Source organism: Cydia strobilella, chromosome 17 (genome assembly GCF_947568885.1).
Source record: "Cydia strobilella chromosome 17, ilCydStro3.1, whole genome shotgun sequence".
NCBI classification, from domain to species: Eukaryota; Metazoa; Arthropoda; class Insecta; order Lepidoptera; family Tortricidae; genus Cydia; species Cydia strobilella.
Window position 1 is genome coordinate 1,326,310 of NC_086057.1, and position 72,089 is coordinate 1,398,398.

Here is a 72,089-nt window from a genome sequence, read left to right on the forward strand (position 1 = left end):
GTAAACGGTTTTGAAGGACAACGGCCTGATAGCATTTCAAATTATACCTCTTGGGATACTTTAGGTACGATATTTGGGAAAACTTATAGCCAGCAAGATGACGTCGAAAAATATTTGAGCCAAAATCTGTGAACTCTTTTGTTAAAATCGCTAAACTCGAAACGGGACTGGGTATGCCGCATTCATCTGAAAAGATGGGTCAGTTTTCAAAAAGGTGATTTTTAAGGAATAGCGGTAAATGAGGTGTTTTTTTTATATACACCGACAAAAGAAACATAGGGAAATCTTTGCACAAATAACACTGCATGTTAGTTATTTAGACTAAACTCATAAAATTCTTTATTCATTACTATAGAGACGACATACCAAACAATGAAATTGTCGCAATCACAACCTGTACCACGCGACCAAAACGTCGTAAGCGCCGTAATTAATGGCGCTTACGCGTTTAGGTCGCGAGATTCACGCTCCGCTTCTATGGTTTAATGCCAAAACGGCAGCAACTCATGGCGCAAAATACTAGTTCTCTGTGCCGTTTCTATACGCTAGTAATAATAGTTCAACGTCTAATAGTGTATCCCTTAAACGTAAAAATACCGCAGGCGACAGTTCATTCCACAGTTTAGCTGTGCGAAGCAGGAAATTTCGTTTGAAACTGTCATCCAAATGCATTGTTATCTTTCGATAGGCGATCGACAAACGATTGTCAACCTGTACTACGTCCCCATTTTATCGTTCCACAATACGAGCGAGGATTGCTAATACGCGTATCAACGATGATTGCGGAATAACCGACAGTGTAAACCTCGCATTAATGCTTCCATTGTTTCCAGTGGTAATATTTGTTCTGTACCACTGAGTTACGAAATAGATGTGCGAAATCTTTGTCGAATCGAAATTATGGGTTCCATTTTTATCGCCTGTCACTATGCCCGTCACTTTGGCACTTACATACTTGTTAACGTGACAGGTATGGTGACAAGCGATAAAAATGCGACCGCGCTACCGTGCCGCTGCACGCTGGGCCAAAAATACGTTGATAAATTTTTTTATGGCGGCATATTGTTGATAATTTTAACAAACGTCTACTCTCTTCTTCTTTGTCGTAACCTCATGGCTGAGGGACGTGACGAGTGTGGACACTCTTCACCAGTGCTCTCCAGGCCGCTCTGTCTTGGGCCCAGTGCATGCTAGCCTGCAGTGTGGCGTTTGTCACTGATGTTAACAAACGTACACGTGTTTATGTAGCAGTTATAGGAGAATATTTTGAGGATAAGGGACATTTTCTATGAAAAGGGACCTTATTGTCGATGGCGCTTACGCCGCCCAGCGCCGCGCGGCATTGTATTTATATCGGAGCATCGTTAATAATGGCGTAAGCGCCATCGACAATAAGGTCCCTTTTTATAGAAAATACCACATATTATATTGTTTTATTTTAGTTAAATGATTACAATATTATTTTTTTATAAATTTGTAAAAAGAAGTGTAAGTAAGAAAAAAATGTAATAGGTACAAAAAAATTGTCAACGTTTTTACAACGTTTTATTATACTCTGCGAGTTGAATATGTAAATCATATTGAATAACTATTATAATAATTTCACCGTTTCGACACTTGTTTTTAGTCACTCTCTCGACAGGAGACCTAGGCTCTCCGAAACATGTCGCGAGAGTGACTAAAAACAAGTGAGTCTAAACCGTGAAATTATTTAATGTAATCATCAACTATTCTAATGGGACGAATCTCAATAAATGTTGGTTGTGAAGTTGTGATATAGTTTTCATATATACTAACTGTTTTAGTAATCTCAGTGGGGAGTAAAGTAAGCACATTTTACGGAATCACAAGCGCAAGTGTGTACTTACGCTTTATAAGGCAAGAGTAGGTAACTAGATGGTTAACATCAGTCGCCTCTATTTCGTGTTAATCTGTTAATTAGACTAATTACAAAACTGTATCGATGAAGCTCCCGAAGCTCAGTGAAGTGCGATTTTGTATTCAGCCAGACACGTTAATCAACCTCCGAATTAGTTTGCATATTACGAATGTTAAATTAAGTCCAATAGCTTCAATTAACGATAAATTTTCAATCTATGCGTACATTTATAAACGATTGTAAATTTCTTGCGAGCAAATATTAAAGCTAGATTTTTTGATTAAAACGTTAAATAACGGAGCGTTTAATTTTGGAATCAAACATCCAAATAGTAAGGTAATTTGACAAAATATACAACTAGCAGTCAGCGAAAAGAACGAAGTGCGTTGAGACTGAATTGATTTCTGTAATACGAATTAAATTTATTCAAACGTAGGTACTATAATAAAAAAAACCAGACAAGTGCGAGTCGGTCTCGCCCACCGAGGGATCCGTACTTTTTAGTATTTGCTGTTGTAGCGGCAACAGAAATACATCATCTGTGAAAATTTCAACTGTCTAGCTATCACGGTTCATGAGATACAGCCTGGTGACAGACAGACGGACAGACGGACGGCGGAGTCTTAGTAATAGGGTCTCGTTTTTACCCTTTGGGTACAGAACCCTAAAAAAGTTATTTACGCGTTTGTATAAACCTCTCTAATACCTCTCGCGCGCGTTACCTCTGTAACTCGACACCTCTTTAAGACTAACTATTTGGATACAATGTCACATGGACACGGACACGGACATGAACATGAACATAATTTCCTCATAATAATATGTAATGTGAAAAGCAGTATGTGAATAAAGTGTAAGAGTTTTCCGACTTTTCCGTCACGAGTTTCCGTCACAACCCTTTCTTAACTTTGTTCCAACCGAGTATTCCACGACACTCACGCATTTCTTTTTAATTTCATACTTGGCGGAACCATAAAATGACTGGTTTGGGTTATGCAGATGAGGTAATAATTAAAACAAAATCAGTCTACGTCAAAACAGTATTTTATAACATTAATAAATGTAAAAACGTGACAACATGAAAGCAGATGTTCATTTGACTAATGCATTGGATTAGGCGAAGCGTCGGGGTCCACGGATCCGTGAAAATTATATTAGTTAATTTATTCACAATGGCGAGCCTTTACGAAAGGCGGGACATGTTTAAATACTTATTTGTGAGAATACTCGTTATCCTATGTGGGTATAAAACAACGCCACGCAGTTATCGTAATTTTAATTTGATTTGCTATCAAGCGAACTATAAAGGGGCCCACTGACTATCAGTCCGCCGGACGATATCGGCCTGTCAGTTAGAACAACTACTGTGTCACTAGTTATTTATTAATAATTAATTAGGTAAGTACTAACTTTCGACTATTTCATTATTTTCCACTGTTTTTTGTTGACGTGATCAGGTCCTGGCAGAAAATCTGTGCTTTTCCTAATGGGTGAAGCGTAATACTGAGCCAGAACCTTTTTGTTTTGCTGCGACGCACACAGGATTTTTATTTGTATAAAACAGTATTTTTATGTATTTTTTCCTTTTTCTCTACATATTATGTAAAAATCGGTGTGACTTATTTGATGTTGTAATTTTTATTTATTTTCTGGATTGTTCTGTGTACCTATGTCATTTCTGTATTTGAATATTTTGTGTGTATTGTGGCAAACAAATAAACAGTTTATCTATATATCTATCTATCTAACAAAAATTTGACAGTTCCGAACAACTGACAGGCCGATATCGTCCGGCGGACTGATAGTCAGTGGGCCCCTTAAGAGAGGTTTATCACGATATCACGACGTTTTGAGTCTTCTTCTTTAACCAGATACGTCAGTTCTGACGCTAACAAAAGTAACAGAACCCCTAGAATATTATTCGATAGCGTGACGAGCGTTTGCGTTTGCGTTATGTCTATTTTCGTATGGGATTTTGAACAGCGCACCAAGCGGGACGTTTTGGAAACTCAAGATCCCATACAAAATGACACTTAACGTAAACGCGTACGTCACGTCACGCTATCGAATGAAAGGGTGTAGCAGGATAGCCTTTGAAAAATTTCCCCCAGATTTTTGTTAAAAACTATTACCAGATGAATGCTCCGTGAGAAAATATTTCATACAAATTACTGCCCAACTGGAACCTCAGGGCATCCATTTAACCCTAAAACGTTTTTATTTTTAAAAAGAAACTAAAATGCATTCCTTGAGGTTCCAGTGGGCAGTAGAGGTTTAAAAATTTGTATAAAAAAAATTTCTCCTAACGGGACATTATCTGGTAATAGTTTTGAACAAAAATATCTGGAGGCAATTTTTCAAAGGCTATCCTGCTACACCCTTTACACTAGAGATACAGGTCATATCCATAGCAAATTCATAACCTAGTTGTTTTTACAATCAGAATATGGTGTGGTGGTGCATCTTGCGCGCACTTATATATGTATTAATTACGAGCAAAATTCACTGCTGTAATGTCAAACCAAGTTTACTTTCAAACTTCGAATGCTTTTAGATTGAATTATTTCTCAACATCAAAGATGACTGAGAAATAGATACGCAATTTTAAATTTAATAAAGGACGATTACAAGAACCGTTACTTAGTTTATGTTCCGTCAATCTGTTTCCAGAGTTGGATAAAATTAAATTATTAATGAATTTTGAATCAACGTTTAAAATTTAGCAGGATAAGTCCCGGTTGAACCCGGGCCGTAGCCAATATGACAATAATTTAGGCTTTAATCGAATTTAAACTGTTGTGGTTTAGACTCACTTGTTTAGTCACTCGCGCGACATGTTTCGGAGAGCCTAGGTCTCCTTTCTCAAGCACTAATAGTGCGAGCAGCGTTCACGACGACCGTGTATTGCGTACCGTGCGTGCGTGTTTAATTTAGGCTTTCACGATTTTTACACATTATTACGACAATGGGACATAATCGCGTATAATTTCGCGTATAGCAATGCCACAACAATACGACAATATAATAGACAATAGTACTAATAATAACTAATAGTAATAGCACACACAGCAGGTTATGATAATAGTTTATTGACAAACTTGTATGTATACCTAGCCCCACAGGAAACTCAATAAGCCATGTATTGTGGGTACTACACGATGAAATATATACAGGGTGACCATAGCCATTGGACAAACCCTTAAATCCCACGTAGGGTTACTCAGGAATGCTCTAACGTTAATATTTTTTTAATAAGAACAATAGATATAAAAATATTTTTCAAACAAAAGTTATTTCCAATAATCGACAACAAAAAGAAACATACTGTTTTAATCACTGGCAGTGCTTTCCACAAGTTGTTCGAAAATATGCGGCAATGATGACATTTGTCAGAGTCAGAATCATGGAGACTATATAAAGGAGCCAGATCTCTATCTATGTATGAAAAGTGTCCATCAAAAAACAGTAATTAGGCGGCGCCACCATACACCGAAATACTACCAAAAACAACCTACGTAATTTGGTTGGGTTATTTGTTGCCTTATATGGTTCATATTATACACATGTCCCAGAGCCTAACTAGCGCCACCGGAGAGATTAGGAACTATTATTTAAAGCTGAAAGCGATCACTTTTGCAACAATTCTGCCATAAGAGATTGGCATCCTTTCTATACCATCCATAGTCAGAATCTTATTAATGTCATAAATAAAAAAGATAATCAATAAGGTCGAAGAAGGTTTCATACTATTTATCACCTCAGGAGCTATTAACACACAGGCTGCTACAAAGTAAAAAATCGTAATTTGTTAATTTCTTCGTAACCGCTACACCGGTTGTTATGATACTTGGTATACTAATTCTAAATACCCTAATGCATATGTACATTTCGGCTTTGTCCAATGGCTAACGACATCCTGTATAATAGATAGATATAGATACCTTAATACATAGAAAATATCTTTCTCAGGAATAAATAGCTGTAATGAACACACAAATTACCAGGATTTGAACCCCCTAGGGCCCCTGCTTTCTAGGTAGGGTTACTATTACCGACTAGTAGTGACCGTTATAATATATATAACTTAATCCAAGAATAAGTATAAGTATTCTAAACTCAACCAGTCCAGATATAGATTTGTTGATAGCCTAGACATGTTGTATCGATTGCCGGCACGGCATTTGATTTATTAATACCCCCGTCGCTACACAATTTCTGAATTTAAAATGTAAACCTAGCTTTCACAATCGTGATTCCGAAGTATCGGATACAATAATCAAACAAGTGCGAGTCGGACTCGCGCACCGAGGGTTCCGTACTTTTTAGTATTTGTTGTTATAGCGGCAACAGAAATACATTATGTGTGAAAATTTCATCTATCTATCACGGTTCATGAGATACAGCCTGGTGACAGACAGACAGACGGACAGACGGACAGCGGAGTCTTAGTAATAGGGTCCCGTTTTTACCCTTTGGGTACGGAACCCTAAAAATGGTCAATTAATTTGATTTCAGTTAAGGCCGTCTTGGTCCGCATCACAGTTCATTTTTTTATGGAGTAGCAGAGCTGTCACTTAAAATGTTGTAGAAGTTTAACACATTAATTCAATTACTTAATCCTAAGCAAAAGGGACTTGAAGGAACTGTTGTAGGGACCATCATCATTTAACGCGAGAAGAAAAAAAAACCGGTCAAGTGCGAGAAGGAGTCGCACACGAAGGGTTCCTTACCATTATCTATAAAAACGGTCACCCATCCAAGTACTGACCCCGCCCGACGTTGCTTAACTTCGTTCAAAAATCACGTTTGTTGTATGGGAGCCCCACTTAAATCTCTATTTTATTCTGTTTTTAGTATTTGTTGTTATAGCGGTAACCGAAATACATCATCTATGAAAATTTCAGCTGTCTGGCTATCACAGATCACGAGATACAGCCTGGTGACAGACGGACAGACGGACAGCGGAGTCTTAGTAATAGGGTCCCGTTTTTACCCTTTGGGTACGGAACCTTAAAAATAGGTAAAAAAAAACTATGAAAACGGATTATATCGCGTACTTATATTGAATTTATAATACATCCCGACGTTTCGAACCCTTTACTGCGTATGAAATAGTTGTTTGTATAACTAGCCTTAAACCAGCCTTAAAGTTTATAGTAAAAAAAAAGTTTTATTGCCACTATCATAAAAAAAAACCAACAAGAGAAAAAACAAAATACACAATACACTGTTTTAGTGGTTCATTATTTTTGTATGTGGGTATTTTTGCACATTGTAGCTTTTCCTCAGTCACCCGTTGACTACAAACGCTGTAAAGGGTTCGAAACATTGGGATGTATTATAAATTCAATATACGCGATATAATCCGTTTTCATAGTTTTATTTCATGAGTAACTATCGCGGTAGCGCGGTACCGCTCGCTCTGTCGCTATGCAACTAAACAGGCCCCGTAACCAACATGCCAATCGCCACGCTAATCTCTAACGCTCCGTAGCGATCGAAACGCAACTGTCACTGTCGCACTAATAGAGTGATAGAGAAACACAAAGCGTTTCGTTGTCGAAGCGATAGCGATTGTCACCTTGGCTCGGCCGCCTGTTATACCTGTCCTACCACATGAGTTACATTTCGTCTAAATACTGTTTCAAACCCTGATTTGATGTCTTCCGTACCCTTTCAATCTCCAAAAATAGTAATGACATTTGAACTTGATATCAAACTTTCAATATTTCAAACTTACAAAATGTAGAAAATCTGACTGAAGTAACAGATGGAAAAGGTCGAGCCATCGCGGAACATGAAAGTTTGTAGATTTTATTTAACTTGTAAGTTTGCTCGAATTTCCTTCCGAGGCTTCTGCTTTCGGGCCAGTGTCAGTTCTAACCTTATGAATTTTTAACATCACTTAGTTGTATTAGAAGTGAGATTATAGCTTAAAGTATTTGTAACGTAACAAAACTAAGAATTTTTCCCATTTAGTATTTTAAAAAGTATTAAGGTGTACTGGGGTAACTTAAAAATTATTTTGTAATGTTTTGTAATAAAACCTACATTATGTAAAATAGGGAAGAGCGGTGTTACCCAACACAGGCTTTTTTTTTACAGGGTAGCTCCATCCCCTGCATCATATTTTACGTGTATTTTTTGCAATGAAGAATTTTGTATTTGTATTTTGTAAAACATTTGTTTCGTTTGACGTTCACTGAGTTTGTTATAATATTTCTCTAAAATATCTTTTACATATGTGCTATCATACATCTTCAAGCCTCGAGTAAAATCTAATATGCCTAACCCTATAGTTACACAGTTCATTCTTATTCCACAGCGTCTGTACTTAACAAACGCCGCTCGCCACTGCCACTCCCATATTCATTGGGTCATTATATACAGTCTGTAGTTGCGTTCTGTTACAAGCATACATTATTACACTTCCAACTGTAGCAACAGTAAGCAGATGGCAAGTGTTGCGGTAGCGTAAGTGTTGCTAAAGTATGATGTGACTTATATTGACCGGGATATAGACCGTGATTACCTTTTGTATTATTTGTGAGCTCCCGATATTTCGACGCAGTTACATGCATCATGTTCACGGGTGACTGAAGACAGCGGGTGGGTGTCAAAGTTGTGTAGACAGCGCTCTGTCTACCCTCATTCTTGCGCGTCGGCTGCGTTCACTTTCAACGTTACCAACGGTTGCATTCACTAACCATTCATTGAAACTAACCGTGAATCATTCAAAACTCTAAAAGTATGATGTGCTTCTGGTATTATAGGTATTTTCCATTTTTAAAATTACCCCGCTTTCGAAGTTATCCGAAATAAAATGATTTCATGAATGAAATGCACATTCAACGTCGTGTGCACGATAAAATACTCTAGCCTCCTAAGGCCCAAGGTCCTAACCTATAGTACTTCTTCAGTTTGGTAAAATTTAAACCATATTCAATTGGAACAGAACAGACAGATGGACAGACGGATAGACGGACAGACGGACAGAGGAGTCTTAGTAATAGGGTCCCGTTTTTACCCTTGGGTACGGAACCCTAAAAAACACTGATTTTCCCAACCATTTTGATCCCATAGCCTTGACATTGACTGTAACTTTTAAGGTATCAAACCAAGCCTAGAGTTCGTTGCCCTTACGATCCCATTTTTCTAGATAGTGCCAGCAGACAGCCACTTAGCTACAAGAACATTGATGGCACTAGACGTAACGTTAAGCGGACAGGCTGATTTATAGGTAACGATTTCGAGCGAAACCAGCGTCCTCAGTTTTCGTGGCTGGAACTATAATCACCCGGGGCACGGCCTTTGGCTAGTTCGAATCCAACAATGAATCCTGTTCGGGGCCTAATGACAATCGCTCATCGACAAACGCCGAACGAAACAGTAGAAAATGAAAACTAGGTTCTTATAGTAAAACAATGTAATAGTAAAAATATGTACAATAAATTAAACTAATTTCTGTCAGTGCACGAGTCTAAACCAATAAAATATCGTCACTGGCCTTAACGTTCTCGAATTCTAATCTTCGTCGAGCCGAACGATGAATTCCGGCAGCGGGTGCTAGTGCGGGCTACGCGGGCTCAGGCGCAAGCAGACAAAAACTTCAGGAGCGAATATCCAGAAAATAAGGAGCTTCAATCATGCGTCTTGAGTTTTAAACCGAAAGAAAGGGCTGCATTAGACACAGCAACTTTTAACACAAATCATAAGCATTTAGTCACATTAAAAAAATTAAATCAGAGTTGTGCTATTTGCAACAAAATTCCAAGAGAAAATTGATGAGAAAAAATAAAAGACGGGCGAATGGCTTAGTTTTTTTTTTGCAACCGGCCAGTCCGCGCGGTGGCTGCACTATGCAGGTTTGCCATGTTACAACGCAAGCGGTGTGTGGCGCGGGGAGCGGCTAATCAAGGCCATTGATATGATACATTTGATCGAGCGCAATTATGACTGTATAAATGGCCTTGATTTGTCGCTCGCCGCGCCATGTGCAGCATTTGGTCCAGCGCAACGTATGAATGGCCTTGATTTGCCGCTCGCCGCGCCTTGCGTCGCTTGCGTCCATCCGCGGCACTATGCTTTTATCAGTTTGGAAAAAAATATTGAAAGATAGTTTCAAGTGTTTCAACCTTACACTCTTAAGGGCCTGTTTCACAATGTCCAAGTAAAGTCCTGAATAAGCTACTTGCTACTTATAACAAACTGACGGATAAAGTCATCGTTGGCGTTTCACAATCTCCAAATAAGCTTTATCTGCTGGATAAAGTGCTTTTTTTGTAGGAAATATTATCTGGCAGTTAATTTATTTGTTAATTAGCTATCCAATACTTTACTTGGACATTGTGAAACAGGCCCTAAGTCTACTTGTATGGTGTTAATGGTGTATGTCAATTATTGTTACTTCAATCAATTTTTAGAATAAACTAGCGTGACGTGCTTATAATAATTGCAGTGTCGTCGGATCTAAATGGTACCGTGTGTTAAAAATAGCTTTTCGTAAGCTAACAAGTATTTTATAGGGTATATAAGTAGGTTGGTTGCCATCAAACTAAACTGATAACCAACCAAAGCATGTTTGACATTAATCGTTACTAACATGTCAACGAAGTGATTTTAAGACATTCTGTCAAGAGCCTAACTCAGCGTTTGACATTAGTTATTAATGGGGTCCCTTTCTTTGATATAATTATAGAAAGTCATAATGTAATCATTGTCAGATTATGTCAGTGTCAGTTATAATTCTGAAACCCTTAACTTTCAGGATAGGTTAGGTTATGTTAGGTTTGTTATATGGCAATCCTGAAAAGTTACGCGTTTTTGAGAAAAGCCGAATTATGACTAACGAAAATGCGGACAAACAATACATTATGACTTAAAACTTTATGAAAACAATATTGACCCAGTATTAATAGCAGTTGATCATGTTTAGGTATACAGGGTGGAAAAAATTTATGGGCCCTCGAGGGAAAGTGCCTTTAAACCTTAAATTAGCTCATTTTACTTAAAGGAAACAATCTTATATTTAAAAAAAAAACTGCATTCAAAGATTTTATTTATTTTTCCTATTTCGCTTGTCTAAAAATATTCTTGTACTAAATATTCTATTTAATGAATATTTTTTACGACAGACGAGACCTAATGTTTCTTGGAGAAATGTTATCATTAACTTAACTACCTGTGAGTTCCTATAACAATTGGCTTCCTGTATCTACTATAATTTTTATGTTAATGTCACAGCTGTTGGATCTCCAAATAAAACCTCCTAGTAGAATAAAATAGCGAGTTTTTTTTGGAATTTTTAGTCGGTTCGATTCCCGGGCGAGACAAGTGAATTAAAAAAAATCTCAGGCAAACTATCCGTTTTCCTAGAAACGTTAACCTGTGAACCAACCACCAACACTAATACACCCTTTGCCTGATTACAGTCTGTAACGCAGCATACTATCGTTATAGCTTTTTTTTTTAATAACTCCCGCGGCAACAATATAGGCGGAGAATGATTGCCGAAAGGTGGGACTCGGATATCCTCCGCCGCTATACCGACCTTCATGTCGTACGACCTAGGAAATAAGTATTTATATGTTTTTATGTAATAGGTAGTTTACTAATGTAGTTTTATAAGTGTCTTGTAACTAACAATTTATGGATCTCAGCTATCTGAGATTTTTTTTTTTTTTTATAGGCCTTTGTCCTTCAGTACACATATATAGGAAATATTTAAGTTAATGTAATGTACTAATGTCATATACTATAATTTCATTTTATATACTTTACCTGTTAAATTAACATCTATTACTTATTATCATAAATAAATGGTTTGAGAATTTAATAAAAAATAAAAATAAAAAATTTCATATAGCCATAAGTTGTTTACTGCATGTTTACTTATATACCTAAGTTGTGGTTACCTATAATTAGATAAGCATCAGTAATGATTGTTATATAGATTTAAGAGCATGCAAGATGTATTATCTGTTGGTAATCCTAAATAAAGAAAATGAAATGAAATACACCTGCATGAAATAAGATCTGTTTCGAGCAAGTGTGATAAAAAATTATAAAAACTATCGACACAAGCCGTCTCTTTGCCGTGCGGAACGCAAAAGTAAACTTAAAATGTATTTCCTTATCAATGTCTTGCATGCAACACTGCAACCTTTCTTTTTGAAATGTAAGGCCGTATTTGACTTATTTTATTATCCTTATATTAATTTGGCGACTGCTTTATTATCACTGATTTAAACTTTCACGATTTTTACTCATTATTATAAAACGTACCATTGCGGAGCGAGTTAAGGAACATATCGCAGCTGTCAAGAACCGTCAGGTGAACAAGTCTGCCGTTGCTGAGCATTTACTAGAGTCAGGGCCAAACCACTGGATTGAGCTTCACAACCCTAGAATACTTTCTACAGATCGTGGGTTTTATAGTAGAAAAATCCGTGAAGCCATTGAAATCAAGAAACATAGAAATTTCAATCGAGACGAAGGTTTTAAGATCTCATCCACATGGAACCCAGTCATTAGTAAGTGTAAGCGAAACCAAATATCGAAAGTTGAAAAATCGAATATTGTGAGTGTTGTGTGTCGACCCGGTAGCATCCCTAGTGCGCAAAACGTTCAAGTTAATAAACAAGACCAAGTGCGGGTAGTTCGAAAAACTCGCGCGCCTAGATGTTGATGTCAACTTTAGCCAGTCTTCTCCGAGACCACGGGGACAACGCCGTCCTCGAAACGTCGGAGGTAAATTTAAAACTATTTTACGCGATTAAGTCCCGTCGTTGTAAATAATAATGCTTTATTATCTAGAGCACAAGGTTATTTTTATAAATGTAGATACAATTTTACATTGCCAGATTAACGTTTAGGTTTGAATAAAAACTTATGGTTATGTGAATATTACGGACCAACACATACTTTCTTACGGGAAGCAAAGGTAATGAATGCAGCCACTTACTGTGTATAAGGTTCATATTCCTTTGACTTTAGTAAGCCCCGTCATTAGGTTATCCTTGTTCAGCCTAAAGGCAGACATCGTTTTTCTTTAACTATAAACAATATACGGGCGGGGTATATTTATGGAGACGGGATTACTTTCAGTGGTAAGTGCCAGATAAATGTCAGTATGCTTGGAATGCAACTTATTATTGTATAAAATATTCCTTACGCAGCGTACTACGTAGGTGAAAAACACGCGAACGCGAAGCGAAGCGATGCGGCGCGGGTTGAATCAATCCTTTGATACATATCTTCTTCTTTTCGTGTCGTGGCTCCACTCCTACTTCTATACGATGGTTGCCCAGTAGGCAGCGGTGTTGACAGCCCTGGCTGTCGCGTCCCTCAGATCCAGTTACGAGCAGTGGTGTGGGCATGCGGGGCATACCAGTAGATGTGCCATTGTTTGCGTTGCTGTGTCGCAGGTACACTGAGTCGAGGGGCTACGGAGCAGTCCCCATCTGGCCATGTTTTGCTTACATCGACCAACTTGAGACCTGAGCCTGTTTAAGGACTTCCAAATTGGCCAAGGCTCTTTATGGCCAGGCGGTAGTTGCTCCAAAGCCTGCACGTACACGTCCGGTGGGGGGCACCGGGTCTGCCACAGCAAGCGGCGCACATCGGGCGGCTCACCCTGCAGGGGGCTGGTGCTCCGCATGAAACTCCTTTTAAGACGGGCCGGTGGCGGGATATGTCCATGCAAGGGGTGCCGCTGGTCATTCTCCTGTTTGTGCTTTTCGATAGCGCAGGCTACCTCCCGGCGGATGTCAGGGGGAGCCACTCCAGCTTAAGGGTAAAGCTTGTTGAGCGGGGTCGGCTTGAGGCAGATTTGATACCTATAGAAGTGTCCTACGTGGGCGATCTCGTTGCGAACGCGAACGCCGAGCGTGGGCCCGCCGCGCCGCGCTGCGCCGCTTCGCTTCGCTTCGCGTTCACGAGTTGTTCACTTACGTAAGAGGCAGCGTTATGCAGTAGCTAAACGCAGCCTTCGGGCTCGGCTAGTATTCGGAGGCTTTTCTAAAGCACCAATAGGAGCGCTCCACATATTTTTTATCGCGACCAATTAGAGGCACCAAAATTTAAACCACCTTTTGTACCGATAAAATATTCCAAATCACTTTCATCTGCCTCCATACAATCAACTATCACTTCTAATCTGCATTTAACCGTTTTGTCAAAGAACCCTTGTTATCTAAACCCTTGTTAAACCCGTCAATGACATTAATTATAACCCATGTAAAACCCGTACCTTTTGGAAGATTATAATAGTTTACTTCAAATCATCATCATCTTCCTCGCGTTATCCCGGCATTTTGCCACGGCTCATGGGAGCCTGGGGTCCGCTTGACAATTAATCCTAAGAATTGACGTTGTTGTTGTTGTATGTCCTAGGGCACCCCGGAGGTGCATAGGGCCTCCACAAGAACCCACCACGCCTTCCTGTTCTCTGTAACCTTTTTGGCCTCGCTCCAGCTCAGTCCCACGGCTCGCAGCTCGTTCTCTATACTCTGCCTCCAGGTGTGTACGGGGAGTTTGCGGGCCCGCCTTCCGCCCTGAGGCCGCCACTCAAACGTGATACTGGCGTTGTTCGCAGCTCCTCTTCGAAGTGTATGTCCGATCCATCTCCATTTCCGCAGCGCTACTTCTTTGGCGATCGGAGATTGTCTTCACATAAGAATTGACGATTTGAAGAATTGACGTAGGCACTAGTTTTTACGAAAGCGACTGCCATCTGACCTTCCAACCCACGATGTTTTCCTTCACCGAAAAGCGACTGGTAAATATCAAATGATATTTCGTACATAAGTTCCGAAAAACTCTCTGGTACGAGCCGGGATTTGAACCCGCGACCTCCGGATTGAAAGTCGCATGCTCTTACCGCTAGGCTACCAGCTCTTCTTATAATAGTTTACTTCAAATCGAAGCTTTTTATTTGAGTCATCGTCATCCTGTTTGTCTGACTGTTTTTCAAATTCAAAAATGCATTGAGTGTTCCGTCTCTAGGTATATGTTTGTATATTCCGTCGCTAATGCGAATAGGTTGGCGAATAACCGACATTTTACAATTTCCATTCGGATGAAAAAATCCCCAACACTCGCTACGAGAAAATACGTTAAGAGATAATTTTATCAGAGATTAGCCAACATTAATACCGCATAACACTGGATATAGGTGGAAATAAGAAAGGAAAACAAAGGTAACACGACACCCGTGATTTAGGGGTTCTCGCTCGGCAAACGTAATTTTAGACAAACAGATAAATGTTTTATGGAAATGCGTGAGAATCCGTTTAAGGTATAAATAAATACCTGTGCCTTAATAAATCAGAGCTCAAACGTTGGAAGAGAAGCGTCCATTTAAATTGTATGATTTTACTTTGTTGGCAAGTACCTATTCGGTACCTTAAAAATATGGCTTTCGAAACATAATAATATAGTATACTGACATTAAAACTAGTCGGAATATAGATGCCGTGAATGGTGGGCACTTTGCTTCTAAATTAGGATTTAATTAAAATTTAAAAATGTTGTAACCCGTCATGATATTGTGATATAAGTAGTTTTCATATAAAAACTGTTGGAGCACAATTACCCAGTAGGGAGCAAAGAAGGTACATTTTACAAACCTATTTTAATATGACTGGAGCAGCTACTTGAACTGACGCTTTTAACAGCAATTTTCGTTTTGTAGCAATTTTGTGGCTAATTCTTTGAGGTTTTAATCTTCTTTTGATGATCTCTCACGCTGTTTGGCTCATGCAATCAGTCATGTCATTAGGCACAAATAAGTGCGAGTGAGAAAATGAACTCATTGTTGACGCCGCTGTATCTGTCAATTTCCTTGCTATCATTATAGTCACTCATTAGTGACGTTCGCCTCCGCATTACTGTCGCGATTAATATTTTAATTCAGTCACTCATTTTATTCTATCGTCAGCTGCAGTTGACATCCGAACGTCACCTTTAGGTTGCGAGATTGTTAAACCAGAATTGACCTCATCGTATCAATTTGTCATTTGACATCCGTAACCCTCATCAACCGCAACCAAGGGCCTGACACTCTTTGATAGAGAAAGATAGTCTTATTGCGATTCCTATAAGAGGAAAGAGAAAATAGTGCCATGCTTTGTCCTTATCACCGACCGGGTGGCATCATAGGTAGGAGGCGATGGCGAAATACCGAAATTTATAAGAGAAAAAATCCTATGCTGCCCAAATGCTATATGAATATTCTGTCTCTTACCCCCGGTCGCTCTGTGGCGCGTCTTTAACTACCTGTATATACTATGTCTATGACCGCAACTTATAATTATTGAGCATTTGAAATCACTTTCCTCCACAGAACAAAGATCCTCATACGATACCTATCTCAAGTCTTCCGGCTCGTTACCTTTCCTGGGGACATTATTTTACAGTTAAAATTATTATAATTTTCCCCCGATTTTTCGCAGCGAGGTCATGGAAGCGGAATATTAAAAAGTAACGGCTCATTAGGCCTCGTAATTCAAGCGAAAATCTTTGTTGAAATCGTTACGCAAGTCTTTGCGGGCACGGATTTAGATTCGGGAAAAATCCGGACGTAAAAAGAACCAAAGTTTATGCAGCTAATGATGTGTTTGTCTGCTTCGTAAGCGGTGCTTGTAAGGAATTTGTATGCATATACCAGATGTATTATTATTATTGGGGCGTTGTGGACCTTTGAGTGTCACGTCGAGCAAATTAACAGTGATCTATTGTGACGGCCCTTTAAAGCTCATTACTAATGCCCGTTGAATCCAGAAAATTCCAGATTCTTTGGGCCGTAACGTTCTACTACCTCATAGGGTTGCAGTAGGTGCCGCCACTGCCGCCCTAAGTAAATACTTTTTTTGCATTAGTGGTTCACAGGAACAGAGAATGTGCATTGCAGTCTCCTCTGACTCCTGGCAGAACCTGCATGTCGGATCTTGTTTCTTTCCTATTTGAAACATGTGTTTGTTCATGTGTACCTGCTAACAGATGTACCTGCAGTCTACCGTGCTCATTCAGCGTTTATTTAAGTGGATCAGCAACATCGATTTCGACGTTTGCGGCAACAACGCAGTCAGCAGTACTGTCGCGATGCAATACTGCTGCAGCTGACCCCATTGCTGCAGGAAACATCAGAAAGATACGGTTTCAATCCGAACAGTACTTTTACACTCCTGCAGTCACCATCCAAAATGTAACATCTCAAACCTAAGAAAATAAGAAAAGTTTTATCTCAAGCTTAATAAAATCCTAGAACCCCTATTTCTGTACTTATGGAGATACGAGTATATCGTATGTACTACTATCTCGCAAGTCTAACTGTACCTATCATACGGTCTTGTGGATTCGGGTAGTTTATCTCTGTATTCAAGGATGTATGGATATTTTTCGTCCGCGTATTGTCGGGGTTGCTATTTCTTGGGAAAGACGGTCATATATGACCTAACTCCTAAGGCTATGTTTAATGTGGAGCGTTTGTATATTATATCAGTACTTACTCGTTTTGCAAAAGCTTGTACCTAATTTGTTAGACAAAATGGCAGCCTTTTTACATACTTTTATTCAGCTTCACTGCGTAGGTACATTTTGAAGTAGACATTTTGTAAAAAATTATATATATGCTTCAAATCTTGGAACTTAAATATGAACGAACCACTTCCTTGTATATGTTTTAGTTGAAATTTGGAGTACTTCCAGATTCAGATGACAATACAATAATATCCTTATCTTATATTATCTTATAGTTTCGGGGGCCCTTACGGATACACTTCGACCCATAGGGATCTTTTGTGCAGTTACCCCCTAGGAAAGATCCGTCCGCTACTCAAGAGCCTTCCCCACCATCTCCATATGCCGGATGATGGACCTTATGGGTAGCTTTTTGAATTCCTTTGGTACCAGGTAGCCTGTTTCAAAGTCCTTCATCCTTTGTCTGGCGAGGGCGTGACATTCACACATAAGGTGTTCTATTGTCTCTTCCTCTTCGCCACACATACGACAATCGGTGTTGTCAGCGTGCCCCATCTTGGCCAGGATTCCTTTGACCCCGTAATGGCCAGTAAACACCCCCGTTATTATTTGGAGTTGCCGTTTGCTAAGTTTCCAAACCTTTTTGCTCCAACCAGAGTCTACCCCTTGTATAAAGAGCTTTGAGTGCTTTAGACCCGTCAGACTGTCCCATTCATCCTGGTGTTTGGTCTTAGTAAGGTCTTTGATACAATAATATCCTAACTACTAGTCAGAGTAGTTAGCATGTAAGCAGCTGAAGAGATGCCGTTTGACGAAATAATATATTATCTGCATGAGACGATAACTAGACAGGACTTAGCACACGCGCTGATCCAGTTAAGATAATGCCTGTATCGCTATTGTTTAGGAGTGTAGTACTTATTGCGATATCACAACTGTATAAAAACACTAGTTAATATGGAATAAATTGATCTAAGTTTACCGACGAAAGGCGCCCCTAAACTTTCTCCAGGATTAAATAAATAGACTAAACAAATTACGGGAAAAATATATACACATCTAGATCTGTCAAGAAGCATCAATCCAGTGTGTCCTATACCCGTGGGCATTACTGTAATACAACAAAAGCGGTTTGGTCGCACAAAAGAATAAAATATGTGCATTTCACGGGTGATTCATCGACTTCACTTTGTAAGAGACGTCCCGCACAGTAGACTGATATGAACAGTACTAACAGTAGTTTTCCACTCATATCAGTCTACATACGGCATTTTGATATCCCGCCGTTGGTTGGGAAGTCTTGGAAGGACATATGAACTTTATATCGGTTAATAGTTAGTGATATTTTTACTGGCTGCGTAACTTGCTCTCATCGATATATAGAAAGAAGAAAAAAAAAGAAAATACATTTATTTAACACCACGTCATAGTACATAAAGAGAAAGAGTGGCGCTGATTTTCAGTAGGGACATGACTTAAAATTAAAACTAAAACTAAGAGTTAGTGGCGACACGTACGCCAACGACACACAACAGACATAAAAAAGTAAAAAAAAGTAAAAGTTTCAAATTAAGTTATCTGTCGACGTACGGTGTACACAGTAGTACACACTCCTCCAACGGTTTCCTCATATTCCAAAATGAATGCAAAACTTACGCCTCCATAACATAATAAATGCACTCTGTTCTGCTGGCCAGCGATCCATTGTCCCTAATCAGCGTCTGATTCGCACTTCGCGTTCGAAAATTATTTAAATTTGATACTTACATTTGAATGAACTTGATTGATTCATGAATATTTTTCCTGAAAATGCATCAACTAAAAGCAACACCTAGTTTTGTATATAATAATGCCATTGAGTTATTAATACTACAGAGAAGCCATACAAAACAATGAAATTGTCGCAATCACAATCTATACCACGCGACAAAAACGTCGTAAGTGCCGTAAAAATGCATGGCGCTCACGCGTTTAGGTGGTTTATGGCTTAATGACAAAACAACATCAACTCATGGCGCAAAATACTGTTCTCTGTGCCGGTTCTATACATAAACATAAACCTAAACCTAAACCTAAACCTAAACATAAACATAAGCATAAGCATAAGCATAAGCATAAGCATAAGCATAAGCATAAGCATAAGCATAAGCATAAGCATAAGCATAAGCATAAGCATAAGCATAAACATAAACATAAACATAAATATAAACATAAACATAAACAAACATAATCATAAACATAAACATAATCATAAACATAAACATTATCATTAACATAAACAAACATAAACAAACATAAACAAACATAAACATTATCATTAACATAATTTAAACATTAAAACGTAAACGTACGTGGGTACGTTAGTAAACAGTTCAAGTTATCTTACTGCTTGCGACATATGCCCTGTGTGCTTTGAATACAATGTGCGATCAATTCTATCTCACTCGTTTAATGTTTCACTGCTGGACACTATTCCCGAAGGATCAGTGTGGGTTAGGGATTTTCGTTTTCTTTAACATTTTTTCTTTCATGGCTTTAAAAGGTAGAGTTTTTTTGATAACATTACTTGAGTTTGATTTGGAGTAGTATAAGTAATTGCTTACATTTATGGAACTTATTTTTTTCATAAATGGCATCTAAAAAGTTGTCAGATAGATTGATATTCTCTTTATCGTGAAAAACTAGGTACAGTCAAAATCAATAGTACGTAGCGGATGAGAATAGGCGGCCAAATTATTTATTTTCATTTTTTTAATAGCTGGACAAAAATAAATATCTCTTTGTTAGTAAAACAATAAAGGTCAAATCACCGTAGTCTCAAAGTTAGACTCAGGCACACAATTTTTCAAGGGCGATCAATCAAGTTACGTTTTACGTAAACTTAGTGTTTAATTTAGGTCAGGTTACCTGCCCCTTGAAGGTTTTGAAGTTACAAATGGACGAACATTATTCATTTCGAACACTCGCATATACCTAAGACAAATGATTTCACTTAATTTTGCTCTTTACATTATTTTTTCGAACTTTGGTGGCTTTACTAGCATAATCACTTTACTACATAAAATGTTACAACTATTAATTGAACTATTATAGGCTTAAAGATTTTTTGGAAGATGAAATGTAATTCTTTTGTAGTTTAGTGTATTTATTGGACATGTCTCATTTTACAATTTTTAATTTAAGCTTGAAATTGACATTATATAGGTATCGATATTTTTGACATAAACTTACAATCGTTTTAAGCATGTATATTATTATTGTATATTTAATTTTAATTTTATAAATTTTGGTAAAATAAAATCAGTTATGGACTTTAGAAATAACTATATATTATATAATACAACTATGAAATTATTAAAAGATAAATAAGACACTGTCAAATATATTGTACATATATAAATTAATCTTTAGATTTAAGATAATTGCCTTACCCTACCAGGGCCCGTGTGAAACTATTATATATGTAACACCTGTGTACCATGGATGCAATAAATAAATATGAATATGAATATGAATATGAATATGAACACTTTGATGAACGTAGCAAAGAAAAGGGCGTGTGGTACAAGACGATGCAGTCGGAACCTCCTCATAAACCTTGGTTTACTAACGGTAGACAGTTAATTAAGATAGGCTTAAGATTGCGTTCCGGGCATATCCCGTCAAAAAAAATTGCTTACTTGATGAAAAAAGAACCATCACCAAATTGCCAAGTTTGCGGTTCTGTTGAAGATGTGCAACATATTTTGACGGAATGTGCACGGAATGAAAGTGATAGACAATTGTTACTAACTACCCTCAAGGTAAATCGATTAGATATAGGTGCTTTTCAGAGCATCTTAGCTGTACCGACCTCAGAAGAGGCTAAACATATATTTTTATATGTTATAGATTTTTTCAAACGGTACAATACTATCCCATAAGTAGACATTTAAGAATACTAGTATAAGGTACAATGGGGCTGGCATAATCATGTAACTGGTTTAAGTCCCTAAATAATAAATAGAAAAAAAAAACAACAACATCTTATCTTCTGATTTTTTTCTATTTAAATAAATATTATAATTACTTTTCTTTTTTAGTTAAAAGTGTGAGAATTTTGTTGGATTTGCGAAATAATTTATGAATTATTTAAAAGAAAAAGAAATACTGGTTTGGGCAAGATTCGAACTCGCGGCCTTTCGGAACATCGTGCATCGGTCCGATAATATACGTTAGAAAAAAAAATTATGACCTTTAGAAACAATTCATGTTTACATAAATAGTAACTACTTTTTAAATTGTTTTAGCTATAAAGCTCACAACTCTTCTATCAGTTTAAAATATATATTTCACCTCAGCAGCTCGAACAAGCCTACTTTCGTCACTCCCTGGAGTGAGGAAAGTGCGACTTTCCTCACTCCAGGGAGTGAAACAATGTAGCTTTTTAATTTAGTGAAGGCCATGAACTTCATACTTTTATTACTTTTTTTATGGTACGGTACGGTACGGTACGGTACGGTACGGTCCGGTCCGGTCCGGTCTGGTCCGGTCTCGTATCGTATCGTATCTTATCGTATCGTACATATTATAATACTTTTTTTTTTCTGTATTATTCTGTGTAATTCGAAATACATTTTAACCTTTAATATGTTCTCACTACTGAGGTGAAAAATTATGTGTGCAACACGAGAGCAAAGTTATTTCACATCTCGTGTTTTTGAGTCCCTCGCTACGCTCAAGATTCTACCTTAGAATCACTCGCTTCGCTCGTGATTCAATTATAGGATCTTTCGCTTTCTCAGGACCCAAAATAAACACTCGCAAGAAAAACCAACTTTCCCCTCTTGTTGCACAAATAACTATTGTCTATCAATATAGAGTAGGTCCAATAATCCTTTGAACTCTTACACTAACAACTGTTTCCATAACATTTTGTATCATCATTTATTCTGAAATCGCTTTTGCACTGAGGGTACGAACATGGAAAATCGAAATTTCGCCTCTCCATCACACTGTCTTGCATATACATTTGAGTGACAGAGATAACGAAATTTCGATACTTACGGTGATTTATTTAACACAACAATTCATATTTCACACACAGATTCATTCACAGATTATCCATGCGTGGATACACTGGCCCCGTCCCATCTTCATGGCACTTCCGTCTCACCGGGTGCGGCTGAGAGAAAGGGCCAAGTACAGTCGTATCGGCAAAGAATATAGATTTACCCCTTTTGGTGTGGAAACTGTGGAAACACTCGGCCCGTGGGGTCCCGGTGGACTGAATTTTTTTGGAGCCTTATCAACGAGGCTGGCGGATGTCACTGGGGACCGTAGGGCTGGCAGCTTCCTCGCACAGCGCATTATCTTATCTTATAATTTCGGGGGCCCTTACGGATACACTTCGACCCATAGGGATCTTTTGTGCAGTTACCCCCTAGGAAAGATCCGTCCGCTACTCAAGAGCTTTCCCCACTATCTCCATATGCCGGATGATGGACCGACACAGCGCATTAGTATTGCAATTCAGCGGAATAATGCTGCCAGCATCTACGGCACCTTGCCTGGGGGTGAATTTTTATTCTAGTTTAGGTGTAGGATACGATAATTTAGTTACATTTAGAAGTCAGCTGTTTATAAAATAAAAGTGTTCACAGAGCTGTACATGAGGGCTGCACTATATATGTATATATTCACAATCCATCTTGTAAGGTGCTTCACGCGTGACGTAAAGGACCCCGGAACCCGGAATTATCCCGCAATGGATGAGCGGCCAAACAAATGTGTTGACGGATGACATCATGATAAATATAATATATTTTTTTATTATTATTAAACCATTTATTTCAGGCAAAGCCCATAAAAGTGTTAGTAATTAGAATAGAATAGAATAGAATGAGATTTTATTCGTAAGCACAAACAAACAAGACATTACATAATACAAAAGAAAACATAAAATAAGATTAAAGTGCCACGAAATGGCCTCATCTCAGCATGTTGCTGGTGACTTCCAGCGCTGATCTTCCGATGAGACCATCAGCCTGATGGTCTTTTCACAATATCTGAACACGCACTATCAGGTGAGAATTAGGTACATGTACAAAACTTACAAGATTATTGTTATACTATACCTCGCGTCGAATGACAATGACAGTCTTTAAAAAAATGTCTACGAAATAATTACGTTACGTGACATTTACTCCTTATAAAAAACCGTCCAAGTGCAAGTCGGACTCGCCCACCGAGGGTTCCGTACATTTTAGTATTTGTTGTTATAGCGGCAACAGAAATACATCATCTGTGAAAATTTCAACTGTCTAGCTATCACGGTTCATGAGATACAGCCTGCTGACAGACAGACGGACAGACGGACAGCGGAGTCTTAGTAATAGGGTCCCGTTTTTACCCTTTGGGTACGGAACCCTAAAAATTAACTGGCGTAGGGACCATCATTCGACACAAGAGGTATAGTGGCTCTAGGAGTTGACACGAGAGTTATAGTGGCTCTAGGAGTTGACACGAGAGGTATAGTGGCTCTAGGAGTTGACACGAGAGGTATAGTGCCTCTAGGAGTTGACACGAGAGCTATAGTGGCTCTAGGAGTTGTCACGAGAGGTATAGTGGCTCTAGGAGTTAACACGAGAGGTATAGTGGCTCCAGGAGTTGTCACGAGAGCTATATAGTGGCTCTAGGAGTTGACACGAGAGGTATAGTGCCTCTAGGTGTTGACACGAGAGGTATAGTGGCTCTAGGAGTTAGGTGTCTGTCAGTCAACCCCCATGGCTATGCCATATTGAAAAAAAAATCGGCTAAATGAAAACACAGCAAGACATTTGCCAAGCTAATCAATAAGTTTAAAATTTCTCATGTTTAAATTGATACACTATGACATCTAAATGAATTTCATGAATTTCATTAGATTGATGGCCTTGAAATATATAATATAATATTATTATGCACGTACTTACATAACCATTCTGACTAGAGCCATATCCAACTTTATATTCCCATCTCCCCGACCTTCTTGTAAAATGTGCTCCCTGAGATAGGATAGGACGCTCCACTCAAGACTTTCAACTTCAACTTTTCCCGCGCGATCCTGAGTTCCGAATTAATAACGAAATTATTTAACTCGGGTTTGCTTTATGGTTTACCTACGTACCTATCTACCTGCTAGTGGAAGTGACATACTTAGTTAATAGACATAGTTTTTAAAAGTGTGTTTTTGCGTGCAGTGCATATACTATATACTGCATATATATTATGTGTGTTATCTGTCGTGGCATCACCGAATGGGCCCTACGGAAGACCAGCGCTGGCTTTATAGCTAGCATTATGCTGAGTTGGGTCCATTTCGTGATGCACACTTGATGATCTCTTCTTTTCTTGCTGTTGTTGTCTGTACATGTTCGTACTTGTGTTGTGATCGTCACGAATAAATGTCTTTTATCTTTTATCTTTTTATATGAGTTTATCTAGAAATTAAAACTTCGTGTTAAAAAACACAAGTTTTGTTTATGCAACAGTTAAAATTACTCTCGAAGCTACACCAGTTAACTTTATTTAATATTTCAGCCTTTTTGCAATTCCGGCATCGTATCACTGGAATAAATTCCCCCGAAGTTCACGTCGCTTTTTATGAGCAAGCAAAGCACTGTAAGTCACAATTTTAACGCTCAAAAAACGTATTTAAAACGGAATTTTAAATATACAGAGGCGATTGCCGGTTTTATACCGTTTAAGCGAGCATTAATGTTTTAGTGATTAAATTTTTATGGAGCCTTTGATTTATATTGAGCTGAGATTTGGTACTATTGCAACAGGAAGGTAAAAAGCGAAAATAACATTTATAAATATTTAAACAAATCGAATTACAGTAAGTTTACTTATAATGTTAATCATACGCCGCATCAACGTAGAAAACGCGGGTTACCTCATTACCCAGTTGGGCGGGACATGTCGATAGGCTGAGTCATCAATGTCATCATCATCACTTAGCCTATCAACATGCCATCGCAGGAGAACCAAAACGTCAAAGGAATTGTGGTCGCTTTCGATTGAAAGAAGCATCTGACACACACACGCACATATTTTCTATATTAAGTATCCTATGCCACTTTTACATTAAAATTATATAAAAAAATTAGTTTAATATACTTTTTATACTCCTAAGATACTGTTAACTAACCACGTTGAAGAGCAGTGCTCTCTTAGCACAAGACATGTCTTCTCACTTAAAAAGAGGCACCAGCGCAGATATTGTAATTTGTGTTTTTTAAGCTACCAATCAATTAATCAATCAATCAAATGTTTTATTCGTGATAAACTTAAAACTAAAATTACATACAAAACTATAACTAAAGCTATAGGAATTTATAAAATAGGTAGGAGTTGAAGTTTACCACGAAATGGTCTCGCCTCAGCATAATGCTGACCCGAAGGTCAGCGCTGATCTTCCGGCGGGACCATTTTGGGTCACGATCGCAGCCGTACGACACGGCCCAACCATAAGCTGAATGCAGCCTTTGCAGCAGCGACCAGCGCCATCTTGTCTACTGTCTATGGCAGCACTTGACAATGTCATTATTGACAACAACAAGTGTATAAGAATAAGAAATGGCTATGCCGTACAACGCGATAAAATATATTTTTTGCCTTTCATTCGTTTAAATTTACAAGTAGCAAAAGACATAAAACAAATACAACAGAACAAAAGTGGTCAAGTTTACTTTGTCAAGGTTAAAGTTTACGCAGTTGACCATGGAGTGATCGTGCCTAACTACATAGTTGGGAGTTTATACTGTGCACTAAGGGAATTACATATATTAAGGAAAATAAATAACGAGATAGCTATAAGAATATAACCACACGCGCAATTGTAATGTGGGACAGCGAAGAAATTACCTACCAAATATTTTTTAAGCTTAGAATAAATTTAAAAGTGGAAAAATTACTGCCTTGGGTGAGACTTGAACTCACGGCCTCTGGAGTTCAAGTCTCACCCAAGGCAGTAATTTTTCCACTTTTAAATTTATTCTAAGCTTAATAGCATCGATCGCAGACGTTTCTGCTTGTTTAAAATTAATTTTCAAATATATTTTTTTGTTAACTAACCCTTGCCGGGTTCGGTCCCAATGTTTCCGCTAAGCTATTTCTGAATTCACTTCTAGTGCACGGTGCACTTAGTTGCAACACATTCGGAGTATTAAGGTGCGTCTTTTAAGTTTCCGTACCCAAAGGGTAAAAAACGGGACCCCATTACTTAAAGTCCACTGTCCGTCTGTCTGTCTGTGCGTCTGTCTGTCTGTCCGTCTGCCTGTCACCAGGCTGTATCTCATGAACCGTGATAGCTAGACAGTTGAAATTTCCACAGATGATATATATATTTCTGTTGCCGCTATAACAAGAAATACTAAAAAGTACGGAACCCTCGGTGGGCGAGTTGGACTCGCACATCCGATTTTTCCGGTTCCGTGCCCAAAGGGTAAAAACGGGACCCTATTACTAAGAGTCCGCTGTCCGTCTGTCAGTCTGACAATTGTCATAATTGTGACATTTATCATCTCAATTTAGTTTATAACCTTAAATCGTAAAATCTCTCAAAATTGTATTAAGATGACATCTATTACCGATGAAAAATACTATAGTAGATATGAGTCGAGATTATATATTTTTCAGTGCATGACTAAATGCCGCAATGGCGGTAGTAACATACCTATAGCACAGAATAAGTAAATAGTATTATCATACAGAACGGCCACAAACCGCCCCGTCCCGATTTGAATTACCTCGCCCCGCGACAGCAGATTGACTACCTTTTGCCGACCGCTCATTACTGTTTTTAAGCATCTTACACAATGACGCATCTCGCATGTACAGACGCGATGTTCACACATAGAAACGCAAGTGATTTTTGATGTATAGCGTGTCCGCCCTGTGCCTATAGCAATAAGGTCAAAACAAATTCCTGCTTTTCAGAGATATCGACGTTATTACTACGATAATAACATTTTCACAGATAAGAAATTTGCTGTAACTAAACAGTCTGTCTTTATGCTCGCCGTAATTTGTCATCATATTATCATCATTTAATTTGTGGTTTATGATATGAAATGAGAAATCTTTATTTTCAGGCAACTCAATTGTTGCTAATGCCAGGTTGGGCCAATGCCCATAGATAAATACCTTAAAACTAGCATAAAGCCTGACCAGTAATATATGATCATTGTCCAGAGGGCGCTGTTGTTGTGCATGTATAGGGTGGGGGTTCAGTATAGTATGATAAAATTAGTTCCAGTGAAATTCCGCAACATGGCGCGTGATCATATATTCCTGGTCAGGCTTTACATATTATACAATATATCTGATACAGTTGGTCAAACCAAATTGTCAGTAAATAAGAACAAAAAAAAAGCTATACTCATCCTTTTCTTTTGGGTGCTAGTACTAGTGTAAGACAAAGATAGTATGATTCTCTCTGTCTATGTTTGAAATGAGACAGTCCTTTGACAAACTATATGGTAAGATAAAGTATAATATCGCACCACATTATAGTGATCAGAGTGTCGACAATATGATGGTATGCTCCGTAAACCAGCTAAATATTGCAGCTACGTCTAGTGCACGATTTTGTAAATATTCAATTTAACGTTCAAATATACTTGTTTTGTTGAACATTGCTGTTGGTTTAGAACTGCTGAGATCGTATTGGTAAACATTTCACACTTGCTTGTTTTTACAAGCTTTTATTTAACTTGCAATGTACCTATGTAAGTATGTATGTAATATGTCTGTAACATGTTTGTAAGGGTCGATTTTTGTAATAATTCAATTTAACGTTCAAATATACTTGTTTTGTTGAACATTGCTGTTGGTTTAGAACTGCTGAGATCGTATTGTTAAACATTTCACACTTGCTTGTTTTTACAAGCTTTTATTTAACTTGCAATGTACCTATGTAAGTATGTATGTAATATGTCTGTAACATGTTTGTAAGGGTCGATTTTTGTAATAATTCAATTTAACGTTCAAATATACTTGTTTTGTTGAACATTGCTGTTGGTTTAGAACTGCTGAGATCGTATTGTTAAACATTTCACACTTGCTTGTTTTTACAAGCTTTTATTTAACTTGCAATGTACCTATGTATGTAATATGTATGTAACATGTTTGTAAGGGTCGATTTTTGTAAATATTCAATTTAACGTTCAAATATACTTGTTTTGTTGAACATTGCTGTTGGTTTAGAACTGCTGAGATCGTATTGGTAAACATTTCACACTTGCTTGTTTTTACAAGCTTTTATTTAACTTGCAATGTACCTATGTAAGTATGTATGTAATATGTCTGTAACATGTTTGTAAGGGTCGATTTTTGTAAATATTCAATTTAACGTTCAAATATACTTGTTTTGTTGAACATTGCTGTTGGTTTAGAACTGCTGAGATCGTATTGGTAAACATTTCACACTTGCTTGTTTTTACAAGCTTTTATTTAACTTGCAATGTACCTATGTAAGTATATATAATAATAATAATAACAAATTTCTTTATTTCAATAACACAACTAAAAGTTACATTAAGTACTTATAAATAGGTAAGGATGGAGGTACATACATCAGTCTGATTTAGGTACGTAAATAAACTAATTTAGTTGTAAAGTTATACATTATGAGAAGAATGAGTCCTTTACTCCCCGTACTAGTTAAAACTGTATCACGGTGAAGTAAGATTCGTCACCCGCAAACACAATATTATTGCATAGGATTTATGTTAACAGTAGTTACAAATGTGTAAGCAAAAATAAAATTACAATCGTATGTATGTAATATGTCTGTAACATGTTTGTAAGGGTCGATTTTTGTAAATATTCAATTTAACGTTCAAATATACTTGTTTTGTTGAACATTGCTGTTGGTTTAGAACTGCTAAGATCGTATTGGTAAACATTTCACACTTGCTTGTTTATTTTATTTATTAAGGTCTACTACCAACAGTTATTACATCTGACATTTTAATTTACGTTAAACCATAAGAAACATTCAGTGATGCATAACTAATTAGAGGTAAACACAGCATTTTAAAAAAAGGAAACAGTAAACTTAAAGTAAAAGTTAATGGCTAAATAACAACCTAACCTAACAACTTAATGAAGGATATACATACAATTTTTTTATGTTAATCTATACTTATAATAAAGCGGAAGAGGGTCGAAAGTCTGTACATGGAAGATATTCGAAAAAAAATTGGCTGGGGATACTTAGAATCGATAACAGAACACATTCCAACAGTTTTTAGAATTTTTGTCTGTTTATCTGTTTGTCTGTTTATCTGTTTGTCTGTTTATTTGACCGCGCTACAAATGAAAACGGCGGAACGGATTTTGATGCAAACTTTACTAATCTGTCGAAAAAATCCACGGCCAGGTTATAGGCTATAAAAATTTGAGAAATTTTACCCCTAAGGGGGTTAAAAAGGGGGATGAAAGTTTGTATGGAGTTCAAGATTTATTTTAAGCTAGCAATTTGAAACTTCGTAAGAAGATATATTATTGAAATACAAGAAAACTAATTTCAGCGTTTTTGAAAATTCATCCCATAAGGAGGTGAAATAGAGGTTGAAAGTTTGTATGGAGTTCAATTTTTTTTTTGAGTGCGTTACTTGAAACTTTGTATAATGGGCATATTATTATAATACAGGAAAAGTAATTTTAGCGTTTTCAAGAATTCGTCACCTAACAGGGTTAAAAGGGGGTTGAAAGTTTGAATCCATTACAAATGCTTTGAAACTTCTTAGAAATGTATGATAGACGATTACAAAAAAACTAATTTTGACGTTTTTGGAAATTTAACCCCTCAGGGGGTTGAAAAGGGGATGAAAGTTTGTCTTGGGGTGCAAATTTTGCAAAACGTTAATTATATTAAAAAGCAAGAAATTTTTTTTCAGCGTTTTTATAAGTTCATCCCCCATGGAAAAAGGGGTTAAAAACTTTATCTTGATAACTATATCATTTTAGCTACTAGGCCAAGTTAGGTATCGTTTTTGTATAAATCGGGTATGCCGAATTCATTTATGATATCAAAATGACACCATTCCCGAGTGAAAACACAAAAAAAATGAAAAAAACTTTTTTTAATTTCTCTTTACGCTTAAACCGCTAAACCGATTTAGATAAAATTTGGTATAGAGATAGTTTGAGTCCCGTGGAAGAACATAGGGTAGTTTTTATCCAAAAAATGGAGACTGCGTTTGCATGGAGAAGCGGCCGTGCCCTTTCCTCTTAATAATGGTCACGAATTTTTCAGTAAATGTCAAACGATTTGGGACTTATACGCGTTACCATGCCTTCCCGAAAAAAATCGAATCTTTCGCGAAAGTCTCGCAATGCATTGCGGCCACAAGGGGCACGGTCTCAGGAGTCTAAGAAAAACCACGGTGAGAGACTCAGTGGCGCTAGCCAGGCAGGTCGCTTCGCTTTCGGCTGAAACGGCAAGCCAGCGCGAGTCTCGATTGTGATCCCAAATACATCGTACGCAATACATATATAGGCGCAGATCCTGACGGAGTGTGGCACCGGAGAAGCCGTGTTCATCCTGCGTATCCCCCTCCATTCCGAGCAACTTCCCGTTCCGCTTTAAGCGCCTACAGGTCCCCGTGAGCGCCCGCTTCGCTATGACTATCAACAAGTCGTAGGGGCAGACGCTACGCAGTTGCATTTCCCACTCCGAAAACAACAAAAAAAGGGGCAGACACTGCCCGCCGCCGGCGTCATGCTTAGACTGATTTCACTGGAGGACCGATTTGGATGACATGATTTTGATGGGAACACCCAAATATTCCGAAATACGTTTTTTCGATTTTTATAACCACGACTTTCATAATCCCGATTATTTATAAGTCCGAAATATCAAAATTACGATTTTTAAAAACACGATGGAATAAAATCACGAATGTGCTATTTCCGAAAACTTTAAATCCGATTGTCACTTGACAGAAAGCTTAAAGTTCCGATTTTACACTTTTCCGAAAATATTTTTTTTCCGAATTCCTAAATTCCGAAAAATCATTGTCCGATCGGAAATAAAATAATTCGGTATTCAGAAATTCGGTTTTTTAAGATTGGAAAAATGAAGTCCGTGATATTCAAATGAAGACTCACGTTTTAGTAATTATTACGGGTACCTGTCGTGCCGCGTCATGGCATTCGGCATAAAATATTTTTGGCATAAAAATTCGGCATAAATAAATTAGACAGAACTGCGAACCGGAACTGTTGCTAGAAGTGGGTTAGGTTAGGTTAGAACTGCGACCCCCAAGAAAACAAACTGTTGCTAGAAGTGGGTTAGGTTAGGTTAGAATTGTGACCCCCAAGAAAACGAACTGTTGCCAGAAAAGTGGGTTAGGTTAGGTTATAACTGCGACCCCCAAGAAAACGAACTGTTGCCAAAAAAGTGGAAATTTAAAAATTGGGATATTTAAAATAGGAATCGGATAAGGGCAATTCCGAATTCGTGATTTTGAAAATCGTAAATGTTAAATTCGGTGTTTGCCACCATCGGAATTATTATAGTCGAAATTATGTAGTTCGGAATTTACAAAATTCGGCTTTTTGGGTTTTCGGAAATATAAATCTTCGTGATTTTCATCATTCGTAATTATGACAGTCGGAATTTTGATGGGTCGAGCATTTAAAAATCGGAATGATAAAATTCGACATTCTAAAATTCGGAATAATATTTTTTCGGAAATATGTAGTGTACCCGATTTGGATAGGTACAGTCAAGGACGTAAAAATACAAAAATGGTACTGTATCGTTCGATATACACCTACTACTCTATGCCGTTTAAATCACGTCAAAAATTTGAATAAGGGCAACAAAAACCTTTTGGAGTGTAATTTTATTTAGTGGTAGCAAAGAGGATGTAATATTATAGAGCGGTACTGTCATAGTAAATTTTGTAACCACACTGCCATCTATCGACACACTTTAAAACTAAAAATGAAGATTTATTAAAATACGATAAAATGTATTTAAATATGGATAAACGATCTTTTTTATTTGCATTAATTATTTTTATTTTTTTGACCCATGTTCTTTCACTGATATGCGTTAAAATTGTTAAATAATAACAAACGAAACCGTTAACGCCCTCTATACGAGAGTAGGCAAAAGGTAGTAGCGACATCTGATCGAGAATCAAATTTTCGTGATTTTCGAGGCACGTTTTTTCCTTAGACTGTATCCATCTATTACGGAGTTATATCTATCTTTGGTGGTAGGTACCTAATTGTAAAATATTTTATCTGGACTACAGTCCTCTAGCGTATCCATTTGTCAACTTTACTTTAAGTTCCGTCTCCCGGGGACAGGGAGATAAATTAGGGGTGAATTAGCCACTTACTGACACAGACCGAATTCCACGCAGGCGAAGCCGCGGGCACAGCTAGTATTTAATAATTTTCGGAACCTGGGCAATGAGTCAGAATGAACGTCACAGCAGTGGCCGTGCTTGTTTAACAATCTACACAGTCGTGAAATGAGTGAATTGGCGCCTAGGACGGTTTTCCTAAATACCGGAGACAGAAGGTCTATTTTATTTCTAGGATATCTATATGGCACTTTAAATCTTATTTTGCGCAAAAGTTGTGGACAATCTATGTAGTTATTTAAAAGTTTATATAGAAATTGGGGATCTAGTAGATCTCTTCTCTTATCAAGAGTATTAATTTGGAAGTGTTTTTACAAGCTTTTATTTAACTTGCAATGTACCTATGTAAGTATGTATGTACCTATAATATGTATGTAACATGTTTGTAACGGTTAAATCTTGCAGGTTAAATTTGCCCCACTTCCCGGTTTCCGATGAAGCTGAAAATTTGTATACATATGTAAGTCGTGTGACAGTGCAATATTATGGTACCATCGAGCTGATCTGATGATGGAGACAGGAGGTGGCCACAGGAACTCTGTGATAAAACAACGCAACCTAATTGTGTTTGGGGTTTTTAGAATTGTCTCGATGAATATTAGTTGCCTGTGGAAAAAAAGTACAGTCCGCGATAAAAGTTTGTACCAAAAATGAAATTTTTGTCAAAAACGTATTATTTACTTAGTCCATCTAAGCTAACTCTACATCGATTTGAAGACCTCAGAGGCACCTGCTGTAGAATTGACAAGGGGAGAGAGGGTATATGACCGAACGAGATGGTCTTATGGAACTTTCAATAGAGGTAGCAGAGAAAGCGCCATTATTGTTTATCCTTATCGTCACATAATTTCTACTTACTTCTAAAAAGTCCTAAGTGCCGCGTACAAATGGTATGGTTGTTCCCCACCACAGCTTGGGGGGCAACAATGAACTCGACTAAACTACGTAGGTTTTTTTTGGTATGGTTTTAGGAATGTTAAAACGTTTTTTTAAATTGTTCCTTCTTCTATAAGAGAAAAGTATCGATAGTTGAGTTACCGATAGAAGAACTTACCTGTCATTAAATTTTGCTTTCTACAATCCAACCTGTCAATAACACTTACCCATACTTTACTACATATAAGTATAAAATAAATCTTCCACTTCATAAATAAGGTACAGTCGCCATCAGATATATCGGAGCGGCCGAGGTGCTCACAAATATCTGAACACGCCTTTATTGTCAAGGCGTTAGGCGTTCATATATTTTTGAGCACATCGGCCGCTCCGATATATCTGCAGATGGCGACTGTACTTACCAGGACAGAAGCTTTGTTCAATCTTGAATTGATACTACTTACAAGTTCTATCGACACTTCTATTTTAACATCTATTTCAAAACCGATAAAGTTCAATTTTGAATAACTTCAAACTTCTCCAAGATAGAGCGACTTAATTGTGATTGCGACTACGAAAGGTGTTCGCAATCTGATTGTGGCTTGCAGTTCTAACACTTAATTCTAAACAGGCGTATGTCCTCGCGAATATAGCACATTAACGTCATCTTCATTTCAAGGAAAAATAGTTTCATTTCAACTCCGCGCTTCTTTGGAATTTTAGTTAGTTTAGGGAAGATATAGATAAATATTAGTGTAAGTATATACGAAGGGATGGTGACTGCGATTAAGTTGAGTTCATTATTCGAAGGTTAATCGTCTCTCGCTCTCGTCAGGCTCGTAGTCAGCAGCAACCGAGGCCCCTTGATAGCTCGGTAATCCGCATCTGTCGGGTCTATCCTGTGTTGGCTGCCACAATAGTTCGCTTTGCCGAAAAGTCGTGTGTTGCCCGCCGACGCCTGACATCTTGGGGTTGCGATTTTGCGAGTAATCTCTTGTCGCCTCGTAATAAATAGTATTATTTTGGTCGCTGATGATGATGGCACACAAAATTAATAGCACTTAACAAGCAACACTGGCACGAATCCCGGCACCTCAGTATCACCAGACACAAATGACACAATAAATATATTAGGTAATATAAAATACACCAACACCGTCAATAGACACCACTAAAACCCGTACGTAATTAATTGCTAAAATTTGATATCATATAAATAACTGCTCAAACACCTATAACATTGTTCCATGGACCTTGTGCTTGCCCGCGGCATTCTTTTCTCCTGACTGATTTATTATATCTCGTAAGATTATTCGCTCGTGTCGTCTACGTCAACACTAAGAAATAGTCAGTTTCAACATAGTAGTTTTAAGCTGGTAAAAACAGCACTACAAATATTATCCATACTTATGCACCAAACCAAACACTGTCATCGGTAGTTATGTTTTCGCACTGTAATAAACAAATCACTAATGTCCGCGAATGCTAACAAAAAAAACCTGTTGGACCAATTGTGCAATGTGTCGATCTGCCTTTTTTATGGTTATTTGGTCAACAGATGTGTTTAAGGGAAGTGAATTGTTTTTGTCTACGACTCGGCCTCTGTTGTAAAGCTGCATATTGCACCACAATTTAAAAGTCGTTTCCCATAATTCAACGCACCCCAGGCGACGTCTGAGCCCCAGATGGCCGAAGCTATAGGCTAGGCGAAGCTAGATGCAAGTTAGTAGGTATTTTAATCCAATAAAACCAATTTCAAATATCTGTCTAATGACCTAATTAAGACGAACACGAACCATTAAGGTGTCACTACAGAGTTAGATGAAACTAGGTATTTAACTGAGATAGACTATGAGAACTGCGATCGTTTCGATACCTATTTAATACAATATAATCACGCTATTAGACAACGCTGTCTCGTAGATGGTAGGATGGTATCTACTCTTCGGGGGACTGTTGTAGTTTTGGCTCGACTAACAATGGAATATCTTGGGATGTTAATACTGGGGCTAAGAAACGTATCAAGGACCGATCTCACCAATTTGTCCGTCGTGTACGCCTCAGCGATGGGCCGCAGAGCTGATACATGGCGCAGACAAGGGCCACACGCACTTGACTCAATTCACACATGGATACACATAAATATTATTTGACCGCGTTTCACTATTAGGGATATTTATGAACAGCGTCCCGAGAATCTGTGTCGCGTCGCGTAAAGGAACTTGAACCGACGGTCGGCCAGTTGTCGCATGTGGCGTTAACGCGGGCTCTATTGTTTTGTCTGGGATTTTACAACCGGGAAAGAACAAAAGGGCTCCCAAACGTGCGTCCGTCTCCCACGGCGTGTCAGACGAGACTCTCTTTACTGGGTTAAACTGGTTCTGCCGAAAATGGAGTTGGATTGGGCATACACTCCGAAGGGATCCTGAACATATACCGCGGCAAGCCCTAGACTGGAATCCCCAAGGAAAGAGGAAACGTTGCCGTCCAAAGCAGACCTGGCGCCGGACTATCATTGCAGAGGCGAAGGCTATTGGGAAGACTTGGAGCGAAGTCAAGCACGAAGCTCAAGACCGATCCAGATGGCGGCGCACTGTGGACGCCCTCTTCCCCATCTAGGGGACATAGGACAATTAAGTCAAGTAAGTTAAACTGGACTGGTTCGAACGCCATCTTGATAGTAGCCTCGTGATTAATTCCTTTGTTTTTTCCTCATTAATATTGTTTAAAGTGTAATATCGATAGCTTTATTATACAATAATCTAATGTGGTAGTGTGCAGTGAATGGAGAATTAATCTCAAAGCGTGTTTAACCACCATTTTGGAGTCAACGGCCGGTAGTCCACGTGCTTCTCGTAAAATCCAGCTATCGGTTTTACGAGACAACTACAACAACCACCGAACAGCGTCGTGCTCTAAGAGCATTTATTTTGTTCCTACCCTTTTACGTGACATTGGCTACGGGCAACACCGCCCTCAAGTCCATCAAGAAAAGAAGAAGTTAAACTGGTTCTGATACCTTGACGATTGTCTAGGTGATTGGCGTGCTACTAAAGCACAATTCATTTCGCATGCACCAACCATGCAGTATGAAAATGGGCGTTTTCTAAAATAAATATTGAAAACTTGATTATTTTGACGCAGCGTACTACGTAGGCGAGCAATACACGCGAACGCGAAACGAAGGCGAATCAATCCTTTGATACCTATAGAAGTGTCTTCGTGGGCGATCTCGTTGTGAACACGAACGCCTTGGGCCCGCCGCGCCTGTGTCCGCCTACGTAAGACGCAGCGTAAATCTGGACATTGTTTGGCTCATTTTACTCAGAGTCGTGAGCATTCTCTATCCTGCCATTAAAAAGAGATGTCCCAAACTGTCCATTCCATTACGTCACGTTTTAGTGTGAAATATCACTTATATGTGCGTGACGTATGTATAATTTTCTTAAAAAAAATTGGGACACTTTTTTATCATCATGAATGCATATGCTAGTGATTCCGAGTTGAAAGAACCTAAAAACATCCATCTGTGAGAATCAGGTTTTCAATATTTATTTTAGAAAACGCTCAAATAAGATGGGCTGTGCTGTGAAGAATTGTTTGACATAATGCCAACGGCCGCTTTCTATCACCGCACCGCTCGCCGTCGGCAGGGTGTTCATCCTGACACCCTAGAACCTCAATGGTCGCGTACTGTGCGGTTTAAGAGGAATTTCCTCCCGCGGACGCTTCGGCTGTGGAATGAGCCGAGGTTTTCCCGAGGGCCTAGTATGAGGTTCTTCAAAAAAGTAGTGTACAGGTTTTTAAAGGGTCGGCAACGCGCATGTAATACCTCTGGTGTTGCGGGCGTCCATAGGCTAAGGTAACTGCTTACCATCAGGCGGGCGGTATTCTTGATTGCCACCGACGTGGTATAAAAAAAAACTGTAGCAAGTCGTTAAATCAGAAACGGGCTCCCGGTTTTCCGAAAGGTCGGCAGTTTGATTTTTACCACATCATATTCCACGGACAGGGAATTTCACAAGCAACTGGTGGCATTGAGCGATTACGTAATAAACCCCATGAAACTACCCATTTACGTGATTGATTTCACGCGCCCGGTACAAAGGCCATGAAAAAAAGAATGTTTCATCTTTAACCCCGGAAAAAGGATAGGGGAAAGGATAGTGATTGGAATGTGCCCGTGATTCTCTGAATCACCGACTGGATAAGCGACACTAAAGTCGTCAGATGGGCACGAAACCTACTTCATTCAGAAAAATCTGGTGATTCCAACGATGTACATAACTCAATATAAGAATTTATCTGCGAAATATAAATAATGTTTCAGAGTTGGTACATGTATAATGTATGTATATATGTAAATATTTATGTAAGTATATCATATAAAGTATATGTTTAAGTTTATGAATTCATAGTATATTAATTAGTATTTACTTTGTAAATACTTATTTTGTAAATAGTAGGTAGCGATTACCGTTTTAATTTTTCGAGTATTAATCCTGCACCTAACAACCATCTCTTTTTAGCCCAGTGGTTGACTGGTAGAGAATGCCTTATGGCATTAAGTCCGCCATTTGTACTTACAATTTTATGTGCAATAAAGTTTAAATAAATAAATAAAATAAATAATAAAAATCTCTAAAATTGTCGCTTATCCCATGTTTCCTTTCCAGCGTCGATGTAAATAAATAATTAAATATTGGACATTACACAAATTGACTAGGCCCCACGGTAAACTCAAGAAAGCTTGTGTTATGGGTACTGACACAAAGATATACATTGTAAATAAATAAGTATTTATAGTAAGTGTGGGTGTTTAAGTAAATACAAAAACACCCATGACTTAGAAAAAATATGGCTCATCACACAAATGAATGCCCTTACCGAGACTCGAACCCAGGACCATAGGCAGGGTCACTGCCCACTAGGCCAGAACGGTCCTTAAAAAAAATGAAGCGGTATTCCGTGTTTAGCCAGGCGTGGCTCACTCCGCGATTTCGTCGCGTCGCTACTTAGTACATGCTGCCCACACCAATTTACACCACTTTACGCACTGCGTGGTAACATGGCTAGACACCAAAAACACCGAACAACTGACAGGCCGATATCGTCCAGCGGACTGGTAATCAGTGGGCCCATTTAGTGTCATAATAATCGTGTGATGATTTCATTAAACTCGCTTTCGGCTCGTGTTATAAACCCGCGCTCGTATTTGAATAAAGATTATATAGCGGTCTCATAAAATACTATTTATAAATTATATTATGAAATTAAACAGGTACAGTTACTTCTCCCTATACATATTCCAAATAATAATGTTTGTGAGAAATAATTTACATAAGTTCAAATGTATCGAGGTTACGGGTAAACAACTCCGATCTACAGGGAGACTACGCACAGTGCCGCGTCGCATGGCACTTTCTGTCAAAAATCCGAGGGTGATAGGGCCAACGTTTTATGAGCGTCTACCTACAACATTGCGAACAGAACCATCTGACGAAGCATTTGAACGCCAATTGAGGTCCTTTTTATTTGATAATACATTATATTCTGTAAAAGAATATATGGATATGACGTCTAATATTATCAATAGATTTAATTAATTATATGATATGATATTGCTTACCTATTCTTATATTGTAATGCATTGTACTATAATTTGACGACCATTACGAAATACCTAGGTATAACTAGCCATATTGTAATCTTTTTCGTAACCATGCTATTATTGACATCGTATATTTATTTCCCAACATTTATTTGACTTTTTGATGAATTTTTATCTGTATTGACATTTGTATATAATAAGTGACGATCATAATATAAATTCGTATAGATTAAGTTAAAATAATTTATAATGTAATTTAATATTATGAAATAAATAAATCTAAATCTACGTAATTATTACTGCTAGATAGTACAATTACCACGGACAGACAAGCGAATGCAAATCCACTAGTTAATCCGCTCTTGTATAAACTGAACCAGTGTAATATGCTAATTTTTACACTGCACTGTACCATTTACAGCCAATAAGAACCGGTTTGAGTTTGGAATCTAAAAAAGGAAAAAAACCGGACAATTGCTAGTCCGACTCGCCCACCGAGGGTTCCGTACATTTTATTTTTAACGTAGTGAGGCCGGTTAGTTATGAGGCCGACAACCCGTTTTCACGCCGATGTATGTATAGTGCTTTTCTCAAACGTTTAATATAGGTATATATAGTTTGTCAAAGGACTGTCTTATTTCAAACATAGACAGAGAGAATCATACTATCTTTGTCTTACACTAGTACTAACACCCAAAAGAAAAGGATGAGTATAGTTTTTTTTGTTCTTATTTACTGACAAGATTTGCTTGACCAACTATATATATTTATCAATCAAATATCGTTTATTGTTTTTTTTTTAATAGGCGTATTGGTAGAATGTCATAAACGAACCAAAAAGCAAATATTGCTTATAGTTTTTTTTAATGGCTGAATGCCATGATGCTCTGCCACAATTATATGTGAAATAGAAATTAAAAAAAAAGCCACTTCCCGGCCTAGGCCTGCAACTTTATATGAAATTTAATTACAGACCTCTCGTCTAGCCGCGCCTGAAACGTAATACTTCCCAGCCTAATATAAAGAACGTAATATCAATATTACATAGCAATTGAGAAAAATAAATATTGATTCCTTTAAGAGTGTCGAAATATACGTTTTGATTTTAAGTTTTTAGTTTTATTTTTTACAGCTTAAAGGGACTGGTTTTAATTTCAATACGATGGCTCAACGCGTTCTCGATTTAAAGGGTCTTGAGTCTTGACAAACAGACGGATGGATGGACAACAAAGTGATCCTATAAGGGTTCCGTTTATTTATTGAGGTATGGAACCCCAAAAATACGGTTATAGTTGATTGAGTTTTCCAATGGCTGCAGCCTGTAATGTCACTTAAGTATAATTGGGCCAGTGAGGCTAATTCTAACTTACATTTTGATATCAACATGATGAAATTTTGTTATCATTCGCGCATTTATTTCACCTGTAGGTGCTTGTTCGTAGATGTAATGAGACGCACGTGCGAATGATAGCAAAATGACATGAAAATGTAGGTACTTAAATGCGAATTGGCTTTAGTGTACAGTTAAGGGCATAAATATATATACATTAGTAAGTAAGTAATCATTTATTGTCAGATTGTGCATGTCAGTATACAGATGTTACAATAGTATCTTATAATAGTAAGTGTCACAATCAACCGGTTTAGGGTATACAATAGACTTATTCCTAAAATACAATAGTAATATATATATATATATAATAGCTAGATAAATTACATTCCAAAGACAGAGTCAATTCAATATTAGTATAGTTTACATTACAATTCAAGTCAATATACATTATAATTTACATGTCAAGCGATCGATTTTGTTCTGTTCTGAGAAAAAAATCATCGAGATTGTAAAAACATTCAGTTAATAGAAAGGTTTTTAACTTAGAGAAAAATTTGTTGCTTGGTAACTCTGTCCATGACATAGGAAGTTTAGTGCATTGTAAATGCGGACAGCCATGTGGTAGCAATTTTTCTTATACACTTCTAATCTACTTTTTGGGACAATCAAAGCTTTATGTGTGACTGTGCGCTTTCCAATGTTACATTTCTGATCAAATAATTCCAAATTGCATTTAACGAATTTACACATTTCTAAGATGTATAAGCTCGGAACTGTCAAGATTCCATACTTTTTAATTCCCAAAGTTTCAAAATATGTGTACGCTCTTACACCTTAGACAATAAAGTCGTGTTCACATATTTTTGAGCCATTTGTCTGGATCGATATTTTTGCCTTCGGCTGTACCTACATAAAGTTGTGATAGTAATTCCGGTGATGCGCAATACGTTCCGTTAGATCGAACTCAATAATAAAAATAGTTTTCGAATAACTGGCCCGGCTCAATCGATAGCTTGGCCATAGTTTACACGATGTAAATAAATAAATGAATAAATGCCCTTACTTGGATTAGTAATAGTATGTAGATTTATTGACATATCCCGGTCTGCCGGGCGCCATTTTGGTTTGAAGTTAAATAGAAGGCAAATGAAAGTTGCTTCATAAGTCGATATCAATAACTGACAATGCAATATTTACCACAGTTATGTAGGTAATTCTAAAATATTATCATCGTGATTACAGTAATACGAACTAAATATAATAATTTTAATTTATTCATAATTACACAGGTCTAAAATAGAGAAATGCAATGCCAAAGTTATACAATTATTAATAAATACCTAAAAACTAAGAAATAAATAAGCAATTAATTTCAAACCATTAAAATACAATCTCTTATCTGTACATAATCTGGGCCCATAACCTGATAGAAATAAAAGAAATAGCTTTTACTATGCGACTTTAATTATAATAAGTAATTATAGAAAACTATTGACACTAGGCGCAATCCAACAGAGTACAAAGGTAGAAGTGACATGTACGTCTAGGCATAGAGCAGTAGTGTGGTCAGGAGCTATTTTGCTACTTGTTAAGATGCAGACGCTTAAGTGGTTTGTGTTTACTTTCATCAATTTCATTTCATTTCATTTAATTTTTACATACAATTTCATCAATCAATGAATTAAATTATAAATCATTTATTTTCACGTCACAATAAATAAAACAGTAAATAGAAAGTCCATACATAGATCGTGATCGGCAACGCAGGCTTCGTCAAGTGGACACAAAAGCAAATCAGCAACAGGCTTCGTCATCGACTTACAAATGATGTAATCCGCAACAGGCTTTGTCAATCTTAACCACTAAATTAAACTATTTAGGCTATGGTGCCACCCCGGACCGTAGCCGGCCCATGACACTGGCAGCGTTGCCCCGTTGAATTGCCAAGGAGATCTGTTGGACCAGGTACGATCCGGAGCGAGGATCGCAACTTCGCAACCCCTATCTCTCAGTCGCCGACCCAATTCCCACACAAACTCCTTAGCCTCCGCACCCCAAGGTCCTGCAGTCTCCACCGCAACTGGTATAAAATCATACATTGGTTCCAAGGCAGAGTACTTCGTATGCTTCTGTTTAGCCTTATTGTTTGAATTAAATTAATATTTAATTTAGGTAACATGAAACCCCTTACTATGTCGCAATGTAGGCTATATTAAAAATTGTGTGGTACTAAAGATACATATTAATAGTAAAGTGCTTACACTAATGGTAAACCTGGTCACAAAAGAGTTATATGTCCAAAAATAATTTACCAAATTGCAAGGAAAAATACCCATCATTTCTCAAACTAATTTATGTGTTCGGTCCAATGCTTATCCAAATATCATCATACGTCACACGCAAACTTAACGTCACAGTTATTTTAAGCTCCTATTCGCGCGAGTTTAAAACCATTAAGAGTTTGAGAGCGGTAAAGATAAGTTTGTAGAAGGGTAAGAGACAAAGGTCGTCATATTGACGACGAAGAAAATGTCAAAAGTGACGTGTAAGTGACATGGGTCAGCAATATACGTGCGAGCGGCTGTAATTTGTATTGTTGTTTGTCGTAACATGTCGCAGGGCTTGGGTTTTAGAACACAGCAAATAAATATTCAACAGTATTTAACATCTTGTAACTTACCTATGTTGAACAAATAAATCTTTGAATCTTTGAATCTTTATACATGAAAATTGTTCCTAAAAATATTTTTGATCAAACTTATCGATTACTTTTTTGTTCATGAAATAAAACTATGAAAACGGATTATAAATAAAAAATAAATAAAATAAAAAATAAAAATCATTTATTTCAGGTCTTAAAAACCCATATTTTACCACACTACAAAAATATAAAATAAAAATGAAATATATAAAATAACATTGAAAAAAATTAAAATTATACAACATTAACCCTTATTATTAACCCAACAAACATGCATTATATCGCGTTTCATAGTTTTATTTCATGAGTAACTATCGCGGTAACCGATGAGAATATTACTTTTTTGTTTTTTGTTGTTAAAAATAGCAACTAAATAACAATGATATTCGCGATTAGTAGACCTGTACCGCTGGCTATATTTTGACCCCTAGGTTATAAAAATATTAAAGTCAATTCTGTTTTCGCTTATGAATACTTTGTTAAGATGTAAATCTTACATTTTGTTTTGTGTCATATATATAATTTGCTTTTCTAGTAATTTGTTATTTTGTGGTAATTATTTTTTATTTTGAATTATCTTGGAGAAAAAAATATTCGAGAGAACACATGTAACTGTGTTGCATTTAGGATAGTGTTTTTAGTGTGAAAACATAGTTTGTGTCAATTACGTCCACTGCAATCTGATACTATGTCATAATATTCTAAATGACACAAAAAAAAATTAGAGTTAAAAAAAAATACTTAGGTCGAATTTAGTCGTTTAAATAGGTCCATTAAATGATTTTGTGTCTTATTAAGGCATAGCTTCATAAGATATTTGATGATTTTGTTGTAACAGGCTGTCACCGTTACAAAAGAATATTAAAGATATTAGAGTTCACATCTTATTAATTTGAAATGCAAGATAAATAAGATGTATGAATTTGTGTCACTTCCATCCACTGCATAAACAAATATTACAAAAATATTATTTGCGTTCAAACGAAGCTAGCGGGCGGTCTGAATGGGCAACGGAGGCCGTGCAGGGTGGGGCCGCGGCGTGACCTTGCCGTACGCAACGCATGTTTACTTCGCCTGTGCGCCAAATTAACGCAACTTATTCAAAGAAGTTACGCAAACAACACAACAACAAGCAACAAGCAAGCAAAGAATGCGTCGAATTATCTTTTACCTATTTAAAACTCATAGATATTGTACAATGTCACCATTATGCAAAAGAACTGTAAGTACATGTTTGATTTGCGAGCGAGCTGGCAACATTGCGCAGGGAAATCTTAAAAATATCGCGTTTACGTGAACGCCACATACATTTGTGACAGTGATAGGGAAAAGGTACCACTAAAGTAAAATTTGGTTATTAATACCGTGACTTTCTTTCATTCTTTGATAAAAAAAATTGCTATTTATGCAACAAGTGCGGAAGTCATCTTTACGCACGTGTATCATACAATGTTTTACTATCCATTGTGCGAGTAAATAAAAAAACATGTCATGGCAAATAAGTTTAATTATTAAAAGGAGTGTTTTAAATCGACACGAGTTGCGAATTACTTATTCGCACGTGTATCGTACGTTTTACAGTACATATGGCCCTTTAAACTTTCGACATATGCACGGTAAGTGCTCTTTTCCGCACTAGTGCGAGAAAGTAGCACCATATGTACTGTAAAAAAAAATTGAAAACAAAAAGCACTAGTGCGGAAAAGCAGTACTTTCCGCACGATATGGCTCCGTAGGAAACGCACTTTTCGAGCACATGCGTTGTAAAAAAATATATAGGACTGTATCTCCTAAACCATGCGTCGTAGCGCAAAAATAATAAAATTTTCGTTCCCCTTTATGTAACCCAAAAGTAATACATGAAAAATACAATGAAAAAAAAAAGAAACAAAATCTTTATAGGGCTGTATTAGCTGTATCTCCTATATCGTGCATCGTAGCGCAAAAATAATCAAATTTTCGCTCCCCTTAAGAAACCCTTAATTAAAACTTAAAAAAAAACCAGGCAAAAACTTTATAGAGCTATTATAGCTATATATATAGATATAATATCTCCTAAACCGTGCGTGGTGGCGCAAAAATAATAAAAATTTCGTTCCCCTTTATGAAGCCCCAAAGTAATATACTAAAAACACAATGAAAAAAAAGAAAAAAAATAACAAAAAAACTTTATAGGGCTGTATCTCCTACACCGTGCATCGTAGCGCAAAAATAATTAAAAAAATCCCTTTAAGAAACCCCTAATTAAGATTGAAAAACGCAAAAAAGAAAAAGAGGAAAAAAAATCATTTTAGGGCTGTATCTCCTAAACCGTGCGTTGTAGCGCAAAAATAATAAAATTTTCGTTCCCCTTTACGGAACCCCAAAGTAATATACAAAAAACACAATGAAAAAAAAAACAAAAAAAACTTTATAGGGCTGTATCTCCTACACCGTCGTAGCGCAAAAATAATCAAATTTTCGTTCCCCTTTGTGGAACCCCAAACTAATATACAGAAAACACAATGAAAAAAAAACAAAAAAAAAATCTTTATAGGGCTGCATCTCCTAAATCGTGCATCGTAGCGCAAAAATAATCAATTTTTCGTTCCCCTTTAAGGATCCCTTAATTAATACTTAAAAAAAAAAACAAAAAAAAAAACAGGAAAAAATCTTTATAGAGCTATATCTCCTAAACCGTGCGTGGTAGCGCAAAAAGAACAAAATTTTCGTTCCCCTTTACGGAACCCCAAAATAATATACAAAAAACACAATGAAAAAAAAAACAACAAAAAAAATCTTTATAGGGCTGCATCTCCTAAACCGTGCATCGTAGCACAAAAATAATCAAATTTTCGTTCCCCTTTAAGAAACCCTTAGTTAAAACTTAAAAAAAAACCAGGAAAAAAACTTTATAGAGCTATTATAGCTATATATATAGATATAATATCTCCTAAACCGTGCGTGGTGGCGCAAAAATAATAAAATTTTCGTTCCCCTTTATGCAACCCATAATTTATATTTAAAAAAAAACGCAAAATTAAAAAAAAAATCATTATAGGGCTGTATCTCTTAAACCATGCGTCGTAGCGCAAAAATAATTTAAAAAACCCCTTTAAGAAACCCGTAATTAATACTTAAAAAAAAAACAAAAAAAAAAAAACCAGGAAAAAAAACTTTATAGAGCTGTATCTCCTAAACCGTGCGTGGTACCGCAAAAACAATAAAATTTTCGTTCCCCTTTATGCAACCCATAATTTATATTTAAAAAAAACGCAAAATTTAAAAAAAAATTCTTTATAGGGCTGTATCTCCTAAACCATGCGTCGTAGCGCAAAAATAATAAAATTTTCGTTCCCCTTTATGCAACCCATAATTTATATTTAAAAAAAATGCAAAATTTAAAAAAAAATCATTATAGGGCTGTATCTCTTAAACCATGCGTCGTAGCGCAAAAATAATTTAAAAAACCCCTTTAAGAAACCCGTAATTAATACTTAAAAAAAAACAAAAAAAAACCAGGAAAAAAAACTTTATAGAGCTGTATCTCCTAAACCGTGCGTGGTACCGCAAAAACAATAAAATTTTCGTTCCCCTTTATGCAACCCATAATTTATATTTAAAAAAACGCAAAATTTAAAAAAAAAATCTTTATAGGGCTGTATCTCCTAAACCATGTGTCATAGGAGAAAAATAATAAAATTTTCGTTCCCCTTTATGAAAGCCCAAAGTAATATACAAAAAACACAATGTAAAAAAGAAAAAAAGAAAAAAAGAAAAAAAGAAAAAAAGAAAAAAAGAAAAAAAGAAAAAAAGAAAAAAAGAAAAAAAAAAAAAAAACAATAAAAAAATCTTTATAGGGCTTTATCTCCTAAACCATGCGTCGTAGCGCAAAAACAATAAAATTTTCGTTCCCCTTTATGCAACTCATAATTTATATTTAAAAAAACGCAAAATTTAAAAAAAAAATCTTTATAGGGCTGTATCTCCTAAACCATGCGTCGTAGCGCAAAAATAATAAAATTTTCGTTCCCCTTTATGCAACCCATAATTTATATTTAAAAAAAAACGCAAAATTTTAAAAAAAATCATTATAGGGCTGTATCTCTTAAACCATGCGTCGTAGCGCAAAAATAATTAAAAAAACCCCTTTAAGAAACCCGTAATTAATACTTAAAAAAAAACAAACAAAAACCAGGAAAAAAAACTTTATAGAGCTGTATCTCCTAAACCGTGCGTGGTACCGCAAAAACAATAAAATTTTCGTTCCCCTTTATGCAACCCATAATTTAGATTTAAAAAAAAAACGCAAAATTTAAAAAAAAAATCTTTATAGGGCTGTATCTCCTAAACCATGCGTCGTAACGCAAGAATAATAAAATTTTCGTTCCCCTTTATGCAACCCATAATTTATATTTAAAAATAAAACGCAAAATTTAAAAAAAAAATCATTGCTGCTATGGCTGTATCTCTTAAACCATGCGTCGTAGCGCAAAAATAATTTAAAAAACCCCTTTAAGAAACCCGTAATTAATACTTAAAAAAAAAAACAAAAAAACCAGGAAAAAAAACTTTATAGAGCTGTATCTCCTAAACCGTGCGTGGTACCGCAAAAACAATAAAATTTTCGTTCCCCTTTATGCAACCCATAATTTATATTTAAAAAAAACGCAAAATTTAACAAAAAAATCTTTATAGGGCTGTATCTCCTAAACCATGTGTCATAGCACAAAAATAATAAAATTTTCGTTCCCCTTTATGAAACCCCAAAGTAATATACAAAAAACACAATGTAAAAAAGAAAAAAAGAAAAAAACAATAAAAAAATCTTTATAGGGCTTTATCTCCTAAACCATGCGTCGTAGCGCAAAAATAATAAAATTTTCGTTCCCCTTTATGCAACCCATAATTTATATTTAAAAAAAAAACGCAAAATTTAAAAAAAAAATCATTATAGGGCTGTATCTCTTAAACCATGCGTCGTAGCGCAAAAATAATTTAAAAAACCCCTTTAAGAAACCCTTTAATACTTAAAAAAAACAAAAAAAAAAACCAGGAAAAAAAACTTTATAGAGCTGTATCTCCTAAACCGTGCGTGGTACCGCAAAAACAATAAAATTTTCGTTCCCCTTTATGCAACTCATAATTTATATTTAAAAAAACGCAAAATTTAAAAAAAAAATCTTTATAGGGCTGTATCTCCTAAACCATGCGTCGTAGCGCAAAAATAATAAAATTTTCGTTCCCCTTTATGAAGCCCCAAAATAATATACAAAAACACAAGAAAAAGAAAGAAAAAAATAATAACAAAAAAACTTTATAGGGCTGTATCTCCTAAACCGTGCATCGTAGCGCAAAAATAATCAATATCCGTTCCCCTTTAAGAAGCCCCTAATTATGATTTAAAAACGCAAAAAAGAAAAAGAGAAAAAAATCATTTTAGGGCTGTATCTCCTAAACCGTGCGTCGTAGCGCAAAAATAATAAAATTTTCGTTCCCTTTTATGAAACCCCAAAGTAATAACAAAAAACGCAATGACAAAAAAAAGAAAAAAAAACTTTAGGGATGTATCTCCTAAACCGTGCATGGTAGCGAAAAATAATCAAATTTTCGTTCCCCTTAAGAAGCCCTTAATTAAGATTTAAAAACGTAAAAAAGAAAAAGAAAAAATCAATATAGGGCTGTATCTCCTAAACCGTGCGTCGTAGCGCAAAAATAATCAACTTTTCGGTCCCCTTTATGTAACCATTAATTTATACAAAAAAAAACGCAAAAAAAAAGTTTTTTTTTATAGGGCTTGATCTCCTAAACCATGCGTCGTAGCGCAAAAATAATTAAATTTTCGTTCCCCTTTATGAAACCCCAAAGTAATATACAAAAAACACAATGTAAAAAAGAAAAAAACAATAAAAAAAACTTTATAGGGCTGTATCTCCTAAACCGTGCGTCGTAGCGCAAAAATAATCAAATTTTCTTTCCTCTTTATTCAACCCTTAATTTATATTTAAAAAAAAACGCTTTCACTAAACTGCTGTAACTCGGAAACTTAGAATCCACAAAGGGGACTTTACTAAATTATGACACATATTAAAGCCTGACCAGTAATATATGATCATTGTCAAGAGGGCGCTGTTCATTCTCATGTATAGGGTGACAGTTCAGTATAGTATGAAAAAATATTGTATTTAATGAACATCATCATCAATGTAATTAATGTTGCTTGCCACGCTTAAACATAACAAAAATCACAATAAATCGCGTCTTAAAATAAACTTAAAAAGTCTACTAAAAATCGAAACAAAAGTAATTTTTAAGTCGCTGATGTGACATTCTCAATCAATAGGTAGGTACAACTTTGTCGTTTACCATAAAGACGAAATTTGATTATATCTTTATACAAATAACCTGTCAGAGAAAGTGGTACCTTTTGATTAGGAACGTCACAAATGTTGGTCAGTATGAGGAGTGCAGCCTACAGTTTATTTTTAATTATATTTATATACCTACTACGGTAAGATTGATAAGACAATGTAATTATGCCTCCGAATGAAATAAATACACTGTATCGCAAAACTAAGTGGCGAGACAGCTCATAATGCCATCTCTTGGTTGGTCTTAACTTAACAAGGGTAAAGGAGATAGTATTAAGATCTCAGTCGCCAGCTGATATTGCGGCAAGTATAATAAGCACCCCACCCGCGTAGGTACCCTTCCCCGCGCACGCCCTTCTTGCTCAATTGAGTTTTATTTTGCCAGATAGTAAAAAAACCGTGGATCAAAATGACCCAAATTATGAATGATGTCTCAATGTGGTATTATAATATTATAGACGTAAACTTAATAATATGAATTTTTTTTTGTGGCAGATACAGGGTGTTAATTAGAAAATTTTTTTTTTTAAATAAAAGCGGTGGATGAATTTGACACAGATTTGTTTGAATAACATATAACAATGTTCTGTAAAGTACAACACTTCACTTATCGACTCTAATATTTTTTTAGGCGTTTTAGGATCAATATTAGGTATTTATTAAATGCCATTATACCCGTGGATGAAAATGACACAAAATGCGTGTGTACGTCGGAAGCCACTTTGCCTTTACAGGGAAACAAAAAATTTCGTCTCGAATATTTTTTTTACAGAATGCTGATTGAAAAAAGAAATACCTAAATTTGTACCTAAGCAAATACCTAGGATGACACAAAATATTATTTTTAGGTTTAGTATATGGTCTGGAAACTATATATAAAAAATAAGCAACATTAATATTCTTATAACCTCAGAAGTTATTGGTACAGGTCTATAGGGCACGCGCAGCCGTCCGCTCAGTGCTCAGGGAGCTGCTGCGTTCTGAGGACACGAGGGCCGCTAACCACGTTTGCCGTGTTGCCTCTCTGTCGCACTTGTTAATTCGTACGTAAGTGTGACAGGCAGGCAACACTTCGAACGTGGTTCGCGGTAGGCCCTCTGAACTCAATACACCTTAATTTCGCTTTATCGGACCTCGTGGACATAATGTATGAAAAAAAATCAAGGTTCTTTTTATAGTTGACTTTAATTATTGTGACAGCGAGAAAAAAGTAATATTATTCACATTATGGATGGTATAGGAAGGATGCCAATCTCTTATGGCAGAATTGTTGCAAAAGTGACCGCGTTCAGCTTTAAATAATAGTTCCTAATCTCTCCGGTGGCGCTAGTTAGGCTCTGGGACATGAGTATAACATGAACCATATAAGGCAACAAATAACCCGACCAAATTACGTAGGTTGTTTTTGGTAGTATTTCGGTGTATGGTGGCACCGCCTAATTACTGTTTTTTGATGGACACTTTTCGTACATAGAGATTTGGCTCCTTTATATAGTCTCCATGACTCACATATTATTTCAAATCGGTTCTCTCCAATTATCTGTTTTCAACAACCGTAACAATGGGGTTCACATTACTGCCTCACCTTTTACTCAGCATTTTACTAACAACTTTTTCGGAGTATTTTTTACTGACAACTCGCAAACGAGGAAAAGGCGGGGTTCTGATCGTTAAGATTGTAAAGACGATGTTTTCTATTATATTTAGGGTTACACCGGGGAAAATTGAATGAAACAAAATAGGTACGAATTTACTACACTTATATCATAGAGTAACTTATACTAGAGCGGTACTGTCATAGTAAATTTTGTAACCCCAGTAAATTCACTGCCATCTGTCGACACACTTTAAAACTAAAAATAAATATTTATAAAAATACGATAAAATGTATTTAAATATGGATAAATTATTTTTTTATTTGCATTAATTATTTTTATATGATTTTGACCCATGTTCTTTTACTGGTATGCGTTAAAATTATAAATAACAAACGAAACAGTCAACGCCCTCTATACGAGTGTAGGCCAAAACTAGTGGCGCCATCTGATCGAGAATCAAATTTTCGTGATTTTCGAGGCACGTTTTTTCCTTAGACTGTATCCATCTATTATGGAGTTATATCTATCTTTGCTTATATTGACCGGGATATAGACCGTGATTACCTTTTGTATTGTTCTAACCGTGAATCATTCAAAACTCTTAGGTAAGAATTTGTTGGGCCTTTGGAATAATATTTGGTAACAGTGGAAAATACCAGTATATTTTCAAACTCAGCATTTATTCAGCAAATAGGCCACAAGGGCACTTTTACATGTCAATTTACAGAACAAGTTTGGGAACAAATCAAATTCAAATTATTTTATTAAATATTTTTTTCTCAAAAATGGACGGCAAAGTCGACATTGCCGGTTAAAAAGTAGGTCGCGAAGTGCGTTGTTTATGGTCAGTCAAAAAATTAAAAAGTTAAAAACATTGCAGTCTCGATTTCGGGACTGCAATGTTGCATACAAATTCCATTATTTGTCGAGTTCCAAACTTTTTAAAAGTTGAAGTGGCCATATCAAATGAAGGCATAGGTCTATTAAACAGCCAAACAGATGATCAGTACTTATTATTATAATGTTGGTACTGCGACTATTTAGCTGTCTCAAATAGGTTGGCGTATTTTCGGCAGAAAAATACACTTCGTTTTTCAATTAAAAAAAATAAAAAGGCGGCAAAGCAAATCTTATCAATTGTTTTTACTTTTTTCTGTGAAAATATATACGTAAAAACGTTGCTTCTATAAAATACTTCTATTATATTTGTATTTATTGCGCCATTTTTGAGAAAAGCACTATATATGACTCGGCAGGAAGGCTACTTGCTGGCTTCGGATTCAATTAAACGGACTCCCAAGGTCGTCCGTTTAAAACGAATCCTCAGCCAGCAATTAGCTACTTCCGAGCCTCGACAATAATGTACTATTATTTATTATTTTATTATATATTTATTATATATTTTGATTTGTGTTTTTTTAAGTAGTCACACTACTATATATAAATTAAAAACTGTAAATCTCATAAGTAAATGTAAATCCGGCCTTCTCCACTGGAGGGCTTCGTCACTTATTCTTTAATATATGACATCTATTACAGTTTTTAATGTCAATTTACATTTTACAAGAAATAAAATTAAATCATAAAAAAATATTAAATAAAATTTATCTTAATTTTTAACAAGCAGAAACGTCTTCGATCGATGCTATTAAGCTCAGAATAAATTGTAAAGTGGAAAAAAGACTGCCTTGGGTGAGACTTGAACTCACGGCCTCTGTATCGATACTCCAGCGCCAACTGAGCCACCAAGACCTCATCCATAGTCAGAAAATAATAGTAATGGGTCCCCTAGAACTATATAGTGGGAAGATTTGCTGACTATGGATGAGGTCTTGGTGGCTCAGTTGGCAGAGCGCTGGAGTATCGATCCAGAGGCCGTGAGGTCAAGTCTCACCCAAGGCAGTAATTTTTCCACTTTTAAATTTATTCTAAGCTTAAAATTTATCTTAGTCTGACGCTCAAGTAACTACAAAAATCCCCTCTTTGGCGACCCTACCACTACGGCATCGTACACACCTTCGTCTTAGCGCGCCTGAAGAATTCTCATCGCTCTCTCGACGCCGAGGACCCTCCAGTCGATGGCACTTACGTCACCACTCCGTTTCGGCCGCTCGGAAAAGTGTGGATATTAGTGCGCAGGTAAGTGTTGCTTATTTTTTCGAATGCGGACTTGCTGAGATTACCAAAGCAAAGCAGAGCTGTAGTTCTTTATACCTGTAAAGTCGCTTAGGCATGGCTCAAAAACTGATGCTTAATAAAAAATAGGCGTCTTTAAGACTACGCAGTACGTACGTACGACGTAGACTACGTAGTTTTTTTTTTACCCCTTGGGTACGGAACCAAGGGGTAAAAACGGGACCCTATTACTAAGACTCCACTGTCCGTCTGTCAGTCTGTCCGTCTGTCTGTCACCAGGCTGTATCTCATGAACCGTGATAGCTAGACAGCTGAAATTTTTACAGATGATGTATGTCAGTTGCCGCTATAAGAACAAATACTAAAAAGTATGGAACCCTCGGTGGGCGAGTACGTCTCTCACTTGTCCGGTTTTTTAAAACTACGTACCATCGCATTCGCTGCAATGTTTACCGATTGCGATGGTCAGGCTACTCGACTAGAAGAGAAAATTTTGAAAGTAAGCTAACCATTTACCCCTGATCATGCAAAACATTTAACATACTGGATAGATTACTACGTAAAATTCTCGCCCAAATCTAACCTTTCATTTTTCAGCAAAAAAGAAACCTGCTAAGGTAAGCACGCCTCGCCTCGTCCGGAGTCGTGATTTCGGATGCAAAAAAAGTGAAAAAGTCTGGGAACGCAGAAAAAGTGAAAAGTTTGCTTGTGAGTCATGAGCTACTGGGAGTATCACTTGAATAAGTCTAAGCTTTTACGTATTAAGTAAGAGCATCAATGTGAGATAGAAAAACTTAAAATCCTCAATTTATTTTGCGAGCAGGCCTGGGCTCTTTCAAAAGTCAATAAAACCTTTACGGCAGAGACATTCTATGAAAAAATTTAGAAATCACTCTGTATGGAAAGAAATGAAAAATCCAAATGAAAAATCTGCAACTCTGTCCTACAATAAGCCATAAAAAAGTTTTGGGTACAGACCTACAACTTTTTATGGCTTAGTTTTAAACGGTACTGCTGACGTCTCAAATTGTATTTGAAAGTCAGTAACAGTATGCGCTACCTTAAGGCCGTTCCATCGGTTTGCCGCTGTCTCTGTCACATTTCGCAAGAAAGAACGGGAAAGATCATGCGCGCCAAGTGTCAATTTTGATCGAATTTTGTCGATTTTTATTTATTTTAAAAACGTTACCCTACAATATCGAAATTCGAAAGCTATGAAATTACTATTTAAGTTAAGATTGTTTTTTCTTCTTTTTTTGTTTATAGTATCACATAATAAATAGCCGAGTAAAGTTGGATTAAAAGTCCGAGTTAGAGGTTACTTTGGGAATTAATTGTATCGAGCGAAGTGTCATAATTCGTGTATCGGAAGCTATGATATTAAAGATAATATAGTCAAGAACTACATATATTTTTTCCACGTCTAAGAATATCAACGCCTCTTAGAAAAACAGGATCATATAAGGAGGTTTTTCGCCTTCTGGCTTAGGGAACCGCCTTAAACAAAAATAATGGCTTTCTTCTACATAAACACAGCAGCTTGAATATTATATTATTTGCAGCATATTTGCACATTAAAGCTTGCCCTCTTTTCGGTTAAGCCACGGTATGATACATTTACTCAAGCTGCTACGAAAACGAGTCACTTTTTATGAAACTTCTGTACAATGTGATTTTAGTGAAAACACTTATGTAGATAAATTATTAGGTAGGTAGGAACTGCGTCCGAGTTATAAAGATATTAGAATTATTCGGACTGAAAATGTAATATTAGAGGAGAGAGGAAAACATCATACATCATTAAATAAAGGATTTAATACATAAAACCACGGAAAACAGGCATAGCTTAGGTAAATCACACTCCGACGCCATAATGGCGGGCGATGCTCGTCTGACAGTTCGGGACGCGCCACACGTAGTGTGACCATCGACACCAATCACTATTAGTGTTCGCATCCGTACTTCCATAGAATAGCTTTCGTACAAAGATGTTTACTCAATATTACGCTAGATGTCGCTGAACCGACCGTGCAACTAGCTAACGACATTCTTATCGAGTTTAGATATAAGGTTCGGAAATTATTTTTAATATATTGGCTTTATTTGTGATGTTAATGGTTCTTTCATTCTATCCCAAGTAAAGAGCGCCCTTTTTGAAATTAGGAGTACAAACATATGGTCCTTCGAGCCGGATTGTACTGGGCCTTAGTATTTAGTGGTGCTTTCCTGCGTCAAGTGGCAACGGATTGTTGTCGAGGACGCAGTCTCCGAGGGCGGCAGCGGATTGGAGCAGTCGACGGAGTCAGCAGCGCCGTGACCTTGAGTGACGTCACGGTGGATCAACTTGGCGGGAAGTTCAACTAAGGTTCAAGTACTAGTGAAGTGAAGTGTAAGAAGATTTCAAACTGTGAGTACATTTATGTTTATCTGTGCAAAGTGTCATTAATTGGAACTGTCACCTGTCAAAATAATATTGGAAAATATAACTGTCAAATTTGGACTTAGAAAAATTCATAGACAGAAGACAATTTCAAAGTGTTTAGGACTTAGAATAATTTAAGAAAAAGTGAACCGACGGGGAACCTATGCCCGATTTCATATCGAAGTACATCAGCCAAACACTTAGAAAATTTAGGAGCAAAAACAAAAAACACTTGTAACTTTTCAAGATTTACTGTTTGAGGACTTAGCAAATTTACGTGAGCATTTGGGATTTAGAAAATTTATGATAAGTTTGCTGGGACTTGTAAATTTTCAAGATGAGTAGTAAGATGGAAGCTAGTGTCAATTTTCAAACAGATCAAAGTATTCGTATTACCAAGGCTTTCAGTAATTACAAAAAGTCTCCGAAGGAGCGGATTACCATCTCGTACGTTGAAACCAGACTTGAAAGCTTAGAAAAAATATGGGATCAGTTTTCACGTATGCATATGCAGATACTGATGTTGCCAGAGCAAGATGTGTTACAAGACACTGCATACATAAAAGACGATGTGTATGATGCAACCAACGAGTCATATATGGATTACAAGTGCGAGCTTAAGAACGCTTTGAGCAAGTTAAAGGCAACACCCAGCAATGATAGTCCCATGTTGTCAACTACAGCATCAACGTCAAAATCGAGTCATGTGAAGCTCCCTAAGATCACGATTCCAACCTTTTCGGGAAAGTATGAGGAGTGGATGGGGTTCCGGGATTTGTTCATTTCACTCATCCACAAAAATCAGGACATCGATGACATACAGAAGCTTCACTACCTCAAGGCGCATTTGACAGGCGAAGCGGAGCAGCTTCTTAGACACATACCCATTTCTAGTGAAAGTTATGATCAGTGTTGGACCCAGTTAGAGAGTCGCTATAATAACAAGCAATATTTGGCGAATAGCATATTAAAAAGATTTTTTGCACAAAAGTCTCTTCTGACTGAGTCTGCCACTGATATTAAGCATATGTTAGATTGTACCACGGAAACGTTGAATGCATTGTCTAGTCTCAAAATTGATACAAGCACTTGGGATATTATTATAATTTACATTGTTAGTCATAAATTGGATCCAGAAAGTCGGAAAAACTGGGAATGGAAAGTAAGCAAATCTGTATCTCTGTCTGAAGAGTTACCGACTCTGGAACAATTTAAAGATTTTTTGCAAACGCGATACCATTCTTTAGAATTTTTAGAACCGAAATCGGGATTTGTCCAACAACCTAAATATGTTAATAACAATTACAAGGGAAATTTTAGTCAGGTCAAGGGCAATCAGGTGGAAAGGGTTAGTAATCTGCATATCTCCACCAATGTATCTTGTAATTACTGTAAAGGTGAGCATAGGATAATACATTGCAAAGATTTTAATGCTTTAGATGTCGATGTTAAGCGTAATTTTGTTCAAACCAACGGGATGTGTTTCAACTGTTTGGGTAATAATCACTCTGTCAGATACTGCAAACTGACAATAAATTGTCAAATCTGTAACAGGCGACATCACTCTCTGTTACATCAAAAAGGGGACACTCAAGCCAATGAAGGTAAGGAGCCATCAGCTAGTCAAGCGGTGGCACAAGTTCATATACCACAAGTCACAAATTCAACGGGAGAAGCTACACCGGGAACCAGTGTTTCAAATCACTTCATGAATGAAGTCTCACAGCAAGGGTTACTGGCTACCGCGGTAGTAAAAGCCAAATCATGGGAAAGGGAAGAACTAATTCAACAGTCAACAGTTCAAGTCACAATTGCATCGCGCACCGACTCTAGCAGTGTCATTGAAGTTACAGCTTATGTGATTGACAAAGTTACCTCGAACCAACCCTCTGCAAAAGTAACAATAAGCTCCTGGCCTGAGTTACAAAGTGTCGAGCTCGCAGATCCTGAGTATCACACTCCAAATCAAATAGACATATTGTTGGGAACTAAGGTATATGCGCGAATCATCCAAACAGGTTTAATCAAATCACCACAGGAGACTATGGTAGCCCAAAAGACGTGTCTGGGATGGATTATATGTGGTGAAGTAGGATTAAAGGCTGACATCTCCTGCAAGCTGGTTAGCATGCACACTCAGGTGAAACAGTTGGATAGGTCATATGGGGAACTTGAATCAGAACCTACCAACAATCCAAGGATCTTAACACCTGAGGATAAGAGGAGTGAGGAGATAAACAAAGCGACTGCTACACGGGATGAGAACGGACGCCACGTTGTTAGGTTACCGTTCAGGGGTGAGCAACCAGCCTGTGCAAATGGAGGGTCCAGAGAGTTACCGTTGCGAAGATTTCACTCTCTGGAAAGGAAACTTCCAGCTGATGAGCGCCTGCAAACAAAATACACAAAGGTGTTCCATGAATACAAGGAATTTAACCACATGGGACCTTTACACAGTACCGCGCAGGAAGCTGAAGGGCTGAAACAAAAGGTGATTGACCACAAAGTATCACAACCAAAGAATACTCAGATAGAAGAAAGGAAAATACATACTCACCTAGAAACTATAGTAACTCGATCGGACGGCGAAGATAGTATGTGGTCGAAATATTTTTCACTTAACAAGTTGTTGGGAGTTGTTGCGTATTGTCGAAGATTCCTGAAAAAAAAAAAAAAAAAAAAAAAAAAAAAAAAAAAAAAAAAAAAAAAAAAAAAAAAAAAAAAAAAAACGTGTCTACCTGCTGAAAAGTGAAGAAGATTAAGCTTTAGCTTTATGTCAAGAAATGTATTCCAGGTTTGAACAAGGTAGCGCGAGTTGTTACTCTTACAATAATGTAACCGTTGTTTTAGTTAGTTATTCTGTTATGTTTAGTTTTAAATTGAGTTAAGAACTGTAGTTCTTGGTGGGCGGCATGTTCGCATCCGTACTTCCATAGAATAGCTTTCGTACAAAGATGTTTACTCAATATTACGCTAGATGTCGCTGAACCGACCGTGCAACTAGCTAACGACATTCTTATCGAGTTTAGATATAAGGTTCGGAAATTATTTTTAATATATTGGCTTTATTTGTGATGTTAATGGTTCTTTCATTCTATCCCAAGTAAAGAGCGCCCTTTTTGAAATTAGGAGTACAAACAATTAGTTATTCTGTGACCAATCGTAGGGCTGCACCCGAGCAATCCACATAATCGGTTATCAGTTCTTAATGTTTTTTTTTACATTAGACTTAAAAATACCTTAAGTCAAATAGATGGCATGTACTAAAGAAAAAGTGACCGAGGCCGGACATAAAAAACTGCACCGACAAACATACAAAAATATATAATACACAACAAAAATATTAAATGAATATTTAATAAGATAAATAGATTAATTGGTGTACTTCCTTTTTGGCGAAATTTATTTCGCCAAATTTCACTTGGCAACCAACTTTTCGCCAAAGTTTCAGTTGGCAAACCGACCGTTGGCATAACCTTACTTCGCAACCATTTCATTTCCCAACCCCATACTTGCGAAATGAAAATGACGTACTAAAAATATGGGATAAATAGTTTGGGAACTGAAAGTGTGTCAAGTAATTTTCGCCGAAACATCAGTAAACCAGATTAATTCCCAAAGTTGTAAAAATACCTTTAAAAAATCTTGGTGTTATCAGATTCCCTTTACACTGTTACGTAATATAATCCAAAAATAACAAGCAAAAACTCTACGCGAGAGGAACTTCTCATTATTACAGATGAAAGAAAAATAAATAAAGAGGGTTTCAGATAATTTAGGCTCGAGATGAACCTAACCTAACGATGTACCTAACGGAGTACCAAAACGTCTTTGTAACATAAAAAAGTAATTGGGATCAAATGTACGAAAGTAAATGGAAAACGGATTGAGTGTAATCTTGTATGGGTACCGTTTCACTTATGAAATAAATTATTCTTCAAAGGAATCAAATAATACATTGTCCACGACTCGTGGCCCACGAGGAGTTAAAAGTTGAGCAAAATACCTAAATCTAAATATAAGTAAATTTAAATTTGAATTGAACGTGTTGAAAATTCACAATTAAAAGGCCAGTAAAAATACCTATTGGAATAACCTACCCTATGATGCTGGCGCCCCGGTGCAAAGGTGCCCATCATACACGCAGCGTTCAATCGCGATGAGCAATCAAGGAAACAACCTGAAGCGGGACTCATTCTTCTTCTGCAACTAAAAACCTAGGTCCCTAAAAATTAATTCAATTTGATACAATAATGATATTATTTTTGACTTTTTCTACTCTTCTTCTATTGTTCTATTGTTACAAAACATAAATACAAAATTAGTTTAAAAATTAAAAAAAAATACAATATCTAAGTATTTGCCAATTTGTCAATTAAATGACTGCCAGTGATATCTAAATCAAATCGTAAGGATTATAACATCAAACATCAAACATTTATTCAGCAAATAGGCCACAGGGGCACCTTTACATGTCAATTTTTACAAACAATAAAATTAACCCAAACACAACCGATTAACAATCATCTAATGGATATTCTTACAATATTGTAGAACTGTTGCATTTTTTTAAAGGCTAACATCTTGACCTACAAACCAAATTAATTTACTCTTGTATAAGTACTTCGATTTTATTTGTCATTTTAGGTGTAGCAAACACAGCTGTCATCGAAAAAGTATTGTGTTCAACGGTATATAACTATAGATTTTGAAATGCTCGGGCCTCCATTTAACTTCGGCCTTTGAATTTTATGAATCCTTTTAAGTATGTACTTTTGCACAAAATACTATACAAATTTAACATAATGCATTTAACATAACAGCTTTATACATATTTATTATAATCAACCATTATTTAATGGAAAGTTAAAAGTTGGTGCGATATTAAATTTAATATTTATTCCATAAAAAGTTCACCGCGACAAAACGTGTGATGCATAATTTCGAACAAAGTTTTTTTGATACTTTTATATTAAGATGGATCCTTGCGTCCCAATTTCCATATAAGTACATTTTTTTTCCGTACTTGCAAAAAAGTTCCCGATGGTTACACTCACGAAGCTACCCTAATTATTGTATCACATTTTATAAAAGAGAAAAATAAAGTTATTAATAAAACAAATTAAATATTTAACTAACTTGCGCATACCGCGCGGCCATTGCTATGGTAAACAGCGTTTACGCACCGCTCCGTTAACTATTTATCTTTTCGCTGTGAACAAGTGACTTTGGTTGAATATTTTTTGTACAAAACGATAAACAATTTTATAATCCATCAGTAAAGTGATAATTCTGCCAAAATGTGAGCTTATTAATGTGTATTTAGTGCAAGACTTGTAATCGAATCAGAAACTACCGTGCAGTGAGTGTACAATACGACGCTTGCTTTGTGAACTGACGTAAGTGAGTGGACTCTGTGCGGTTCTTACGCCCTTTCTGTTCAGACTACATTAAATACCTGCTCCATTAATTGTGAAGTTTACAATCAAAAGTAACCAGTCAAAATCATCATGAATAGCTGTAATAAGTGCGACTCAGAGCTAGCCCCCAGCGCGACAATAAAATGCACAGGTTGTCAAGACAAATTGCATTATTCGTGCGGTGGGCTAACGGAGCCTGAATTCAAAAAACTGCTGCCCATGAATATGAAGAAATGGAAGTGCCCCAACTGTAAACAAGGCAAAAAAACATCGACACCAGCAGTGCTTTCGCCTATACCAACAGTTATATTAAATGAGCAACCTGTCGACACCGACAACCACCCATCTATAGTCAGTATCGACACTAGGTCATTGTTACAAAACATGAACGAGCAGTTTCAGAAATTGTCACACAATATAACTGAGCTCAGAACCAGCTTTAACACCAGATTGGACGCATTGTCAGTGTCAATTGAAGAATGGTCGAAAAAATATCAAGATCTGGAAAACAGTATCGCGACGATTCGGACGGACGTAGCTCATGTTAAGGAAGAAAACCAATATCTCCGCAACCAAATCAATCTCCTTCAAAAAAACTGGGACGACCAGGAACAAAAATCACGTCAGTGTAATTTAGAATTACAAAATTTACCAGAGAAATCGTCAGAAAATCTAACACATATCGCTTTGACCCTGGGCAAAGTGTTGAATGTTGCGGTTACTCCCGAAAGTATAAAAACTGTGCATCGCGTACCCCACCATGGACAAACGGACCGTCCGAAGAACATCATCATCGAACTTTGCTCGCGCCGGCTTCGAGACGACGTGATAGCGGCGGCCCGGGCCCGGCGCGGCGTCACCGCCGGCCAGCTGATTCAGGCCGCGAGCGGCACCGCCCCCGCATCCCAGCCGGACGACCATGGCTCAGCACAACCTGTTTTTATAAACGAACATCTTACCTTAAAGAATAAAATCCTGTACTCGAACACGCGCAAAGTGGCGAAAGACAAACAATATAAATGGATCTGGATTAAAAATGGTGCCATTCTTGTCAGGAAAGCCGACAACACGAAAGTTAAACGTATCCGCTGTGACGCCGACCTGGAAAACCTATGAGGATTCTGTAAACATTCTATTGGGTTATGCATTTTGTTTTTATGTAAGACTGTCTCACTTACAACAGTTATTTGGCATTTTTGGTTGTCTCGCTACAATATTACATCATTTTTTAAGAACGATAATAAGTACAACAACATAACGGCTATGATTTGTATACTAATCTATAATGCGTGCAATTTTACAACAGTCACCAAACGTGTGCAATCACAACTATTTAATAATAACATGTTTCTGATGTATTTTCATGCTGGTTTGTTGTGTAATTATATCCATAATGTAACGCGAACGGCTAAGACGCAAATAATAATAACAATAAGACCTCTTATGGACACCACAATAGCAATTAGTAACGTTATCTTTACATTCATTTTAAACCCGACCGTGCATATTAGATTTTTTGTGTATAAAGGCTGCATATTAAATTTTTATTGTGGGTCAACTACATCGAGTTGTTTATTCCTGAATTATTTGTGACGGGTCCTAATAATTTAACATTATATTATCAGAACTGTGGTGGTTTAAAAACTAAAATATCTGATCTGCGTCTAAATATACTACAGTGTGATTATGATATTATAATTTTAACAGAAACATGGTTGCGGCCAGGTATACACAGCGCGGAAATATTTTGTAATACTAATTACAATGTGTTCCGGCGCGATAGGGACTTGATCGGAACGGCGAAGAAGGATGGCGGTGGCGTTCTTATAGCGGTAAAATCATCCCTACGAGCATCCCGTGTCCCAAATTGGGAGTCCAAAAATATTGAAGATATTTTTATTACTTTAATTAGTCAACAATTTAAATTAATAATTAACTGCGTCTATATTCCCCCTAAAACATCCTACTGCATCTATAAGGATTACTGTGACAAAATTACAAAAATAAACGATAGCTACAGTGGTTTTGGTATTTGTATTGTGGGTGATTTTAACATACCTACTATTGATTGGGTGGAGCGGCCGGGCTCGCGGGAACTTATGCCATCGAATGGGGTCTTGTGCCAGATAGGGGGGCTCGTTCTAGGATCTAGTGGCATGTTAGGCCTTAAACAGTTTAACAGGTTCCGCAATACGAATGACAGGATTTTAGATTTACTATTTTGTAGCCAGGAGGGCGTTATTTCTGAGCCCGATATTGAACTCTCTCATACCGATAGGCATCACCCGCCTATAGTATTTACCATGAACCTTAATTGTCCTCGACCCCTTTCCGTCAACTGTGTCCGAAAATATAACTACGAAAAGGCAGATTACTCTGTTATATCACATGAATTTAATAAGGTAAACTGGGAAGCTGAATTATGTAACCTACAACCGGACCAGGCGGTAGGGCGATTCTACAATTTGTTGTTTGATGTTATTGATAAATTAGTTCCACTTAAGCACTCAAAAAATTCTAAATATCCAAAATGGTTCTCCGCGGCACTTATTAGCACTTTAAATAGGAAAATCAAAGTATGGCGCAAATGGAAGATCTATCAATCGCTTGCTGATTATCGAGAATACTCACTTCTTCGCACTCGCTGCAAAACATTAATATTAGAATGTTTTAATACCTTTACTGCTAACACGGAAAAGTCTTTGAAACGTAATATCAAGGCATTTTGGTCCTATGTGGCATCCCAAAGAAAAAGCTTGTCTAGCTACCCTGAAACTATGTTCTATGAGAGTGAATCTGCATCTACACCTAAACAAATTGTAGATCTATTCTCCAAGTTCTTTTTCTCCGTATTTGAGCCGAAGGGTGACATAGACCATGACGTTCTGACAAACCTACCACAGCGTGAGGGAGCACCTAACTTATCAAATTTATATATTAAGAAATCAGATATTTTTAAGAAACTATCAAAAGTCGATACAAATAAGGGAATCGGGCCTGACAAAGTTAGCCCTATATTTGTTAAGAACTCTGCTAAGGCGCTTACTAATCCACTATATATTATATTTAATAAATGCCTAAGTTTAGGTGTATTTCCCGAGCAGTGGAAAAATTCTCATGTTACACCAATTCACAAAAATGGGTCACGCGCTGATATTACTAATTATCGACCCATATCAGTGCAATCGTGCATCCCTAAAGTATTTGAAAGTTTAATACATGACCTCTTGTATCCCTCGCTTGTTAATGCTATAATACCAGAGCAGCATGGTTTCATGAAAGGTAAATCTACAATCACTAATCTTACACTTTACACAAACTATCTATTAGAATCTATGGATAAAAGAGTACAGGTTGACGTGATATTCACTGATTTCAGAAAGGCTTTTGACAAGGTGGACCATGTACTACTTCTGGAAAAGCTGGCTTACAATGGCATTCGGGGTAACCTCCTACGTTGGTTTATGTCGTACCTTTCAAACAGAACCCAAGTCATTACCCTGAATGGATTTAGGTCTGACCTCACTACTGTGTCTTCTGGGGTAATACAGGGTTCTATTCTGGGTCCCTTGTTGTACATTATTTTTATTAATGACATTAAGGACTGTTTTAAGAACTGTAATATTCTAATGTTTGCGGACGACTTAAAAATATTTAAATCAGTAAAATCTCGTGATGACATTCATTTAATTCAGGATGATATCAACAACTTTACCTCGTACTGCCATAAAAATAAACTTCAATTAGCGGGTGATAAATGTTTGCACATGTGTTTTACTAAAAATAAAAAAAGGGTAATTGATTCTGAATTTAAGATTGGCAATACGACCATTACAAAAGTATCTACTGTACGGGACTTAGGTATATTGTTTGACAATAAACTTGATTTTAACAGTCACATTGAACGAATTATCTCTAAATCATATCAAATGTTAGGATTTGTTTTGAGAACAGCAAAAGTCTTTAAAAAATCATCCACGTACATTCTATTATACAAAGCTCTTGTTAGACCGCATTTGGAATATGCATCAATTGTGTGGAACCCATTTTATTCCAAGTACTCGAATGCAATTGAAATGGTCCAAAAAAAGTTTTTGCGGGCTACACATAGACGCCTAACCGGCAAACGTATGTCCTACTGCAATTTATTGAAATATTATAAGCTATCCTCTCTTGACTCAAGACGCATGTGTTCTGATATGATGGTTCTTCACAACATCTGCCGTGACAGGTACGACTGCTCGGAGCTGCTTGACAAAATCCGCTTTAGGGTCCCCTCACGCAGTACCGCCCGCTCTAACGCCTTGTTCGCCGTCCCGAATTGCTCAACTAACGCTGGGATCCGCGCACCTCTGCGCCGCCTTTGCAATACATATAATAAACTATTCACGGCCGTAGACATTTTCAACACAAACAAAGTACGTTTCCAAAAGCAAGTCCTTGAAATCCTAGCTGAGACAACTTAACTTCCTTGTGTAGCTTGTTTCTGTAGTGTGCGTTAACCTTAGTTAAGTTTACTGTAGCATTAAGTACCTTACCTATATTATGTATAGTTCTTAGTGAGAGCGTTTTAGGAGGTAGGTGCATATGTTTTGAACTGTATCTTATTATCATTTGCTATTATTGTAAGTACTTACTTCTGTTGTTTCTCCAATAAAGAAAATAAAAAAGAAAATAAAAAACTTAGCGGTTTCACTCACGTTTATTTAGTCACTCGCGCGACATGAAATATACATTTCAGAATATTGTTTAAATTTCTTTTTACGTACTCGATGATTGTTGTAGAGAATTTTTAAACAATTGCATTCCCAGTTTGAGTAAACATTCCATGCAGTTTTTTTTTCAAACTGTGCTTCACGAACGGCAAATCGTTTTGTGAACATTTGAACTAAAATTTATATTTATATCCATCAACCTTAATAAGATTATAATGTTTCTTTATTTTATTAAATTAAATTTAGTTAGTCTATATTTAGTCATATTGAAGCGCTGGTGGCCTAGCGGTAAGAGCATGCGACTTTCAATACGGAGGTATCGGTATCAAACCCCGGCTCGTACAAATGAGATTTTCGGAACTTAATATGTACGAAATATCATTTGATATTTACCAGTCGACATTACTGGTAGAGTAATGTGTCTTATAAATGTATTTGCATGCATTATATACTATGTTTTATGTGCAAATAAATGATTGATTGATTGATTGATTGATTGAGTCGCTTTTCGGTGAAGGAAAACATCGTGAGGAAGCCGTACTGATCCTAACAAGGCCTAGTTCCCCCTCAGGGTTGGAAGGTCAGATGGCAGTCGCTTTCGTAAAAACTAACTGCGTCAATTCTTAGGATTAGTTGTCAAGCGGACCCCAGGCTCCCAGGAACCGTGGCATAATGCCGGGATAACGCGAAGAAGAAAAAGATATTTAGTCATATTATATTTCAGTTAAACACAGTTATATTATTAATTTTATTTTTAAATTGTTGCATTTAAGGCTAAATAGTACATTTTACAACTAGTGTGAAAAGACATTTCACACGTGTTGTAAACGACGTTTTTTAATACAATTGCGAAAAAAAAATAATTAATATATCATTAGTCATACCACCAAACCAAACCAAAACCAAAAGTACCTATACAGCTAAGATACGCGAGCTGCCGCAGCCCGCGATACCTTCATACTCGTGCGCGCCCCGGCCGCGGCCGCCGCGGGCCCGGCGCGGGTTGGTCAACGACACCTCCTCATAACTCATGAGGCCCTGGTACCTGCTCCGCGCTAAATTCAATTTTAACTGCGTTTCGAAAGTATAGTTTGGAACTAAAAAGTAAAAAGCACTAGTTCGAGAAATTGAGCTTCTCGCACGCTACGCAGCCACAAAAAGTACCACTTTTTGAGCAACTGTATTAAAAATTGTATTTATTTACAGGTCTTATCCCATCATCTTTCTCCTAGGACAAAGAGCGTACCTACTCATAAGTGCCAACTATTCGTCACCACGAACACACGATGCCACGAATGCTTTCTTCACACGAAGCGAGGTAATGACCCGACACTTAGATATAAGCGCTTGAAAGCTTTATGTAATTAGTACTTACGATGCCCGCCACATACAAGTGCAAGATGTGGAATGAGCTACCCTCGTGTTTCCCTTGCGCTTTGACATGGGGTTCTTCAAGAAGCAGGTATTTAGGGTTCTCAGAGGTGGGTAACGCATAAGTGGCTCCTCTGATGTTGCTTATGTCCATGGACGGCGATTACTGCTTCCCATCAGGCGGCTCGTCTGCTCGTTTGCTTCCTATTACATAAAAAAAAACATACGTGGGAGGTTATGGGAATTAGACCAGATCTAGCTAAAAAACCTGAAACGTCGCAATTATGTCAACACCTTGGTAGTAGCTACATAATTGCGGCGTTTGGGGTTGAAACCCTAAAGCCGTAGGGGACTAGCGCACATCGCCTCTATCCTCCTAAGACCCTGCGTACAAATTGTGTACATATTCCACAATCTATATTGAACTTTCATTGAATAACTTAGGGTTCCAAATTCTAAAACAAAACTAATGCTTTTGGGTTTCAGGAGGCTATAAGGAGTTCTTAAACGCCTTAAAGAGGCTTCGGGTAACTAGAGGGCTGGCCAATATTTTGCTAAGCGAATCAGCATTGCTATCCAGACGGGCAAAATTTTTATTTGTAAGTTTTAATTTAAGTTATTTATTATGTTTTTATCGATGTGTATATTCGTTGTTTCAACCATAAATATTCCTAGTGAGCTAAAATATAACAGGCTATTAAGGCCGTTCCATCGGTTTGCCGCTGTCTCTGTCACATTTCGCAAGAAAGAACGGGAAAGATCATGCGCGCAAAGTGTCAATTTTGATCGAATTTTGTCGATTTTTATTTATTTTAAAAACGTTACCCTACAATATCGAAATTCGAAAGCTATGAAATTACTATTTAAGTTAAGATTGTTTTTTCTTCTTTTTTTGTTTATAGTATCACATAATAAATAACCGAGTAAAGTTGGATTAAAAGTCCGAGTTAGAGGTTACTTTGGGAATTAATTGTATCGAGCGAAGTGTCATAATTCGTGTATCGGAAGCTATGATATTAAAGATAATATAGTCAAGAACTACATATATTTTTTCCACGTCTACGAATATCAACGCCTCTTAGAAAAACAGGATCATATAAGGAGATTTTTCGCCTTCTGGCTCAGGGAACCGCCTTAAGTAAAACCACCCATCTATAGTTTAGTGTATACTATACTACAACTCTATAGTTCTCAAATTCCGTATCAATACAAATCGTCAAAATATTTTGCCTTAGAAATGCGACATTTAAATAATAATCACACCTGAACGAAGATATTCGACTTAAGGGGCCCACTGACTATCAGTCCGCCGGACGATATCGGCCTGTCAGTTGTTCGGAACTGTCAAATTTTTGTTCTAACTGACAGGCCGATATCGTCCGGCGGACTGATAGTCAGTGGGCCCCCTTAAGTTTGGATCATATTTTTCTATAAAAAGGGACGTAATGGTCGATGACGCTTACGCCATTATTAACGATGCTCCGATATAAATACAATGCCGCGCGACGCTGTGCGGTGTAAGCGCCATCGACAATAAGGTCCCTTTTCATAGAAAATTAGTAAATTAAATAAGTAAATTGTAGAAATCAAGGCCAGCAAAAAAATCCGTTAGAGTGACGGTATCGCGAAAATGACTGGCTCGATGTGAAATGGTGAAAAACTTCTAGCTGGAAAACAAAAACTGCTAAAATATTAGCTAACTTTAACAAATAATACACAACAACATTTGATCCCATCAACAAATATTTGAATTAATTTTTAACAAACAGAAACGTCTGCGTTCGATGCTATTAAGCTTAGAATAAATTTAAAAGTGGAAAAATAACTGCCTTGGGTGAGACTTGAACTCACGGCCTCTGGATCGATACTCCAGCGCTCTGCCAACTGAGCCACCAAGACCTCATCCATAGTCAGCAAATCTTCCCACTATATGGGTCTAGGGGGTCTTAGTGGTTCAGTTGGCAGAGCGCTGGAGTATCGATCCAGAGGCCGTGAGTTCAAGTCTCACCCAAGGCAGTAATTTTTCCACTTTTAAATTTATTCTAAGCTTAACAAATATTTGATCCGACCAAAAACATTTGAAAGAAAAACGTATGCACTTATCTCATAGTCCTAACATATAGCTCTGAACGATGCTCGGCAGAAATCGGCCGTAAATCTAAAGAGCACGCCGAGAAACACCCTCTAATGGTAACACGACTCTTATAGTGCTGCCATTTTACATGCTTATGGAGCTCGAAACTTTTCGACTTGCGTAGATATGGGATATTTAGCAAATTGTGGAGTTTATGCAGTTAATTTTATTCATTTTCTGCACCATTACCACGAGCTGACAGTGTCAATAATGACATATTACTACGGTGTGCGTAACTAAAGGGGCCCACAGACTATCAGTCCGCCGGACGATATCGGCCTGTCAGTTGTTCGGAGCTGTCAAATTTTTGTTCTAACTTGTGTTTTGTTTTTGTTAGAACAAAAATTTGACAGCTCCGAACAACTGACAGGCCGATATCGTCCGGCGGACTGATGGTCTGTGGGCACCTTACTTTCTATGTACAGAAATGTATAGAAAGCAAGTTACGTACCGCCGTAAAGCGGCTTTGAAATGTAGGGGCGACTTTGAAATTTCAGTTTTTAAGCCATAACATATTTTTATGCAGGATGTTTTACAGTATACTGAAGAAAGGCCAGGTCAAGGAGCACCCTAAACCGGCGAGCGTGTATGAGGAATCTTATGAAAGTGAAGGAAGCGAAAGAGGTATGTCAGAATCGTAGCGAGTGGAAATCCGTGGTCTCTGCCTACCCCTCCGAGAAATAGGCGTGATTATATAAAAATAATAGATAAAATAAAAATATTTTTATTGACAAAAGCAAGTACAAAATAGGTTTTGAAGTCCCTGACTTCTTAGCTAGGTAAAAACCTGTGTTACAGAAGTCAGTGTCCGATGTATGTATGTTTAAAAGTAGGTGAACATAAATGTATATTAATATAGCTAGTTACAAGAACAGTTTCAGTAAATAATGAATAATGGTAATTTTGGCAATTATAAAACTATTAAAGTTACCCCATATTTTCCTAAAGCCACCCCGTTTTACCGTAGACGTTAGTGTATTTGACACTGTCAGTGACTCATGGTAAAGGCTACTGCTTATTCCTTGCCTATAAAAGTTGGCCGCAATCGATCAGCAGCGGTTTCATGGTCGCATTTTTATCCCCTGTCATGTCATGCGTCACTTTCGCACTTACGTGCATGTTAGAACGTGACAGGCATGGTGACAAATGATAAAGAGCCGACCATCTTAGCCCTACTGGAGTAGTTAACAATAATTACGGTTAAAAACATTAACGGCATTTTAGTTTTATCAGGTAGTAAGTATTCTAACATTTAAGGTGACTTGAAATAATACCGCACATCACTACTCGACTGGCCATTTCAGCACGTTCACGGCTCCTTTTATAACATGCTTAGTTTAATGCTTAAGGCTATTCTGAGCATCATGAATGACCGGCTTAGTGAAACATTTAGTATTCGCCATTCTGGTAAGTTTTTTTTTTATACCACGTCGGTGGCAATCAAGCAAACGGCCCGCCTGATGGTAAGCAGTTACCGTAGCCTATGGACGCCTGCAACACCGGATGTATTACACGTGCGTTGCCGACCCTTTAAAAACCTGTACACTCCTTTTTTGAAGAACCCCGTACTGTAGCCCCTCGGGAAAACCTCGGCAGGGAGCTCATTCCACAGCCGAAGCGTACGCGGGAGGAAATTCCTCTTAAATCGCACAGTACGCGACCATTTAGGTGCTAGGGTGTGAGGATGAACACCCTGCCGATGGCGAGCGGTGCGGTGATAGAAAGCGGCCGTTGGCATCATGTTCTTCAGAGCACAGCCCATTGTACAAGCGGTAGAACACGCATAAGGAGGCGAAGTCTCTCCTTAGACTTAAAGGTTCAATACCGCTTGTGAGTTTGGGATCGTCGACGATTCGTACAGCGCGCCTTTGGACTGAGTAGAAGGGTCCAAGCTGGCATCCAGGTGCTCCTGCCCAAAGTAAAATGGAATGAATTGAAATCTAAATTTGGGTATGGGAGTTTCGGGTAATCACGGTATAGCAACAAATTATACTGTCTCTTCTTCTTCGTTGCACTCTTTACAGAGTGGTCGTGGCCATTATGTAAGCTTTTGAGCGACTCGCCTAACGATACGTCACCATTAATCCCGTAGAACTTTTTTTTTTTTTTTTTTTTATTATAAACTGATCGGCGATTGGCCCTAGTCACACCTGATGGAAAGTGAAGACAGGGCCTACGATGGAGCTCACCGGTTCAGTAACAGCCTATTCACTCTTGTTTTAAAGAGACCGAGGTCATATTGATCAGGGAATACAGATGGCGGGAGCGCATTCCATTCCTTAGCCGTCCGTACCAAAAAGGAGGAGGCAAAACGTTTCGTCCGAACGAATGGAATGTGGACCACGAACGGGTGCATACGCTCCCCGCGCCTGGATGTCCGATGATGGAAAGGGGAAGGTGGGATCAGGTCGTGCAGTTCCTGTGCGCACTCCCCGAAATGTATCCGATAGAACACCGATAGGCAAGCGACTCGACGGCGATGCTCAAGGCTCTGTATCCTTGACTTGACCGATGGATCATCGCCAAAGAGTCTATGAGCCCGGCGCTCTACTGAATATATAACTGCTTTCCACCACTGTGGCCGACACACTGGCTTTGATTTGGTCGGTCCATCTCATTGGCGATCTTCCTCTAGCCCTGTAACCTCTAA